This window comes from Talpa europaea, assembly GCF_964194135.1.
Source record: "Talpa europaea genome assembly, chromosome: 8".
Lineage (NCBI taxonomy): Eukaryota > Metazoa > Chordata > Mammalia > Eulipotyphla > Talpidae > Talpa > Talpa europaea.
In genome coordinates, this window is record NC_140075.1 from 59,731,977 (window position 1) to 59,792,924 (window position 60,948).

General features: G+C 43.8%; 4 protein-coding genes across 4 annotated transcripts; 3 read left to right on the forward strand and 1 right to left on the reverse strand.

Annotated features, from left to right (window-relative positions):
- Positions 1-15,535: 15,535 nt before the first annotated feature.
- ANG (angiogenin) lies at positions 15,536-15,976 on the forward strand (the record flags this gene model as incomplete). The annotated part of the gene is made up of 1 exon (XM_084240005.1): positions 15,536-15,976. One exon carries the CDS (start codon positions 15,536-15,538, stop codon positions 15,974-15,976), a length of 441 nt encoding a protein of 146 aa, XP_084096131.1.
- Positions 15,977-20,448: 4,472 nt separating this feature from the next.
- Positions 20,449-20,889, forward strand: RNASE4 (ribonuclease A family member 4; the record flags this gene model as incomplete). The annotated part of the gene is made up of 1 exon (XM_084240731.1): positions 20,449-20,889. One exon carries the CDS (start codon positions 20,449-20,451, stop codon positions 20,887-20,889), a length of 441 nt encoding a protein of 146 aa, XP_084096857.1.
- Positions 20,890-40,309: 19,420 nt separating this feature from the next.
- Positions 40,310-40,774, forward strand: RNASE6 (ribonuclease A family member 6; the record flags this gene model as incomplete). The annotated part of the gene is made up of 1 exon (XM_084239820.1): positions 40,310-40,774. One exon carries the CDS (start codon positions 40,310-40,312, stop codon positions 40,772-40,774), a length of 465 nt encoding a protein of 154 aa, XP_084095946.1.
- Positions 40,775-52,037: 11,263 nt separating this feature from the next.
- On the reverse strand, positions 52,038-52,593 carry LOC311175325 (ribonuclease pancreatic-like; the record flags this gene model as incomplete). The annotated part of the gene is made up of 2 exons (XM_084240218.1): positions 52,038-52,488; positions 52,589-52,593. The coding sequence occupies 2 exons, from the start codon at positions 52,591-52,593 to the stop codon at positions 52,038-52,040; spliced, it is 456 nt and encodes a 151-aa protein (XP_084096344.1).
- Positions 52,594-60,948: the final 8,355 nt, after the last annotated feature.

A 60,948-nucleotide genomic window follows, 5' to 3' on the forward strand; every position in this document is an offset into this window, starting at 1 on the left:
CAAGAGAGTAACTTCACGGTAAAGGCCATATATTTGGAGCCCTTGTTGTCTGTGCAGAGCCTGGCACAGAGTTGGAATTTAGTATTAGTTGAATGAAGGAATGAATTAAAAGGCGAATTTACAAATGCTGGCCCTGGAGCTGTGAGAAAGATCCCTACGTCTGAGGAACTTAAAATTTTGAAGCAGGCAGTTGCAGGTCGATGGGTCTCCTAAATCGAGGAGAAAACCAAGTGATATTTCGGTTTCAGCTTTCACTGATTGTGTCGGGCTGGGCAGATTTCCCCAACCAGTAGACTGAGTTTCCAACGGGAGAGACGACCTCCGGATGTTGTTTCCTCACTACGTGTCAGACACTGTGCACTAAGCAGGCCCAGCGTTAAAACCGTCCTTTTCCGAGGAAGGAGCAAAGCCTTTACCCGCGAGGCCCTATAGCTCAGGGGTTAGAGCACTGGTCTTGTAAACCAGGGGTCGCGAGTTCAAATCTCGCTGGGGCCTACGCAGCCTTTCTTATTGTTTTACAATCTTCACCCGCCACACTTCCTTCTAACACCTTCCGCCAACATTAACCACCGCGGACGTCCCACTAATTATATCTTCTCGTCTAAATTCGGAATAAACGCCCGCTGAGCTGCCCCTGAGGTTCCAGTTCTAGTGCGCAGGTGCCGTTCGCTGCCTGGAATGTGGCGGGGGCCACTGGAAACTGTGCGGCGGCTCCGGCCTCCGCCGACGCCCTGGCCGCGCAGACCCCCGGCCAGACCCGCGTTAGAGGCCGGAACCAAGCCGGCCGGGGGCGGTGGGAGAAGAGAATGGGGCCCTCAGCACCTTGTCAGGGCAGGCTGGGAGCCGAGAACCAAGTCCTCCTCCCGAAGGGGAGGAGCCGGCCTCAGCCGTCCGGGCTGGGCGTCCGGGACCGTGGGCGGCCCGCGAGGCCCGTGTTTCCGCGAGTTTCACTTCAGCGTCTCGGCGGGGGAACTGGGCCACGCTTGGTGTTTGGGTCACTGCCTTTGGTTCCCAGTTGTGGCTTCCGCTTTGAAAAACCTTAAAATATTCTCTCCAGAAGCCACTTCTCACACACGCTTGGGCTTCCCGTACGTTTTCTACAGCCTCCTCTCCCTCCCTGAGCCTGCGGACACACAAGCCGCCGCTTGTGTGAGGGACGCGGCTCGCCTGGGCGCGGAGGCCCAGACCCGAGCCCCGAGCCCGGCCGCGCCCCCTGGCGCGAGGTTACACGGTCAACACTGTGCGTCGCAGCGTCGCAGCGTCGCAGCGCCCGGGCTCGGGGGCCCGGCCCGCGCCTGCTCCAGACTCGCCCATGCCAGGGCCTGCTCCAGGCCCGCGCCCGCGCGCTCAGTGAAGCCAACAGCCGGCGGCGGAGGCTGCAGCGGCGCGCTCCACCCGTCAGCCCTGCTCGGAAGGCCCTCGGCAAAGAAGGGGAATCAGTTCTAGAAGGGCTGTCTCCAGAACTGCGAAAACCTGCTCACAATCTGGTCTTGAGTGTCCCTGCGGTGGCTACTCGGTAGCAGCCAGCAAATTCCCATCTACTCCTGTTTCTCCATATCCTGAATAGCCGATTGTTGGCAGCGTTTCCCCGCGCTCCCTTCGATAGCTCAGCTGGTAGAGCGGAGGACTGTAGAGCTACTCACGTGGTCATCCTTAGGTCGCTGGTTCGATTCCGGCTCGAAGGAGAGGCTCCTGTTTTGGGGGTCCCGCAAATCCCCCAGGAAGCACTGTTGTAGCTTTCTCCAAACTTTACCCGTGTCTGAAAGCAAAGCTGAGCGTTGTGGCCATTATTTGCGCTTTACATACCACATCTTGAAAAGTGGAGACTAGTCTTGGACACTCTGCGCCAACTTTTCTAGCCGGTTGGAAGAGTTTTGAGTTGCTTTCCCTAACATCTCATCTTTTGCTTGTACTTGACCCTGGATTGATGTTTGAGGTTCAAAAGTCGGAGACTTCAACGCGCGAGCGTCCTGGGGCTCAGGACCCTACAGCCTGGCAAACAGCTCCGCTAAGGCCCCGGACGCCCGCTGTCTGCGGGCGGAGCGCGCGCCGAGCCCGGGGGGGCAGGTGGGCTCGCGCGCGGCCTGAGGGCTGAAGTCACCCCTCCCCGCACCCGCGGGCGTCGCGAGGGGTCCGCGGGCGTCGCGGATCGGGGAAAATAAGCGAGGCTAGGGTCAGAATCATATATGGGACTTCATGAGCGTGGGAGAAAGAACCGAACCAGCAAAATGTATTTGTCACAATCGGGAATAAAACTCCGAGGCAGGCGGGAAGCCAAAAGCTGACGCGAAAGCAAAGATCTGAGAAAACAAACAGGAGCCTCCTGCACCGCGGCTCGTTGGTCTAGGGGTATGATTCTCGCTTTGGGTGCGAGAGGTCCCGGGTTCAAATCCCGGACGAGCCCTGCTTTTGAAATTTCTTTTTAAGGAACTACTGAAGAAAGGGCAGTTCTGCAGAAACTTTCTCGCGTTCCCAAAAACACTTCTGCCAGAGACAGGTACATTGAACTTGGCAGATGGCCCTGGTGACCAGGACGGAACTGCGCGGCGCCTGGGAGGCGCCGCCTGCTTCCCGCGGCCAGAGGCGCTGTCTGGTAGCCGGGCGCCCCGCGTCGGGCTGGGGTGGGGGTGCCAGTGTCCATCTCCGGGCTCGCTCGCCCGGTGGGCAGGGACCCGCCCGCAGCGCTAAGGCAGGCGGCTGCTTCTGCGTCTACTCGGGGGGGCGGGTCTCCCAGGCGGGCGGGGCCCCCTCAGAGAACAGGGTGCGGTCCAACACCCCGAAGTGGGCACTGCTCTCCTCGCTGCACCCCTGCACCCCATCCCGTCGCTGTACGCGCGCGCGCGCCCTCGCCTCACGCAGTTCCAAAGCAAATTCAAAAGTTCGTCTTTGGTTTTCTACCAGCTCCCACCATCAGACACAGGAGGACGACGCGGGCGAGAAGGAAAAACTTTTTCCATCGTCCTGCGGGCTCCTGCAGCCGTCTTCCGAGGCCGAGGTGGGTTCACACTCTTCGCGCTCCTTTTTGGTCGCTTTAGGCGGGGCATTTGGCCGGGGGTGTCCCTTCCTAGCAGTGGCCGTATGTGGGTCTTCCTGAAGCCTTTGTGACCGGAGGTGCTGAGGCGGGAAGCAAGGTAGAAGGTAAGGGAGTGGGAGTCCTGCTCCTGTGAGAGCTGGTCATTCTCATTCCCACCCGACGCTGCCTTTCGCCGCTGGGCAGAGCCGCCTGCGCCAAAGCTTGTTGCCTAGAACTTGGGGCGCTAAGGCGGGCCACAGAATTGGCAGAGCGAGGATATGCCTGCGGAAGCCTGCACTTACTCAGAACTTGAGGAGTGTTTGTTTGGCACCCAAGTTGATGGCCACATTCACGAAGCAGGCCTTGTCCAGCTGTTGCCAGCACTAGGGACATTTGGGGACTAATGTTTTGTTCTGTTTACTCACCTCTGCCTCCTCACCCCTAACCCACTCTAAGCCAGGGTTGTGCAATTCTCGGAGACACTTTGCCGACCAGTCTCTTCTCTAAGCTTTCTTGCTGGACCGTTGTCTCCTCCACTTTCTCACTCTGAGACAGCTCATCAAATGGCAATAGCTCATGGGTAAAGCAGAACATCTTTATTTAGGAAGGACAGTAAAGACAGTTTCAGAACCATTCTGGGGACTAGGAAAATCTCAAAGGAGCCAAGACCTTCTTTCTGTGTCATTAGAACCTTGTAATCAAATCATAAATTGTAAACACTAGAAACCCAGTGATATAATTATCTGAACAGCACATGAGCAACTTCCCAGAAGCGACCTCCGCTGTCAACTACTTAAACATGCAGTTACTAACTAGTTAGTTAGTGCAAGAGAATAATAGTGTTACAATGCTGTATTTCAAGCAGTTTCTTTTAGAAATAAAGGGGGATACGTATATTTTTGGAATTTATGAAAATATGCAAAGTTGGTTTTTTAAGAGCAGCAAAATTATTTTTGATTTTCTAGAAATGACTATTATGGACAATGAAAGTGGTGCGGTGCACTGGAAAGTTAGTCCCAGGAACTCAGATGTTCCTAGGGCAAAACATGGTTTCTTCCTTCTTTCCTTCTACTGTAAAATGAGAAACTGACAAATATTTTCCATCCTCCCTTTCTTACTCTGTAACTGTGTGGGATGGCAGAAAGTTACATAAAAGAAGGCAATGTGGAGAAGAAATATTCCAGGAGACGAGGAAGGGCTGACTATTGTTAAAAGAGTGGATGTCCAGCTATAAGCAGGCAAAAGTAAGGGGCTTGTCAACTTATTGTTGGGCACATTTGCTGGTGTGATATATAAATTAGAGTAGATGGATAAGAAAGCCAATTAAAGTAAACTGGCGAAACCCCTCTCTAAGAGTTACATTTAATCTGACTCTGAGCAAAGCATCTCTGTAACCAGTTATCCTCAGAATAACTTGAAAAGTCTGGGAAAGAGAGGCAAGGGCAGAGAACTCAGAGTTTGTGAAAGAGTGAATATTTAACTTTGTGTTTGTTTGGAAACATAGGTATGTCAGCAGAACTTTGTCCCCCCTCTACTTCAGTCAATAGTGTCCCCCTCTGTGGAGACAGGACCCTATTTTCATGTGAGCTTTTAACCATTACTTCTGTTACTAAATACACTTCATGCCTCTAGACCTAAAAAAAAAAAAAATTACATTTATAAAGAAGAGATTTTTTCACTTGCCTCCATTACCTAATTTTATAATTAGTCTTAAGAACAGAGTGAAGCACATATACTCTCTATAAAGGGGGAAGGCACACCTGGACTAGAAGGGGAACTAGTACTTTCTGGGTCTTATGAACGGAAACTGTTGGCTTGAAGGAGAGGGAAAAAAAAAAAACATTTTAGGAAAAGGGAAATGACTATCATGTTACAGCATTCGGGATATTTTTAGATGTGTGGTCACTTTTTTTCAGTTGACAATTATTTCACACCTTTTTGAAGTGATTGACAAAAATATAATGCTTATTAATCATAGATTATAATTCCTTACATTTTGAAACACACATGAGTAAGCACAAAGATTGAAATAGTAAAACTTTTTCAGTATTTAAATTTTTTTAATTGGGTTAACACTGCATCACAAAATCATGAAGCTCTGGGTCTGCATCATTATAAATCAACATCTGTTTTATAGGTAATTCACTAAAATTCCATTTCTATTCTTCACCTCACACTGACCCCCTTTACTTGATTTACTTGCTCCTCTTCCCCTTTTTTCTTTTAATAAACAATAATTGGAGCTTATACTCTAAAAGTTTATTTTTGTTTTATTTACTTCATCCATTTGTTTGATTTCTGATTATCCCACATATAAATGAAACCATACAGTGTTTGTGTTTCATCAGTTGACTTATTTCACACAGCATACTACCCTCTAATTCCACTTACATTGTTCCAAATGGCAGGTGTTTTTAACAGCTGAATAGTATTCCAGTGTGTGTTTGTGCGTGTGTGCATATGTGTGCCTAAATATACATCTATCGCCTCTTTATCCAGTCATTGGTTGATGGGCGCTTAGGATGTTCTAACTCTTGGCTACTGTAAATAATGCTGCTCTTATTTTCTGTTTTACCATAACCGTATTGTGCCAAACTGAAAAGAAAAAAAATTACAATGAAAGCAGTCACTGCTTTCACCACCTGGCTTTTTGCATAGTCATCTATGTGGGCAGCTAGTGAAATCTCCAAAGGTTGTCAGATGAAATCCCAGAGGCAGGAAGGGACCTGACTGTCAGGTTTAGGGATTGAAGCCTGCACTCAGCACTACCACAAAACGTTCAGTCCGGAGGATGGTCTGTTGGTGTGGGTTGGTGCTTGAAGTGGTGTTTCTAGAGGTGGGACTCTGTGTGTGTGTGAGAGAGAGAAGTTGGAGTAGGATCCCTGATCTCTATTTTTAGGTGATTTAACAGAGAAGGGCCATATCAATGAAGCTGGAAGTTGACTGCTTCTTTTCTTGGGAACTGCTGAGGCCACAGGGGTGTGACAATGGGCTGGCGGTTATCACCTCCCCCTGCCCCTGCAACAAATTGCTGGTTGATAGCTTTTTAGAACTCAGTTCTTCAGTGTCCTTTTCAAAAGTGATGTGTGATTACTTTAAAATAAGTGCCAATCTAAAATCTGGAATGGCATGTTTGCCCACAAAAGGCAAGTGAGCATTTGAGCACTAAGTTGTATGTCAGTAGAGGCCCCAATCTATGGGTCCCATGGCACATTACTTCTCTTTGCTCCTAAAAAACTTGGAATGTTATGTTTGGCAGGACAAATGTACTGGTCAGACACATGCCGGTACTTTCCTTTCTAGATTTTAGTCACCCTGAGTTCATGTACTGGGAGAAAGGTAGTATGTAGCAGTTTGCTTGGTCTTCTCAATATGTTTTTTCCTTTTAGATCATGATTTGGGGTTGGGGATACAGGGAAAAGGGAATGTGGATCCTCCATACCTCCTTTGTTCTTGGGATTTTGCTTGGCACCCAGAATTGCTGCTGTTTAAGGTAAAATGTAGTGTCAGGCAGGGAGCCTCTCATCAGGACAAAAGTCTTGGTATGAGGATATCTGCTGAAAACAGCAGGCTGAAATTATGGCCAGATTAGCATGACCAGCTAGACTACCTTGACCGAAAGTTAAATATAAACAGAAACTAGAGATAGCATGTTTTAATCAGCAGCAACAATTGAGCCCCCCCAAGCAACAGCCCCTATTCATTCTCCTCTAGCTTGTGCCAGACTATTATGCATCCCAATCCACATCTCCACCCACATCTTCCTCCACACATTCCTCCATAGACTTGCCCACCTTCCCTGAATCTGATATCTAATAAATGTAAGACTGGCCCAGAAATTGCTGGCTGTATCTCCAAAGATGTAGCACCTCTAGCCTCTCTCTCTCTCTCTCTCTCTCTCTCTCTCTCTCTCACTACTGGGATTTTTGAGTTATTTTTTCCTTTGTCCTGTGCTGCTCCCAAGATTGCCACCCTGCGAGGCAACAAGGGAAGAGGACAGGTTGGTGGGGGGGAGTGAAGCTTGGGTAAGACAGTGCCCCAAGAAAGCTGAAGTAAAAAGCAGGTGAAATAGGTCCTTTTATAGGTTCTCCATGTTGCCCACCTTTCCTCCTCCTGAAATCAGGAGGGGCCCTTTCAAAAATGTTCTTAAGATAGGCTGGAAAGCACACATCCAAGAGTGTATAAACTGCTGACAGCTGTTTAGAGCAATACCCCTTAGCGATTTTTGCATTAGAACAGCAACCAAAGCCTCAAAAATGAAGGCCTAATCACTGGCCTTCTAGGAATTATCAGTAAGCAGAGCTTTTCTGGGAAGCTTGGAAGCCTTCCTTCTCTACCTGGGAATCAGGCCTGCCTTATTTGGTCACTGCTACCAAACCCAATCATGTCTATAATCATGTCTGTAGGCCTTAAGAGAAGCTGGGGGTGTTTGAGAGATTGTGGTTGCTAAGGTGAGATCAAATGGTGCATTCCTAAAGACAGCGAGAAATAGCAAAGGAACTGGGGTCCTAGGAGTCAATCCCAATTTTAAGAAACTAAGAATGCAGATTACTTTCTTCTCAAGGGTTCCATCTAATGGAGAGACAATGAGATCAATTAACCATCAAAGTAGTAATGGCTAATGGCCTGTTTCCACAATTAAAACTAAGCCAAGTAAAACCAGGTCCATCCCATCCATGTTATAGGAACTCCAGGTTGGCTCACATTCTTCTCTGAACATTGCTGACATTCCCAAGGGGGTGGATACATGCTTGCAAATTAGCCTTGTTAACCTACACAGTCAGCCAAACTCTTGCTTACTTGCCTGCTGCAGCTCCCTGGGTAAAATCTCTCCCTTCCATACACAGAGACTATGCCATGAAGATGCCAACACAGTGTCCTCTTCTTTTTTCATAGAGCAGAGAGTCTGGGCTGATGCCCTAGATCGTGTCCAGACTTGCCTCAAATTTGTCCTATAGCATCCTCAAGCCGGGGAAAGTACTTGGCCTCCTGCCCTCATTTCTCTGTCAGCCTGATAGCTGCTATGAGCTTTCTCATTCTTAGATTTCACAAGATGACCCTTAGTGATATTTCAGTTTTTATTGTACTGTCCTCTCCCTGAGCCCCAAGAAGCACTCTCTGGGGGCTTTTGTATCTTTCTCCTGCCTCTCCTCATGTCCTTCTCTTAGGAGGACTCCTTTATACAAATAGACTTCGCTTTTCAGACACATCGAGAGACATCTCAAGTCTGGACTCAATGTGTTTTAGGCCATTGATTTGGAACCTGTCCTGGGGCTGCCTCTGTGTACTGGGTACTGTGGATCCACATAGAAAGAAGCAGATAACTTTTCCTGGCAGTGGTGGGCCTGAGGAGGGTCTGTCAGGGCATAGAGTGATATCATTAGAGCTAAGTCTAGAGAGACGAGGAGATTCTCTCCTGCAGATGCGGCATTCAAAGTCTGCACCATTTGTCTGCTATTTGTTGAACTTTCCTCATAGGAAAAACTGACTTACATAATACCCACTCCACACAGTCCTGGAAATGGTTAAATGTAATCATGTGTGTGAGAGCTTCATAAAAGGAAAGGTAAGACTGATTATTATAATTATGATCTTGATTTCAAATGCAGTTGTTTTACAGGCAGGCATCCTGTCTTTAGTTGAGACCGCATCAGTACAGACAGACTAAAAACTTGGAGGCCAACAGAGGTACTTTTTAAAGATGTTTTTAAAAGATAACATTAGCTCCAGATCCAACACCAGTGTAGCTGGTTGCTGGGAGTCAGTGTTGGCACCTGATGCTGTCTGATATTTGCTAGGATTCACAAGTGATCCAGGTGATGTTTGGGCCACTGTCTCTATGCAAGTGAGTGGATGCAATATCAGTGTTGCAATGATGGTGGAGATAATCAATTCTGCAACTGTGCTACTAAGGACAGAAGACCCAGTGCTCAGGGTTAGTCTCTTGTAGACAGGTAAGGATGAAAGAAAGGAGAAACCCAGGAAATATGGCAAGGATATTTCTGTGGTTACTAGCAGGGAGGCTGAAGTCAAGGGGTAGGGTACCAACAGCTGTCACATCACCTCTAGAAAGTGCTTTCCTGGTTCTGTGAGAGTTATGGAATAGCCTACTTAGCATCTTTTCATGAAACCAAATTATATGGGTAAATAGAAAGGAGAGTGGGAAAGCATCCTACTTGGAGACCACATCTTATTCTGCAGGATTCTTCCAAGGCAGTTCTTGGAGCTGGCCCCTAAGATCAGAAATATCTTCTGGATCCAGATCATTGCATGTGAATAGTGAAATATCAGTCCTATGGTGCTCAAGAGTTAGAGCCACAGACAGTAGAGAAAGGCAGCTTTGGGACAAAAGACCATGTTAACCAAACTTTGCCTTCTGAACAAATCCCTAATCCATTCAGCTGGGTTAATATTTGACCCACTCATGTTCAGGGAAAAGGTGAATGACTTTTAGTTTGTCCAAGAGCACTGTCCTTGGTTGTCCTGTCCAGGATTGGGGATCTTTAAATCTAGTCTCCCCACCCTGTTCATCCGGTCACTATATAATCAGAACTAAGAAGGGCTCCAGGTTCACACAGCTGGAAGCTACCTTCAGGCACAAACAGCTGGAACCCACCTTCAGTGTGAAGAAGGGAAATTTCCACACTTTTGTAAGGTACTTCTTATTGCATAATCTGTTGCTTTATTTGCTCATATGTATGTATGTGTATGTATATGTGTGTGTGTACATACACACACACACCCCACATATATATTTCTAGCCATCCATCCATTTCAATGAAACCATTTTCCTCCTTTTAAATGCTCTGAGGTCATACTCATGAATTAAGAAAAATCAAATCAGGTTCTAAAGCTTAAAATGAAAACAAATTTCTTTTGGGCCCCTACATGTGAATAAACAGAAATTAGGAGACTGGGACTAAGTAGAATTTTAAGAGGGCATCCTAGATTGTGATAAAATCCCCAGAACACTGGGGAAGCCATTTATTGATGGTTTTTGGAGCCTCCTAAGTACAGACATTATATGTGGCTTAACAAAGAAATAAAGAGTAAGTGTGCTTTTAGCTTGTTTTCTGCTAACCTTTTTTGCAATTTTCTTTATCCAAAGTTTTGGATGCTTTTTGAAAGCAAAGCAGGACTCATCCCAAGGTCAAAAGAAAGTACATTGGTAGGTTGAAGGGAAGAAAGAAGGAAAGGAGATAGAGGGAGGGATCTGTGTTGGGTGTTAGGCCTTTATTTGGGGGTTGTTGCCCTTAAATATATATGGTATGAAACTATATTTTATGAATATAGTTTAAGGGCAGTTGCTCATCTTAAACTGTCAACTCCCCTGTGCATAATTGTTAGGGGGAAAAGGATGTCCCAAAGCAAATTCCATATAGGCTTTGTGGACTCCACCCCCCACCCCAGGTCAAAGCCAAAGACACTGGGAACTCCAAATCCCATCACCACCAAAGGGAAGGTGGCTGGGACCTGAGGGTGGGGTTAAGCAGCCAGGTGGATACAAAAGGCAGACACGTGGGCTTTGGGGGGCTCTCTCCATTTTGGGCTCTCGGCCAGCTTGCAGCGTCCGGTCAGCTCTGAGAGTGACTTTGGGTTTCCAGGTCGTCGGATCGGGTAGGACGCATTAAAGACTTTATTTCCCTATTTTCTCCCTGAGTTGTACCTTTTCCTTATTTTCTTTTTCTCTTGTAAATAAACCTTTTATTAACCCTTTTGTGTGTGTCTGTAGTAGAGTATTCATAAGTCTCTTTAAAGCGCGCGGGTGAGGACCCACAGCCAGGAACCCGTTTAATATCGGGGCTGCTCTATAACATAATGTCTGATGCTTCTCTTGAATACAAAACATTGCCTGTGGCGGGGGGAATGGAAGAGAATGTTAATTTTTGTGAACACTAAGGAATTGGTTTGAGACAGGGAACAAAGTTTGTCTAAGGAAGAGTGGGAACAAATTCCACTGACAAAAAGCTGAGTGCCAGGGGCCTCCCGGTGGCGCAGTGGTTGAGCGCTGGGTTGCGAAGCTGCCCGCAGCCTCTGCACTGCCGGTTCGATCCCCGGCTGCTCCCCGGCCACCGGAGGAGGGTCCCACATGGCGCGCAGACCTCTCCTGCCGCCCGCTGCTCCCCTCAGCAGTGTGCTTCGGTCCTTCTGCCTGCTCTGCTCCCCGCTCTGGCTCTGGTGAATTCTCTCACCCTCCCGCGCTTCTGACTGTACCCAGTGCTTGTATAAATAAATAAAATAAAAATCTTTAAAAAAAAAAAAAAGCTGAGTGCCAGTTACATCTCAGTACAGAAGGACCTGTGTGAGTGTGTCTGACTGCCAGATGTGAGGAGCTGCCCCTTGGCCCAGGCACTCACTTCTGCACCACAAACAATCTCTTAGTTGTTTCCTCTCCATTCCAGTGTACCTCTCTTTTTGAGAAATTTAGAATTGGGTATATGAATGAGGGAGTTGAGAGGCAGAGAGATGTTAGATATGTTGGTCATGGTATGTACTTCCTGGAATTTGTTTTCTACATGTCTAAAGGACTAAAGATTACAATAGGCCTGAGGAAGCTTAGTTGCATTTGAAACATACAAATGTTTCAAAGGAAAGCTGCATTCCTATGTGCACTGCAGCACTATTTACAATAGTGAAGATGTGGAAACAATCTAAATGCCCCAGGACAGTTGAAGAGATAAAGAAGACGTGGTATATTTACACGGTGGAATACTACCCAGAAATCAAAAAGATAAACTGATGACATTTGTGAAAACAACTCTGGAGCTGGAAGAGACCTGGCTAAGCAAAAAGTTAGAAGAAGAAAGGTAAGTATCAGGTGGTTTCACTTACATGTGGAATATAGAGAAACCAAACAAAGGGCCAAAGACAGACCTTGCAAACTGACCAGAGATCAGAGGCATCCAGCAAGGGGGGGAGGGGAAGGGAAGAGCCCAGGGGACTGTGGTGATGGATCATGGGTGCTTTGGTGGTGGGTGAATTTCAGTGACCACATCCAAGGGGAGAAATTATTTACTATTCAAACTTAACAACAATATTAGAAAGAGCTACTTCATTTAAAACTAAATTAATTTAAATTAAAAATATGTAATTAAAAGGAAACAACGATATACCTTTACTTCTTCAGACTGGATGTGAGGGCCTTCAATCTCCAAGGAGCAAGTGGCTTTCCTGTACCTTGACTAGAGGAAACCCCTGAGCATGGCTTTTGTGTGGGGCCTTAAAGGATAAGTCATCTTAGTAAGATTGGACAAAGGTCATCTTTTCTCTTGTAGCTAGTGTCTGGGGCCACTAATTAAACTTGTATAAACTTGTCTTTGCAGTTCCATGGTTACTGGGCTTTTACTAGTGAAAACTAGAATAGTGAAAAAAGAAAAGCTTAGTGCTTATGCTTAAGGGAACCATGGAGTTTTAGACTTTTAAAGTTAGCAACTCACATTTTATAGATAAACAGGCTTGGAGAAGAAAATGAAGTCTTGTTTTGTTAATGACTGAGAGTCTGCTCTGAGGAAGACTCAAGGTAAATAATGTGGGCTCTACCCTTCTGTAGATTATACACCAGTAGGAGATACTGACAAGTAAACAGTTAATTGTTTGCCCAAGAGCCCATGAATAGTGGCTTGGAAGCCCATGAAACCTTACAACAGGTAAATGCATTGTGATTTCCTTGTGGGCAGATACTGAACTTTGTGGCTTTTGTTTTGACCCTTGAATCTAGTGAGGAGTCATTAGTCATAATATCTTAGTATCTTAGATTGTTTGAACAGAGACGCTGGCCAGGTTTGCTAGCTCAGATTCTCTTCTGTGAACACCAGTGTCTCCACACTAGTCAACACTGGCACCTCTGCCAAGGACCCACTGTCTTCTCACCAAGGAAGACACTGGCTACATTCCTATCCACCACTGCCACCTAATGACTCTTTTGGGTACTGCTGGCTCTGGTTCTACTTGAGGGTTTTGAAAACTGGGAGTTTGGCCTCAGATACAGGTGGTGCCTGTGCAATCAGCAAGGGCTGTTCTTTTTATTTATTTTATTTATTTATTTTTTAAATTTTATATATTTTTACATCATTTTTAATTTTTGCACAATGTATGCATTTTCATCTTGGTTATAGTCCCCTTACAATTCCCACTCCCCCATGTTTTGATCCTACTCCCTCCTCCAAAAACAAACAAACAAAAAAACAGTAAGGGCTGTTCTGACCCTGAGAACCTGCAATGCTACAATTGCCTTTGACGTTAGAAGGCAGTATTTGTCCATTGTAGAGCAGGAGACATAATTGACTACAAATCAATAAAATGTAAAATTTTCCAAAAAATTAGAAAGAGGAAGCAGACCTGGGAGACTGAAAAGCAGAAGGCAAATGTAAAAAGCTGGGCAAAGGGGTAGTGTGGCTGGCTGGAGCACTGGCGGAGGAAGATGTGTCATTCTTTTAGGGGTGACACTCCCCAATGCATTATGTACCATTGCCTTGTTAAACTTCCAAGAACCGCTTTTTGCTTAATTCTATTACAAGTTCTCTATGCTTAAATGGAATCTTTTCAGCTGCTATTTATATCAGTATTATACAATGACCAAAAAATTAGTGTATAATTTGGTGTTATGCAATAATGTGCCAAATTGATTTATAGTTATTAAACAAGATGGATCTGTGCCAAATGCTGGTTGAAAGAAACCTCACTTTGCTCAGTATGTCACATGTAACCAGCTGAGTCCCAAATAGCCAACAGAATACTGGATTCCTTCATCTTTCTAGATTCATAAGGCTGTTGAAAAACACTAGGGGCTCAGAGCTAAGGTGGCCTCCTTAAGGGCTATGAAAATATTTGATATGAAAATAATGTCTATTGACTTACACACAGAAAAGCACAAAATAGAAATGAATACTTGATTTAACAGCTATGAAAAATTTAAATTTAGGATTCCTAAGGTTTTTATGGCATTTAACATAATATGATTAAATAATTTCAAAGTCAAATTTTTCTCCCACTGTAAGAATTTCTCAATATGTGTGATCTTTGCCAAGAAATAATAGCTGGCCATAAATTAAACAAGTTAGAAGACAATTTGAAAATCAAAGGTGTAAAAATTAGTCATAAATTTAGAGTGAAAGTAGTTTTTATTGTTGGGTATAGGGGTATTCACTTGCTTGATTAATTTGGGGGAGAACTGGGTCATTTTTAAAGGTTCTGAATATTCTGTAAGTTTTTCTCCAAAGAACTTAAGGTACAGTCAGAAACTACATGCTGCAAACATCAAATATCTTTCAATTCTCAACTCTTCAAATTTCACAAGAAATGGAATCTTAAAAGTTCCTAAGAAAATTGCTTTCTAGCCTGTCATAGTCTACATTTACTTCATTCTACTTGTACTTATCTCGCATTGAGTTAGAAGCCTACTCTAAGAAGCAGCAGTACCTTTCCCTGTGGATGGCTTGGAAATATACACACCCACTTTTGGATGTGTGTGAGCTACAATTTAAGGCAGTTCTTGAAAGATATGGCAGGAGTACTCCTTTATCTTATTCTTTCATCCAGGGAAATGTTTTTAAAAATCATTATAGCAAATGACACAATCTTTAATTTGATGAAAAGGTCTAAGGAGTCTTTTCTCCTCCTCACTACATGGGAACATCATTTACTATTGTGTGGCAGTCTGTGTCCATACGTGGGTGCACTAGAAAGTATTCTCTGAGAGTCCTCCAAATTGTTCCCAATGGGAGAAGCTCCTAAGAATACCTTTGAATCCCTCTTTGTCCAGTCCTTTGTAAGAGCTGACCCCAAACCCACTTCCAGTCATTACATGGATTCTTCTATGTCCCTGCCTGTTCTTTCTGAATAGTACCTGATAATTCCACCTTTGGCCATGAACCACATACCTCTTGAGGAAGGAAGTGTACCTCCCACTGGTTAAAACTGCTCTCCTTAGAGTCCTCTGGCTAACCGATTTGAGTGTCTATAATCCTGTCTTCAACAATCCTCTGAAAGATCCTTCCTGGGGCTCAAGGATCCCTAAAGTCCCTCTTCTTCACTGTTCTTACCTCCTACCTTACCGTTGCATCCCATTCCTTACTCAGGGATCCACCTCTTCTTTCAGGGAGCCATTTGGCGTGTCTCAATGGTCATTGTATTCCAGGACCAAGAACAGTTCTGGTATCCAGTAGAGGCTTATGTGTCTTTTGTTATCAATAAATTAATGAATGTATTAGAGAGTATGAATGGATTTTGTAATGCTATAGCTGAGAGAAAGGTAAATACCCAGGGATACTTAATGAATAGGGAAGAATGGCTAGGAACGGAAGTTGTATTCAGGACACTTTTAAATCGACTTTCCAGAGGAATGTATTGACAAGAGGTATGTGGCTAATGAGGAAGGAGAAAGAAAATAGATGACTGAGGATACTTGTTCATGGTGCTGTCAGGGGAAAATGTCACTGTCCTTTTAGCCTAATTTGGCAATGCTCTTCTGTGCCCTCCCACACTTCCTTTTGCCCTTGGCAGGAAGGAACCTTTGTTGAAGAGATGGTGATAGTCCTGGGCCCTCTCTTGTTGGTCTTCATGCTGGGTCTGGGTCTGATTCCACCGACCCTGCCTCAGGATGACACCAGGTACAAACATTTCCTGAAACAACACTATGATGCCAACCCCAGGGGCCGGAATGACAGATACTGTGAAAGCATGATGGAGAGACAAGGCCTGACCTCACCCTGCAAAGAAACAAACACCTTTATTCATGGCAACAAAGGGAACATCAAGGCCATCTGTGGAAATAAGAGTGGAAGCCCTTATGGAGAAACTTTAAGAGTAAGCAAGTCTCCTTTCCAAGTCACCACTTGCAAGCACATAGGAGGATCTTCCCGGCCCCCTTGCCGGTACAGGGCCACCCCAGGGTTTAGACACATTGTCATTGCCTGTGAACACGGACTACCTGTCCACTTCGATGAGTCCTTTTTCCGCCCATAACTGGCAGGTTGTGGCCCAGAGCTGGCTGCTCTACTGCCCTTGCATTTCCTACTTCTCTAGAGTGGAGGCAACCTTCATTGCCAGGGCCCAGGATGCAAGCCACCTGCACCTTCCACTGTCTGTTTTCCATTATGTTTAATAAATAAAAGTCTCTGAAATGATTAAGAATCAAAGTCTTCTCACTGATTCTTGCCCTCTTGATCCTTCCCCATTTTCTCTATCTGCTGCCCCCTATCCTAAGAGGACTGGATGGAGTAGAAATGCCTTTTTCTTTATCTGTCAGTAGGGAAGTGGCCTTTACCTCTCTGGGAGAGTAAGGAAGTTAAATCCACTAAGTAGAATTTTTTTTAAAGATTTATTTATTTATGCATATAAGAGCTGGGGTACAGGCCAGAGGTGTTGGGGATAAGAGGAGTCTACCAGAGACAGAGTGGAGAACAGAACAGGCAGATTGACTGAAATACACTGCTGAGGGGAGCAGTGGGCAAGTCAGGAGAGGTCTGCTGCGCCATGTGGGTAGCTCTCCGGCCAGGGTTCAAACTCGTGCTGTAGTGGCTGCAGATAGTTTCATAGGTTGAGTCTTAACCCCTTGCACCACCGGGAGGCCAGCAGAATTTTTTGAAGGCAAATTGTCTTTTCTGTCAAAATAATAATTAGCTAATATTTTTCAAAGGCAAAACCTTGAGAAGAATTTACGAGATCTAAGTACCAGCAGATTAATTTCTCTCTCTCTCTCTCTCTCTCACAGACACACACACAGATAATGCTAAAAGAATACCATACAAAGTTCAAAAAATTTATTACTTGATATTACTTTCTTTCTAATCTTTGTCAACTGATGTCTGCAACTGTGAGGTCTTAAGAAAATTGTAGAAAGATCCCAAGTTCATCCCTTACCCTTCTTCAACTAGGTTTGGTTCAATAAATTTAAGTTAACAGCACTCTTTTTATAAAATATCCTAATCAATCTACAGGTTCAGTGCTTATCTTGTGGTTACCTAATTTCTATCAATAGGTCCCTGGATAGCTTATTTAGAATATAGTTAATAATTACAATAGTAAATCAATAGTTTCAGTGCCTTATGAAAACAAGACTGGAGAGCTCACAGTATTCCCAATGTGGTCTCTCCCACCGCCAACATTGCCCTCCAGTGGGCTGAAAGCCCTAGCTCCTCAAACCCAGGCTATAGTCCAGTGTCCAGGTGCCACCTGGAGAGCCCTGCCTGGCTGCAGTCACTCAGATGTGTGGAGGAGGGATGGAGAAATGGCTACAGAGCACACTCAGAGCAGGAATTACTCCACCTTGATTCCATCTATTTCAAAATCTCTTAGGAAGTGAGAAAGTTCCAGTATGGGGAAGAATATTTGATCCTTTTTCTCGGTTCTCTAACCAGCACTATCTCCCTAATATGAGGCAAAGTGACTTCCATCACTCCACCCCAGGTCTCATAACTCAAAGCTGTTTTGAATGAAATATCAAGTCCCAGGCTAGTCATCTAATCTCAAGCAAATCATCTAAGGAATTGAAGTACTGTGCTTTGTTGAGCTGTGCTTTGTTGAGTTTGCAAGGAAAAAAAGAACCCCACAATGTCAATTATTCTGAAGAATGGTGACATACAAGGAAGAAAAGTCCATGCAATATGGAAAGGAAAAATTTCTCTGGGAACACAGCATAAATTCCAGTAGCTGAGCAATTTCAACTTAAAAACTGCCTTCTAATTCCTTGGGACAGACTCTAAGGTTCCCCACCAAAAAATGGGGGGTGTGGGGAGTTGATAATATATTCAACTCAGTATGATTTGTTATTTTATCCAGGCTGAAGGAAGCCAAGAAAAATGCAAATTGTAAAAATGACAATTGCCAGCATTTATTGGTCACTTACCACATGAAGCACTTTACACTGATTTTCTCATTTATTCTTCCTAACATCCCTCAAAGGTAGGTTTTATTATGGTGCTCATATTAAGAGGAAATATGCTGACAGGTTAAATAATTTCCCCATGGTCACACAGTCCTGTGACAGCGCGGGGTCTTTACGATCACAGCGTCAAAAGATGTTCTTACCGACAGCTTATGTGGTGCAATGGGGAAAACCTGCGAGGCAAGCTTTGGTCAAGAAGTCAGAGTTGGGGCCTCCCCGGTGGCGCACGTTGAGTGCAGTACTGTGAAGCTTTCCACAGCATCTGTGGTGCCGGTTCGATTCCCAGCCAGCCAGGGAGATACCCACATGGTATGGCAGACCTCTCCTGTCTCACCCGCTGCTCCCCTCAGCAGTGTTTTTGGTCCATCTGCCTGCTCTGTTCCTCACTCTGTCTCTGGTGAATCCTCTCACCCTCCCGTGCCTCTGACCAAGTACCCCAGTTCTTGTGTGAAAATGGATGTTTTAAAAAAAAGTCAGTGTTGGAATGACTTGGCTGTTACTTCATTTTCTGTTGTAGCTAGAGCCTTGAAATGCATCCACTGATACACTGGACTTCTGTTCACAACTATTTTTTGTGTCTTCTTAAAACAATTGGTTAGTGTGGCTGAGATGATGGATTTGCTCACCCATGACTAGCTGAGGTATTCTCTGTAGCTAGTTATCGTGCTGAACATGATCTTGGTCACAGAAATGTAGAATGAGGGAAAGTAGAGCCATGCAAGATTAGAGGTGCAAGATTAGATTTGGGAAAAACAACCCCAAGTGTACAGTGTCTTGATGAAACCTTGACCCAATAGCCCATCAGGAGTTGTAGCCACTGGTCTTTGGATGAGGAGAAAATCGGGCTTCATTTCTCCCTGGCACCCCTCTTCCCACAACCTCTTCATTTCCCTCTCCTTCTGAGCTCTACAGCTGCAGCAATAGGAAGATGAGCTAAAGCCATCTTTCTGTGCACAGGTAAAAGATGCCTGAGCATGTAGGAGGTGGCATTTAAAAGTATGATAGTCACATTTGATACCGCACATTATCACCAACTAAAGGATAAGTTTTAGGTGGAATAAATTTCAGGTCCCTCATCAATGGTTAAGTCAGTGTGACCTGCCAACATGAAGCTGCATCTTTGAAAGCAAAGGACAGCGGGACTCAGATATCACACAAGTTCAGCCTGGACCAACCCTTGTACTGCTCCTATAGAAGTGGGCCTGTCTGACTCTCAAAAAAGAATTGTCCTCACTACTTGGGGTTGCTCACCTCCTGTTGATTCCTATATGACTCCTCTTTGCTGTAGTGAATCAGCCCCACTAGCCTCACTGCAGGTCAGGGGGTTTCACAGCTCCTGAGTTCATGGTGGTTCCAGGCAGTTCCATGAGTGACAGCTAGGTGACAGCATCGGGCTAGCTAGAGTGGATGAGGGATACAAGTCTTTCCACTGCCATCAAACTGTTACTAGAGAGAAGCAATTCTGAGCATATTTAACCTGCTGAGTATTTGGGGAGTGAGATGAGAGCAGCAGCAGAAGGTGTGGAATGAGCATAGATTTTAGAGACAGCCTGGATTTCTTTCTTCAATCAAACAAAAGTAGTATTCTGAAATTCCATAGCAATACATTGGTTTTGTTCTGGAGTTTTTTTAATGCTGTTAAAACATGTGTTTATTTCCCACTGCCAATATAATGATCCTGCAACTAAGAAAGACAAACAATAACGAACAACCAAGACAGGCAAAATGTAGATTATATGAGCAATGGATATATGGCCAGGCCTGTGTGTTTCAATTGTGCAGAGATTAGTATTTATTTTTTAGTGCTTCTTAGCTTTTCTTATCTGTGAATTCCACAGCTTGGGACACACCTTCACTTTCTATACCCATTTTGTTTCATTTGTTTACTAGCTCACTCATTTTGTTCATTCAAGCGATATATACCATCTTCAAAGCACTGTGTCTGGGCACTTTTGTTTTGGGTTTTGTTTTATATAGGATTAACAGGATTTCCAAAAAGAACCTGATTTTAATACCATTAGAAGAATAGCCCCATGGGAGAAAAGGCTAAACGCAAATATTTCTCTGTCCTCATTTCTCCACCTTCCTCAATTCCCAGATGTAAGGAATTAAAATCAATTCATCAACTTTCTTTGCTATGTCCTGAGTGTACCCAAACTTTTGCAATTCTGAGTCTCTCGGGAACCACTCTTCAAAGATCACATGACTAGAATTATCTCAAGAGGCAGACAACCCCAGTTCCATTTTTATTTGCTTCTTCTCCCTTCTCACATGCTGACCATGCAGGCCATGCACACCAGGATGCTGTCGTCTCTGCCCCGAGTTGTACTGGCCATTGAAGCTTCTCTCTATAAAAGAGGAAATTTTTGTTTTCAAACTATCGAAGGAGCAGGAGTGGGGGAAGTGAGCAGAGTGGGGAGATGGTACTTGTAAAATGAGGAACAAGGAGACTATAGAGGAAATATCAGTTTGCCATTCTCAACACCTCTCCAGTAACCAATTCTTACATTCTCTTCTCTGCCCCTTGGTTTCTCTAGGCACCTCCATGATAATGATGGCATTCCAGAGGATCCACTCATTGCTTTTGCTCTTGGTGCTGACCCTGCTGGGGCTGGGGCTGGTGCAACCCTCCTACGGTCAGGATTACATGTTCCGACGATTCCTGCGGCAACATGTGGACCCTCAGGTAGTAGGTGGCAATGACGGCTACTGCAACCTGATGATGCAAAGACGGAAGATGACCCAGAATCATTGCAAACCCGTCAACACCTTCATCCATGAAGACATCTGGAACATTCGCAGTATCTGCAGTACCACCACTATCCAGTGCAAGAATGGCAGGATGAACTGCCATGAGGGTGTAATGAAGGTCACAGACTGCAGGGAGACAGGAAGCTCCAGGGCCCCCAACTGCAGATATAGGGCCACATCTAGCATTAGGCGTGTTGTTATTGCCTGTGAGGCAATGGTACCTGTGCACTTTGACAAATAGATGTCACCCCGAATGGATGATGGCCCAGGAGTGGCTTTTAACTTACTCCTTAATCAGCAATGAGTAATACATTTGAGCTGTCTCAGGCTCTGTCTCCTCTGCTATTGCTTGTCCTTTTTCTCTAGGAACCCATTCTGTTAAACACCTCAAAGAGAAATGGAGACATAGACCTATGAGTCTGGACTTTTCTATAGTGAAGTTTCTTTTAGAATACTGGTTAGCTTAGCTCTCTCCCATCCTATCTTCTGGAATTTAGTCATTATATGTATTTATATAGCAAATGCTTTGAAATAAAGTGCTTTCATCTAAGTCACTTCATTTTAATACCAGAGCATCCCTGTGATGCTAGTATACATAGGAGCCCAAAGTTAAGGGATTTGCTGAATAAAATCAGTGGAAATTTTGAGACAAAAACTGGCTACTCATTAACTTCATCACAAGGAGTGTTTTGAAAACAGCTGCCTTTTGTAATTCCCGAAAGTCAGCAGTGAAGCATTAAAAATTTGGAAATACATACTGGCAAAATGATAGCATATATAATTTGGCAACCTTGTTATGTTTGGGTATACTAAAAATCAAGAAATGATACCAGAAATTTTCTTTTTCTGTTCCTAAACTTTCGAATCATCCTATTAAGTGAGAATATTAAAAATGTATTAGATCACTAAGACTCATTCACTCTTCCTGACTGAAAGATTGTTTATTTTCTTTGTAATAAAGGACTTAAACTGCAGATATCTGAGAAGACTGTACTGTGGTTCTTGTTTGGGGGATTATTTCTTCTTTTTCCCTATCCTCTTTTAATTAATCTTTAGTTTCTAAACATGCGTATCCCTAAATAATCTCATGAACTTTGGTCAAAGACTAAAACCATTGTCAGAAGCACGGAGGGCGAGAGAATTCACCAGACTGTACCCAGTGCTTGTATAAATAAACAAATAAATAAATAAATCTTTTTTAAAAAAAGGACTAAAACCATTCAATCCATGATTGCGACACAGAAAGGAGGAAATGTTTCCTCTCAAAGACAATTTCTTGCTTGGACTATTTAGAAACAAATTAAGGAACAGAGATGAAGACACTAGCTGCTGACGAAAGGTTATCTGTGTGTAAGGATTAAAGTGAAACTGATTTATAGCAGAAACAAAAAGAAAAAAAATTTGTTTCATTTATATTTAAGGTATACAACATAATTTGGCACACATACACACTGTGAAATAATCACTACCATCAAGCCAACGTATCTTTTTCCTCACATAGTTACCTTTTGGTGGGAGTGTGAGTGTGGTGAGAATGCTCAAGATTTACCTTGTTAGCAAATTTCAAGTTTATAGTGCTGTATTGCTACCTGTTAAATACCAAAATTCAACTGGCTAAAGTTTTTAAGAATTTATTGGCATTATTCAATGTTTCACATATCAGACAGCATGCAATCTAGCAGAAAGGAGCTCTAAGGAGTTATACAAAGTGAAAGACTTTTATAGCCAGAAGGGAACAGAAACAGGAAGTGATGCAAGGGCAAAGAGTGGACTGGTCACTGCAAGGTTACTTTCCTTTAGGGAATGCTGAGGATCTATGAGGCAGGACACCTAACAGGCAATTCCTGATTGACTGGTTTAAGATTTCATTTCTGGGAAAGTTGAAACTATAATTGTCGATTTGATCACTTGGGACTTAGCTTAAGCAACTCCATTTTGGGACTGTTGTCTGGTTTAACAAACCTATAGTAGCCATGCTATATATTAGATCCAGAACTTATCCAATTGTATAACTGAAACTTTGTACCTCTTGGCCAGTTATCTCCCCATTCCATTCCCTAGTCCCTAGTAACCTCCATTACGCTCTGCTTCTATGAGTTTGACCATTTTAGAATCCACGTATAAGTGAGATCATACAGCATTTGTCTTTTTATGTCTGGCCTGTCTCATTAAGCATAATGTCCTCCTGGTCCATCCCAGCAGACCATGAAGCAGACTTCCTGATGGGGAGCAGCTGGGAAGGAGCAAGGTGGATATATAAAGGGAGTGGAACAAAGGGAAAGGGAGACACATGGAGGAGAGACATGTAGACATCTGGAAGAGACGTCTTTTGTCAGCAGCTTCTTGTAAAGTGGGTGAGAGAAATGTGGGGAGGCTACTCCTGTTCCTTGACAGAGACTATGGCCATCATTATCTTGACCTTATGGTGAGTTATGTGGCATATTTTCGAATTTTGAGTCTCCCCTACTGTACCAGCTTTCTGGAAACTGCCTAGCCATTTTCTGTGTTTCCTGCCAGAAACTCTGCACAATTGTTAAGTTTTAGGGTCTTAGTGGCTCGCCTTTCCAGACAAGCATGGCTGGGCATTTGCCCACAAGGGGATGGGTAATTTTCAGTTTGTTATTATTTGAAATCTTTTCTTCTCTCTCTCTCTATGCACACTGATTCTATCAAAATCTTTCACACTAAGAGTATGCTTTCTTTGTCTTTGTGTGCACAGCTGGCATCCCTTAACTGTTCTGGGTCCCTGGGTACTTCTGGGTCACATGCTAACATATACATGAGAGAGACAGAGTAACTCCCACATAACTTCAGATGCCATCTTCAGCCACTTGGCTAAGACAAATAAAGTTGGGGTAAGGAGTAGTTCAGTTTATCAAGGAAGGCTCAGTAGATAAAGACATGAAGATTTAAGTTCTGCCTTCTCTACCGAAAAGAAATAAGCTCAGGTCTTTGTGTATATATCCTACAGAATTTTATATGTAAATATATTTTTCAAAAGTAACCTCTACTCAGCCTTTAGGCACCTATTTACAAAATTACCTTTGTCAAAAAGACATCTTGGGGTGGTATATTTTTGCACCCCTACAATGACAAAAAGAATTAATCAATGTTGGGCACACAGTCTCACTAGTGATGACATTTATCATCTATTCCCATCTCTGCCATATTCTACTGATCATCTAAGCCCCAATTATGTCCCAGACTTTGCATTCCATTCCATTTTCAAGAGATCACTCCCCTTACTCTCAGTTTTAGCTGTAAAACTTATACATAGCTTCTTGCTGAATCTGAAAAAGACATCTGAATATTTTCACTGGGTTTTTCAAGTTCCAAAAGGTTGCTGACTGGTCAGGTACATGTGTATTTAATGTACCTGATCCATTTGGATGAGCTTGTTTTTTACATTTAAAAAACAGAACAGGCCAAATTAGAGCTGCTGTTAGGTTACTAAACCAAGACTTAATGCACATTTGATTTCCCTGGAAATGGAATTTGAAAACAGTTAACAGGAATTGCCTGAACAGCATTAGTTAGGTCATCTTCCTGATAGGTGTTAAAGGAAAGCAATCTTGTGATAACTAATCTGCTTTTATGTCTAATATAACTCCTTTGTTCCTTGTTCCTTGTTCCTTGTGGTTATAAAAGTCTTACTTTTTTTCCCCCAAACAATATCACAGGTTTATTACTGAATCAATTTACTAGGTACAGAAGCATACAAAGAGAAAATATGTCCAGGTAAAGGTAATGTTTTCAATGACATATGGTAAGAGGCTAATGACCCCGACACAGCATAAATGTGTGTTATCACATGTGTGATTGCTTACAGACCTACCTCGGTTCTTCTCCAAGGTCTCCTCTTGGAATTGTACCTGATTTTATTACCAGTTTTCACTGGAATCATTGGTGAACAGACAATTCTGCTTTTGCTCCTAAGCCAGGAATCACTTGATCCCAAAGTCTTGTGAAAAGACATGGCCAGGAAGAAAGTCACGTGGACTCAACCTTATGGTGGAAAACAATAGAGAGAGGGGGCAAAAGTTTAATTTTGTAGAACTACTTGGAGATCCCTTCTACTTGCTAGATTAGATGCTCCCTCACCCATGAATTATTGAATAGAGGCAATAATATAACATTTACTCAGTTGAACTTTGTTTTTAATACTCATTCTACCTACAATAATGCAGATAGCATAACTAAAATCTGCACTCTGTCAGATATTCCTTTTCACATTTGATAATGTAGGATTGGTCTTCTGCCAAAAATTCAGATAGGCTTTTCCCAAGATATTCAGGCCTTTTCCAATACCTATCATTTTGGTATGTGGAATTAAGGTCAGGTAGTTCCTGTGAGCCTCAGGAGAAACTGTTAGTAGTAATATGTAAAGAATTCCTAGATTTAGAGATATCTCCAGAAACAAATCCTTTATCAGAAAAACCTACCTTAAAGTAGGGCAAGATCTTATTATATGGAGTCATGTTCTCCTCATTATGTGAAACTCCCCTCTCCCTTTGACACCCCAGACCTCTTAGCACAGTATGCAAACCCCTGGTTTATTCCATTTATTTTAGAATTACATCTATATAAGTCATTAAATTTGTCATTCAATTTGATCTTTTTCTCTTGCTCATCTGTCTGATGTTAATTTGTCCAGTCTTAGACAAAAGCTCAGAAGAGGGGTAGAGGAATAGTCTCCTATACAATTATAATAACCAGGTGATATTTGGATTATAAGCAATTATTCTCTCAATTTCTAACTTCCAGAGAAAGTTTAAGACCTTAGACTTATTCTATTCTCCTTCTATTCTTCCCTTAATGGACTCCCAAGCATTTAACCTTATGAGAGGAAGAGAGCAAGAGCCAGCAAGAGAGACCATCGAAACTAGACTTAGTGGTTAGAGAATTAGGAAGGTACAAGTGTATTTCTGCAATTGTCTGTGGCTTTACTGGGATTTCAGAAATTCAGAGGTCATTAGCCTCTTATCATATGTTGTAGTGTTTTTTCTTTGCAATATTTATATCCTATTTCCCTGGGATATAAATTAAAACAGGTAATCAAAATGGGGCTATTTAGGGGAAACAATTATTTCTGCCTCATTTAAGAATTCCTTAGTGTTCAAGTTATTCAGGAATTCCATTCCTTCCACTGTATTACTCTACTGTCTCCTAAGAGAAATATGTTACGCTCTGTTGTGAAGAATAGATCTCCCCCAAATGCTCAGATGGGACTCCCCAAGGTGTTCAGAACAGGTTTTCCAAGTCATGTCACTTGGGCATGTGGATTATTTCAAGCTGAGGTCAATTGAAGTTGCAGGCTCACACAAATTTTTACCATTCCCTTAACTACCTAGAAGGACAAAAATATCCAGAATAGGTTTTTACCAGAAACAAACTTTTTACCAGAAAAACCCAGCTGTCTGGGAAAGCAAACATCCAATTGAAGAGCACCTAATCTTCCTCATATAAGTGACACTTTCCTTGTAGTGTGAGTCTCCCTCCTCGAAGCCCAGACCCCTATACTATTTCTTGGCTAAGGGTATATACCCCATTTTCCTTACAACTTTAGAATCCATGGTGTTTTTTTTTTTTTGATTCCCCATATGGTATAATTAATTTATTTTCTCCTACTGATTTGTCTGATGTTGATTTGACTACTCATCAGAACAAGAACTCATAGAGGTAGAGGAAGTGTCCCCCCAACACCTACCCCCCCCCCCCGCCCCAGTACCATGCACCACTTTGGCATTCTGGTAAAGACAAACAATAATTGAGAATAACAACTCAGGACAAGAGAACAATATTTTTTATCAGAACAGTATTACTAAATGCACAAAATAAAATACATTAAATTATAAAGGAAATCAAACATTTTAAGTCTATGACATAGCATTATGTGTTTATTATGCATTAAATAATAAGATCTAAATGTGGGCCTAATTGCCTATAATTTTGAAATAGTGATCAATGCAAAATATTTTAAGGTATTTGCAGCAACTATAGGCTGATATGAAAATATCTGTGATTTTCATGAGTGAAGAAATTGCTTAATTCCATTTGCAAGTTAGAGGAAGTATAGATATAATTTCCCCCCCACACGTACCCTATGAATTCCATCCATGGAATCCCTGGAAACTTAGGCATCCGAGATTAAAATACCTTGAGACACCGTCATCATCTGCATGAGGAAGCCTGTCACTGTTAAGATTTTCAGAAATAGTTGTACTAAAAAAAAGAAAGAAAGAAAGAAAGAATTGAATAGTGCCTAGCAAAAGGATATATCAAGGAATTAATAGAAAAGAATTAAAATCCAGGAACATGTTTAAAGGAAGAATGTAGTTAATTAACAAATGACTTTAAATGTATAGCCAACAGATATAATAGCTCTTTGAGAACTTAATCAGAAGCCACACCAAGCAGCTTCTGTTATAAATGCTGGTAGAACAGAACTCAAGAAAGCAGATCCAATAAGCAGTTTCCAGAAACAATGATTAACTTACATGCCCAGGCTGCTTTGGTTGTTGCTTGCATCTGCAGATATAAAAGGATACTTAGTGCCACAGGGTCATTAGGTTGCTCTCTAATTGGTTAATATCAGAGAGACCTTGGACCTTTTAACTGAGCTCACAGGAGGGTTCATGGATGTATGCTTTGGGCTTACAATAATTTTCTTTTCCAATTCAAAAGTAGAATATCACACTTACTAGAGAAACACTGGATTAACTAGTAGACATTACAAGTGATGAAGTAGAATAACCTCATGGTATTGGTATCACCAATTGATATCAGCATAACACACAGTATTTCAAAGCTACCTTTATATACATGTGTTAGGCACAGGGGAATATTCTCCTACCTCATCTGGGTTCTTCAGAGGCTAGAGAGATGAACAAATTAACATGAGACAGATTAATAGGGGGAAAAAATCCACCCAAAATTTAACAACATGTATGGAGAATTTATATGGTTGTAGATTCTAAAGTAAAATGGAGGGGAGTCATGATTTTGTGTTTAGGAGCCTGCAGCATAAGGGAGAGAGAAAGGGAGAGAGTTCACAGGACAAGGAGAGGATGTCTTCAGTCTTTTACTGTGAGAGTAAAATGAGATTCTCAGATCAAGAGGACATGTTCAGTGATAACCCTACACTTAGATGATACCCCCACCACCACCCAAACTATATTCTTCTAGGTCAGAAATGGTGAGTAGTGGTTATTTCTTTGATTAAGAAAACAGCAAACAACTGAAATAAATACAAAGTTTCTCTTTAGCCTCCAGGTATTCTGCTCCTTTAGGTACTGGTAACAGACTTTTCTAGGCTCACAGGGTCTTGGTTGACCTTTAGTTTCTCATGTTAAAGAGACACTTTATGGAAGGAGCTTACTCTGGGCATATGGAGAAAAGCCTATCTGACTCTTTTGGGGAGACTGATCCCACAATTTCTTCTTATAGTTTTCAAAATTACTTGCTGATGTTCTATAATATACCATAAAATATGGTATATTATATGGTATAAAATATGAGGCCTTGAGAAACCATAGCTTGCCCCTGCATACATTAGCACTGGGAACTTCTCCCTCTGGCCTGTCTCTGCTTTCATTGAATCACTACTTAATTTATTTTTTTAAAAGATTGATTTATTTTATACCAGAACTGGGGTACAGATCAGAAGCGTGAGAGGGTGAGAGAATTCACCAGAGCCAGAGCAGGGAGCAGAACAGGCAGACGGACTGAAGACACTGCTGAGGGGAGCAGCAGGCGAGGCAGGAGAGGTCTGTGCGCCATGTGGGATTCTCCCTGGCCAGCGGGGGATCAAACTGGTGCTGCAAAGGCTGTGGACAGCTTCGCAGCATGGCATTCAACCACTGCGCCACCAAGGAGGCCTGAATCACTACTTAATTTAAGCCTTTAGAAAATAGCACACACTTGTTAGAAAGCCCTCTATATGGATAGGCCCATGGCAGGAGTTATAAGGCAAAGGATTTAAAAATGTTACTGGGCCAGAACATCTGTCACCCGTTCTGGGTTGGGCCACCTGCCACCACAAATACAAACAAAAACTGATTTATTCTAACCAATAGGGTAGTGGGAGAAGGGAGAACTAGCAGGGCAGAGGGAGATGAGAAGGTCCAAGTGTAACAGGGTGGTTCCCAGGAAAGGGGAAGGTTTCAGGTTTCCTGCCCCACCCAAAGGAGGGTGGAACTGAGCAGGGAGAAAAGAAACTGCAGAAGGGACTGAGGAAGGAAGGAAGCAGGATGGAGATCCAGAGGGAGACCTGGAGGAGGCACATCCAGCAGAGAGACACGTGAAGAAACTGCGCTTGCCTTTTGGTTGTGGACTGGGTGAAACAGATGTAGGTGAGAGACCGGTGGGGAGAATAACAATTGCAACTTTTATCTTGATTTTGATTGTGTTCTTTTCCTTCCAGAGTTGTCTGGTTGTTTCTGATCCTTTTTTGTGGGTCCCCACTGGAAGACGCTTCAGACTTATGGCAGGCTTTCGGGCCTTGCTCTGGGCCAATCCTGTTTGGGTAGACTTTTACCCACTAGGGGATGGGTAACTTTAGAAACTATATTCTTTGCTTTTCTTGTATTGTTTACTAATTGTATTAAAGTTCCTTTTCATTAAAGTCTCATATGTTTTGTGTTGATGTGACGGATGGCAGAACCTATTTAGAGCAGGCAGGTTTGCGGGGTCTGGGGTTGCCCCTCTCCCTGCCCTGTAACACAACTACCACAATGGAGGGAAGTGAAGCTGCTGTTACAGGAACCTGAAAGCTGTGGCTGGGCCTGCTGTGTCTAGATCCAGCTCTGGATCACAGGGAGGGAGTGAGAGAGGGAGAACAAAGTCTTACCTACCACCACCTGGGCCACAGGGGGCTGTTTGGCCTGCTGCTGATTGAGACCAGGGTGCTCCCCTCACTCTCTGGGTGGGGTGAAGGCCTAATGCCCATTTGGCTAGTAGGACAGCTGCTGTTCACAGAGGCTAGAAGACAAACAGAGCAAGCCCACTTATACCACTCTCTGCTAAGGCTCCCAAAATGGCCTCTCAGCTCCACCCTGTTCCCAGCAGCCCCCTCACTCAGGATGTCAGGGGCAGGGGTGGAGCTCAGACCACAGCGCTGCAGTACTCCACAGGTGTGGTCTCCTCTGGTCTGGGAAGTATCTGGACATCTGGGACAGAGTTCTGTGCTGACCAACTACCCCCACCCCCACCCCCACCCCCACCCCCACCCTGAGGTCTCACGGCATGCAAGATTCAGCTCCGGTGACAAGTTCAACACAGGGGCCCAAAATCTTTTCCTTCTTAGCTAGAGATAAAGTCTCAGTGACTGTGTTGGGGCACAAAATAAAGTATCCCATACCCTCTCTGGGTTCTTTTGGCGCTAGAGAAATAATCAACCCAGCATCAGATCACTTACCAAAAGAAAGCAATTTAATACATAGATTCATATGGTTGTAAGTTCTAAAGACTAAGGAACAGATCAAGGATATTTATATTGTACTTTAGGAACTAAGGTATTGAGGACAGAGAGGGAGAGACTTCACATGACAAAGAAGGAGAGAGTGACCACATCCTTACTGAAAGTAAAGATGAGAGTCATAGAATGAAAATGCTTACGGATGAAGCGAGAACTGAGTGTGATCCTCCAAACTAAATTCTTGTCATAGAAGGGAGAACAGTGATTGATTCTTCAATTAGGAAAAGGGCAGAAACTTAGGATATATTGATCTCTTCTTTGATTAGGTAGGGCAAAGGACTTGAGCAAGAATGTCTCTAGGCTTCTGGGCCCTCTCTGCTCTCAACCTAAAACAATCTGCATTCTGGGCCTCCCCTGGTGGTGCAGGTGGTTAGGTGCAGCGCTGTGAAGCTGTCCCCGGCCTCTGCAGCACCAGTTGGATCCCGGCCTGCCCCAGTGTCCCACATGGCACAGCAGACCTCTCCTGTCGCACCTGCTGCGCCCCTCAGCAGTGTATTTCGTCAGTCTGCCTGTTCTGTTCCCCAGTCTGTCGCTGGTGAATCCTCTCACCCTCCAGTGCATCTGGCCTGTACCCTGGTTCTTGTATAAATAAATAAATAAATAAATAAATAAATAAATAAATAAATAAATAAATCTTAAAAAAAAATAAAATAAAACAATCTGCATTCTTTACATAATAGTAATAGATCTCCTGAGGTTCACAGAGCTTGACTTGTAGTTTTCTTACCAAGAGGACAAGAGACCTACTCTGGGCCTACTGGGAAATGTCTGTCTGCCCTTTGGGGTATGTGTGTGTCTGGGGTGGAGGGTGGGGGGCAGAGGCAGTGGGTTTGATCACACACCACCTAGCTAAAGACAAAGTAAATATGTGGAGATGGAGGAGCCAATTATGGGAGGTTATTAGGAAAAGAACACCAAATAAGGGAAAGGTGGTAAAGCTAATTTAAGTATGAACCAAGTGAATTTAGAAGTCAGGTCTCTGGCTCTCTCCTAAAAACTCCAGATAACTCCTCTCTGGTGTTTTCTTTGCCCAGGAGCTTACATTTCCTTTATACCCAGGAGTCAGTCTTTGATACTTGATGCCTCTGCTCCAGGCTAATCTCAGAGTGAACCCAAGTGTTCTAGATGAGATGACACAGGAACAGCTTGGCAGGGCAAGGCTGTCCCCTCTCCCTGACCTCCCTCAGCTCTGCCAATCAGCGCAAATGCTGGATCTCCCACTGTTAATCCTTCTCCACTGCTGCGGACTGTTAGGCTTTAAGAAAGGACAGAGGCTTACTCTTCAGCTCTACATACTGATCTCCACCGTGACCAGTGACCTAAGCTTTGACTCTGAATAAGGTGAGTTAAAAGGGCTGGTGGTGTTGGAGCACAGAGGAAGTACCCCAGCACCCTTCTGGGTTGTTCTTGGGCTAGGTGAATAACCAAAATAGTATGTAGATGGGTCAGTGAAGGAAAAACAATCCTTATAATACCATACATCTGGAGAATTCATATGGCTATAAGTTTTAAAAAATAACAGAGCAGACCAGAGGTGTTTATCCTGTGTGTTCAGGGACCTGGAGCATTAAGGACAGAGAGGAGGAGACTTCATATCACAGACAAGGGTGGAGGGTTGTATGATTTTTACTCAGAATAGAGATGAGATTCTTAGAGAGGATGTGTCCATTGATAAACCTGCAACTAGATGAGACTCTCCAAACTACATTTCTTCAGGCGTTTCTTCTTTATTGGGGACAGTTACAGGACACAGGCAAGGAGAGAAGTTTCTCCTAATCTTGATGACCATCACAGTTCTCAACCAAAAACTATCTGCATCTTTAAGTGATAGTAAGAGATCTTATGAGGCTCACAGGGTCTTGGTTGACCTCTTGTTCCTATATCAAAATGACAAGAGGCCTACACTGGGCATATTTAAAAAAGACCATCTGATCCTTTTGAGGAGACTGATCCCTCAGTGCTGAGAATTCTCAGGTAGGAAAGCCCAGGAACACTGGAAGGGAACTTCTAGATAGTAGAGTTAAGAATGGAAAGTGATCCAATTTATAGGCAGCAAAGACCTAAATTCAACTCAGTATTAATCTCACTGATAAAGCCCCCCCCCCCACCTGGTTTCCTCCTCAAATTTCCCAAGCACAATACATTGAAGCAGCTGAAATACAGTCTTCCTGTCTTGTATAAGTCTTTATGGTGAAGAATAAGGGTGCCACAAATGAGAAAGTGCCTACCCCTTGTTCTGTCCTGGTGTGATGCACTCAGCATCCTCAGAAGTCACACACATATTTCATGAGACTCTCATGGTCCTATGAGGTATCTGTTATTAGGTCCATTTGAGGACATGAGTGCTCAGAGAGTTGAGAATCATATTAACCCTTGTGCCACCAAGGAGGCCCCAGGATGATAATGTGTCTCCCACAGGTTTGGGGAAGTGGTATAAGCAATTGCCCTTCTTAAAGTATTGCTCAGAGTTTTCAGGGAAGTGAAGCCTTCCTCCTTACAAAACATCTCAGCATCTTCACTCGTCTTCTACATTCCTTTAGAAGGTGGCAACCTTTTCCACTTCACAGACATAAAATTTTAAATATCATACTTTTTGGACACATGTTCTTCTGAGATTTGATCTGGGTTATAAAACAGAGCTAACTAGTGGTGACTGATTCCCATTGTGGGGAGAATAGAGGGCAAACAGGTGATATTTGGAAGTCTCAAAATATCTTTTTTAATTTTGTTCTTGTCGCACTCAAAATATGTCTAGCATACTTCCAGTTCTTATAAGTGTTATTATCTAATGAGAGATCATTGTTTAGTCTAGGAAACAAATAATAAAGTTGGACCCAAGCACCACATACACCAGCAGGAAAATGCACTTCAAGGTCAGGCATGACTCTTAGAGCAGTATCTAGATAACGTTTTCCTCTCTCTTCCCTGTGGACCAGCAGGTGACCTTGATATCAGAGATGCCATCCTCCCTAAAAGTCCTAGGCCCTTTCTTGGCCCTACTGTTCCCTCTATGTGGACTCCTTGTACACAGCCAGAGCCTTTCCTGGAGAGAATTTATGAAACAGCACCACCTGAGCACAAGCTGGGAATTTGACAAGTACAGATGCAATGATCTCATGAGGGACAAAAGAACTCCAAAAGACAACTATCAGATGTTCATCTATACCACATGGCACAAAATCGAGCAAATATGCAATAGGAACTGGAGAGATCGCTACAGAAATGTATATATATGGACCCAGTATCCCTTCAAAATACTCAAGTGTTACCAAGGGGGGAAGAGAAATATCTACAAAGAGAGCAGGAGCTACAGCTATATTGAATTCCATTGTGGCATGAGTGGGTTTGTTGATAGCATAGAGGACACCCGGTTGTTTCGGAGTATCAGAAAATAGAATGTCTGCACACATCCCTAGGTTTCAGTAGAGTGTTCAGTGCTTACCAAGTGGTGTCCCTACCAAATGTTAACTACTTTGCATATTTTTGCCAGTGCTACCTAGACTTATGTTTTGCATCGTTGCTAGATAGCATGATTTGCCTATGTTGTTTTTCTACCTGGAATATCCTCTACCCTCATTTATCTGATTTACTCCTGCATTTCCCCCCCTTCATTTCATTTCTATATTTTTTTCAACTCATATGGCATTTCTTATTGACTGAGCCAGAAAATTTTCTGATATGGTCTCTCCATATATTTACCCAAGCTTAATGAGTTTCCCTTCTCTAAATAAATTATCACTCCAATAAGTGTGTAACATTTGTATCTATTGTGCCTGCAGAGTATGTGCTGTGTGGTTGGTATAGGTGATATGATATGGGTGTGTGTGATATAGATTAGGTTTGGATGTAATTTGTGCTATGTGTAGGTTTGAGGTGTATGAAATATGAAGTATGCTTATGTGTATGATGAGAGTGAAAGTGTAAATGTTTGTATGCTAATATGGGGGAAGTTTTGTGATCTAGACATTGATTGTGGTGATGTGTTGTGTTCTTACCCAGATTTGGGGACATGGGCACAACTGACTAGGTATAAAACATATTCCATGTTCCTGGTCCATAGTATGTGCTCAATTAAAATTGGTATTCTACCTATCCTATCCTTTGGCTGGACTTTGATTTTAACTTTGATAAAATAAACACAACAATTCCCATCAAACATCTCCTCTCCCTAGCTCTGGAAGACGGGATTTCAAATACATTAGGCTGTGTCACCTGAATGGAAACTATAAATTCCAAAGATTAAAAAAGACCTTCTGGATCATGCTCAGTGAAATAAGTCAGAAAGAAAAAGAAAAATACCGGATGGTTCACTCATAGCAGGAATTTAGAAAACGTAATAAGAGACCAGGAAAAAGACTAATCAATACAAAGTAACAATAATAATCAACAAGCTACTATAAACCAGAAACACACTGGGGACGGGGGAGGGGCAGGGAGAGGAAGGACTAGAATCAAAATAAGGGGGGGGGGTGCAATTGTATGGAGAATATAACCAAAATGAAAATGCATTGTGCAAAGATGAAAAAATGATGTAAGAATTATGTAAAATAAAATATTTTAAATTTTTTTTTTAATTAAAAAAAAAATAAAAGACCTCCATAAGCCACTGGCTGACAGAGGTAACTATTGGACTCATTTGTAACAAATGTCTCTAGGGAGGTTAATGTACTTTAGATGGGTTAAAGAATTAATTTTCTGAAAAATAGCACATTAAGTAGAAGATATTAGAACAAAGGAATTTGATATGGTAAAAACCATTTTCACTCAGCAAAGAAATAGGATGGAATTAGAGGACTTCAAAATGCAGCTCTTTTTAAGAATGGGTAAAACTTAAATTTTATTGGCATGAAAAGTAAGTTGGTGAAAGGCCTATTGAGAACACAAATAAGTAAAGTCCATGAAAATTCTGTTTGTTAAGTTGAGAAGAGATATACAGAGTGAGAAAAATATTTAACTCACGTAAGTTGCCTAGGGCAGCTGTGGGGAGGAGAAATGCCAACATTCAAGTGTTAGTACCTTGTGTTTTTTAGCTTCCTGCTTGTTCAATGACTCCAGCCATGAAATGATTCCAGATAAGAGCAAACATTCAAGTACCTTGTGTTCTTTAGCCTGCTGTGTTGTTTAATGACGCCAACCAAGAGATTATGAGACAGAAAACCAAGGGATCAGCATTTTCAGTTGGGTGGCTGCATACCTTTCTAGAATTCTGGCTTCAATGAGTAGTCAACGAATCTCTGTTGTTCATCATATTCCCAGAGCAGGACCTTAGCTTTGCAATTTTCCATTGCATTTAGGGATAAGCAGATACCTGGGAGAGGATGACCTATACCAGCCAAATTCTCAAGAGATTAGTGTTAAACCAGTACTTCTTAATCAATAATCAACTTACATATGAGGAATACTGATTATTTTTCTCACTTGTTAAATGCTTTTTCAAAATGTGGTGGCATATTTTGGGGTGGTATATTTTGTTCTCCTACAAGGAAGTTTTGGATGTCATGACCATCACTTGGATCATCTGAGGAGACTAGGAAACTGATTAGACAGCCCCAACAATATTGCACACAGAAGAGGGAAAGGTAAGTTTCCTAAGGAAATGAGTAGGCAATTATCTAAATGAGAGTAAGTGGATATGGGCAAGCCCAAGCAACAACTCAATGCTATTCTGCTAATTGCAATTAAATCCATTTCCCTTCTATACTGTTTTGGTCCACCATCAGTTAACCCTTTTAAAAACAACTTTTAAAGACATTTTCAAATGAGGTACTTGTGAAAACTTACTGTGGGTAATGGAAATAGACCACCCAAGAATACAACTGTAGGAGACCAGAATATGCCATCCCAAAATAAGCGTTTTTGGCATAAGGATTATTTTGAGTTGATTATTTTGAGAAATAGCAGACAAAGGATAAAAAGCAGAGTAGAAGTTACCCTTTTATAAGGGAAATGCACATTATAAAGAAAATTTATACTTGTAAGGTTATCTCCCTCTCTGTAGCAGAAAGTAAAGGATGACTAAATCACCAAAATCAAGCAGACAAAAAAACCCTCTTATTATTGGAAAAGTCACCAACTTAAACCTGAACAACAAAACTTACCTTGTAGAAATGCAAGCCAAAATCACAAAAAGATGTGACCTCACACCTGTGAGACAAGGACTGGAAACAAGAGCTGGCAAAGACTGTTGACAAAAGAATACTAGTCCACTATTGGTGGGAATGTAAATTGGTGCAGCTTCTATTGAGAAAAGTGGTATTAAGATTCCTTAAAAAAAAAAAAAATCAAAACCTAATTATATGATCCAGCTTCTAGGTATTTATCCAAAGAATAAGAAAACACTAAATCAAAAAGATATGACCCCCTGTGTTGTCAGCAACATTATTCACAATAGCCAAGATATGGGAACAACCTTAATGCCCATTGACAGATGACTGGATAAAGAACTTGATGTTTTTCTTCCCTTACACTTCTAAGACTAGGCATAATTTAAGAAATAAGAGACATAGACTCTCCCATTCATGCCCTCCACCATCTCTTTTGCACCTTACTCATGACAGCAAGCCAGGAATTTAACTACCTGAATGAAGACAAATGGAAACTTTATTTCAGGGATCAGGCAGAAGCCCAGTCTTGGGAATTTGGGCATTGGGTATAAACATGTGTCAGCTGAGAACAATGATTCTTTACTTGGAAGGGATATCAAAACCACTGTGAAGCTTATTAAACATATGATTGATTAACCAATATTGATACATTATTAACTATAAGTCCACAGTTTACATTAGGATTCATCCTTTGGGTGGTACACTTCTATAGGTTTTTGACAAATGCATAATGCCATTGTAGAAGAGCAAAATGTTTTACTTGACTGTTTAGGGTCCTGGTTGGATCTGAAGATTAAATTAACAAAGACAGATTAACAGGAGAAAACACACAGCTTTTCTTAAGTTTTTGCATGTACACAAGAACCTTCACAAAAAAATGAAGACACAAAGAAATAACCCAAGCAGAAAGCTTTTAGACAAAGAAATCATGAGCTTCTGAAGAACTGACAAGGGGTAGTAAATGGTAAAGAAGTAATAAGGTTTGCTTATACAGATTTCTTGGCCCTAAATTCCCCATCCCTGGTGTAAAGATGTGTCCTTCCTCCTGGTACAAGGAAGGTAACTTTCAGGCTGGAAATTTATTTCCTGCTTTCAGGAAAGAAAGGTGAGTTGGGGGAGGTCAGAGTGATCTTGCTTCTATCATTTTCTCAAACTCCTTCAGCATAAGATATCAAATAAGTCAAGGTGAGTATTTTGGGCTAGTGTTCTGGACCTTATCATGGTGTCTCAGCAATTACAATATCATGTGCAACAATATTCTATTTCAATAACCATTTATTTCCGGCCTTTATGAGGAAAAGAAGAAGCTTTTCCTGCATTTAAAGCATCTTAATTGCCACCACCCTAAAAAAATTTTTATGTTAAGGAGACATATGATATTGAGACAGGGCAAGCTAGGGTTATTAGGCAGTTTTAGGGACAGTACAGGAGGGGACCTCTGAAGAATTTAGGGAGGCTTCAGAGATAAGGACAACCAAGGAAATGTAACCAATTCCACTGGGAAAAACAGACATCCTAGGACCATTGTTAACAATAGGGGAAAAACAAACATCCTAGGACCACAGACAATCTTGTTAAGGATGGTCCTGGTTTTCTTCAGGTGATAAAGATAAGGTGTGGAGATGCTCTCCCGGAAGACTAGGCCATAAAGATAAAGATGTAACAAATGGGGGATGTAACAAATGGGGAAAGACAAACCTGTTAGATAAGGAATGTGAAGATCCCCCACTAAGTAGCAAATTAAGTGAGACAGCCAAGAACTGACCAATCACAAAGAGACTGGTGGAGCTTTAGAATAATCAGGGAAAGAAAGTATATATTCCCTGAGACACGACTCCACTTTGGCTTCCTTGCCCCTCCCAGGCCTGGTTCCCCTGGCCTGGGAGTCCCACTTTATTTCTGTTCCTTTTCTCCTCAATAAACTTTTTCTTTCTCTAAACAAACTGCCTCTTCCTGCTTGCTTGTCTGAGCGTCTGGGAAGTTCCTGCTGCGGCTTCGTGAGACACCAACCCGTGGGGGGTCTAGCGGCTGGGGCTCAGCGCTGCCCTGCAGCCTGGAATCCATTCCTGGCTGGGAGACTAGGCCTGACAATTCCGGTATCAATATAGTGACATTCCGGTTTTCTTCAGCATGAACATGGAATATCTGTTTATTTAGATCTTCTTTGGTTTCATCCATCACCTTTAAAACTTTGATGTTGTACATATTTTATCAGATTTGTACATGAGTTTTTTATTTTTCTTTGGTGCTATTGTAAATTTTGGATTTTTAATTTCAAATTCCATTGTTCATTGCTGTTATGTAAGAAAACCATTGATTATAGTATATTAACTTTGTCTCCTGCAAAGTTTGTTATAAACAGAGATTCTTTTTGTGCTGGGCTCATTGCATCCATTAAAAACATTTGGTAAGAGTGTGTTCCTATTATATTTATGTTTAATGGAAGTAATACAAAGGACAGATTGGAAAGGAGAGAGACTAGGGGCAGGGAGTCCATGCTGAAGACTCTTGTGAATTTGCCTTGAGGCAAGGAATTCTGTATAAGGGCTTTGAAGTACCAGTGGAAAGGGAAGAACAGATTCTAGAGGCAGATATTCTAATTTGCTCTTCTCCTTCATGATTGTGGAGCACTCTTCCACACAGTTCCCTCCATGGGGTGTCTTTACCGTCTCCTTTACCTAACATCTAATTAATCCTGAAAATTCATCTCAGGTCTTGTACCCTCCAACAATTCTTCTCTCTACTCTCTCCTCACAGTGCCCTGTGGGTCCCTCCATTATAGCCAGACACGTTATTTATATTTATCATCTAATGTATTTGTCTATTTACCTGTCTCTTTCATTAGGTGATACAATCTTGAATCTCAGTTGCCCAGCATCTGGCCTAACAAGCATATGCATAAAAAAAAAATTCATTCAAGTCTGTCGTCAAAACTATAACATGACCAAGTATGTGGCAACTATTATATCAAATTTACATGGTATATTTTCTCCTAAAGAACTGAAATCACAGGGCTTCCCTGGTGGCGCAAGGGGTTAAGCACAGCACTATGCAGCTATCCACAGCCTCTGTAGCACAAGTTTGATTGCTGGCCGGCCAGAGAGCTACCTACATGGCACAGCAGACCTCTCCTGACTCGCCCATTGCTCCCCTCAGCAGTGTATTTCAGTCAGTCTGCCTGTTCTGTTCCCCACTCTGTCTCTGGTGAATCTTCTCACCACCACCGCCCGCCCCCCATATCTTTCCTATACCCCAGCTCTTGTATGCATAAATAAACAAATCTTAAAAAAAAAAGAAAAAGAACTGAAATCACAGATCTTCCAAAACCGAAAGTTCAGATCAGGAAGGAAACAGTGCACTCCACATTAGGAAGTGATCAGTTCCTCAAAACTGTGGGTTTTGAGTCACATTGTTTCTCTAAGTAGGTTATTCTTCCTGTGTAGACAGTGATATCAATACTCTTTTAAGCAGCAAGTTTGAAACTCTAAGAGTCTCTGCACACTTTGCATAAGAAGTTCTACTGCCAAGCCTTAGGTTTCTCTTTCCTGAGAGAAACTCCCCTCCCTCTAACCCAACACTCACACACATGCAGTCAGCTCCTGCCAGCCAAAGAGAACAGCCCGCAAAGCCGGAGCCTGGGACTAACTACTGCTTCTGTTCGGTGGGTGTCTGGCGAGGGAGGTAAGAGGAGCCCCCTCGCACTGGAGAGAGCAGGGCAGCAGAGAGGCTGGGGAGGTCAGGCTCAAATCAGCATAGGGTAAACATTTCAGGAGGAAGGAGACAAGGTTTCTGGCATGGGGACCACCAAACTGTGATTATAGGACAAAAAGAAGACTGAGGTCTGCCAATCAGAGGAAAGTTCTCCTTACTTCATAGTTCTCTTCATTGAGCTTGAGGTTCTTCCTAGAATTGTGACACTTAGTGAGACAGAGGTGTTTTCTTTTTAAAAAACAAACAAACAAACAAACAAAAACAGAAAAACTATGAATCCTAAAAGATAAAAATCTAAAAGTTATGAACGCTAATTTTCCTGTTACTGCTTCCATAACTACTGTTATCTTTCCTTTTCCTACACAGAAAACATGGCACTAGATCTTCTGAGATGCTTTCCTCTCTTCCTTTCCCTGCTGGGATTATGGGGGCCAGTGCGTCCACTTTGTGCTTGGCCTACCTATCTCACCAGGGCTCACTGGTTTGAAATTCAGCATATACAGCCAAGCCCTCTCCCATGCACCAAGGGAATGAGTGGTGTCAATAATTATACCCGGTATTGTAAGCCTGAAAACACTTTTCTGCACGACTCCTTCCAGAACGTGGCTGCCACATGTGAGTTGCCCAACATTACCTGCAAGAATGGTTGGAAAAACTGCCACCAGAGCCCAAAGCCTGTCAACATGACGCAGTGCAGCCTCACCGGGGGGAAGTATCCTAACTGTCGCTACAGAGAAGTTGCCCAACACAAATTCTTCATCATTGCCTGTAACCCTCCTCAGAAGAGCGACCCTCCCTATCAATTGGTTCCTGTACACTTAGATAAGGTTGTTTGACTTTCCCTCACACTTGGCACACGTTCACTCTTCTGGTTTTTCTTTTCTTGGTTTCCTTGGTCCCCATAGAAGAAAGAAGATATTGGGAGTTATTGGAATATTTACAATAGCCTAGAATTGGAACTAAAAGAAATAGGATTCTTTTCTGCTTTGAACTCTGTGTTCTGTGAAGGAAGACAATAGAGAAGAGGTTGGCGAAAAGCCAGGTCTCCATTTTTAACCTGGCAACTTCTGCCCAGCCTTGTCACATATTGTATTCACAGCAATAAAACTGTTCTCTGTTGCATTCCGAGAGTGTGAGAATGTGTTTGAAATCCCTTTCACGTCATTGTTGCTGGTTGGAAGCTATTTAGGCCTGCATTTGCTACCAATATTTCACAGAGAACTATTTTGGCTAGATTACCTTTGAGGTTATTTAGCTTCCCCCAGCTGTGCATCTGTGTAACTCCCCTCACACTTGTGTCTTCCAGTCTTTGGAACAATAAAGTCCTCCACCCCTTCAAATTCTGCTTACACACAGCCTTCCATACATACCCTGAAACCATTGCCTATGTTTATTTGGAGAAGGCATTAATCTTTCTTACAGCATTAATAGTATTTTCACACACAGATTCTAATGTAGTGATTGAAGTATTCCTCATCCTTTCTGTTCATTTCTATATTTAATCAGATAAGGTTTGAAATGTAATGTATTCATAGTAGTAGAGAGTATAATTCACCCTAACCTGGGAGTCAACTCCCCTATTATTTATTGGAATGCGAGAGAGTAAACATAGATTGAGAAATCTAAAAACATTCTTGTCTTACTTAATGATGAAATGTTGCAGAAATATTGGGGTTTTGGAACAGATATTTGATTTAGAAATTGAAGGAATGGGATTAAGAATTTGACTGGGATTGAGAATGTACAGTTTAGGTATAAAAGAGGGGGGGATTTTCCCTCTACTCTTCTAGGTTCTTGACTGAGACACCAGTTTAAAAAAAAAAATTAACTGAAGGAAAAATTTCAGTATATATGGGAACTCCCCAAAAATATGAAACTCAAAAAGAAATCAAGCAGGTAGGTTTCTATATGTTCCTGAACTAAGAAAATGGAAGAGTCTGGGTCCTCAAATGAGAGGGATACAATTCACAGGACGATGAGAAGAGGAAATGTTTGGTAAACAAATGTTTGCTCTGTGATGCAGATAACTCTGTCAGATGGAAAAGTTCTCTGTGGTAATAGGTCTCTTCCTGTTACAGGCCCTCTTGTGGAGATTCTTTCATTTTTCCTCAAAATAGAATATATGCTCAACGCTTTTATAAGGTGTCAGTTCTAGACAAGTGGACTAGACTAAGATTGAAATTCTCCTGGATTTGTTTTCTTTTCTACATTCTAATTACATATTGTGGGAGAGTGAAGGTAATTGGATAAATCAGAATTCAGATATATCCCTGTATCAGCTTAAATGATCTCACAGTCATCATAGACTGATACTAAAGTGGGCAAAGCTTTGAAGCAAATTCAGCAAATGTTCCAGCAACTCTCATTTCATGTTACACTCATGTGGGATCTTTTAGAAAAATATTGATGACTGGATCCCTGTGCAACAATAGGAAATACATATGGTATCTGTCCTGGCTTCCTAGCCAGAACTCCTGAAAACCTTATAAATTCCTAAGTGATAATAGCACTAGGAGTATTCATGTATGAATGAGGTGACTATGAGTGAGCTCCTGGGTGGGGGCTGTTACCAGAAAGACAAAACCATGATAGGACACTTGGAATTTTCACCCCACTCCCTATTATCCAGAGAGCAGAAAGGAGTTAGAAATGGAGTTAATAATTGATTATGACTATGTAGGAAGCCTCCATAAAATCCCATACTCTTGGGATTCCAAGAGTATGGGATTTTATGTGAGTATGGGATTTTATGAGTTTCTGGTGGTGGACATTCTACATACTGGGAGGATATGCTCCCTAACTCCATGGGAGCTATGCTCCAGAGACTCCCAGATCTTGCCCTATGTATTGCTTCATCTAGCTGTTTATCTCTTTCCTTTACTGGACACTTTAATAAACTGGTAAAGGTAAGTAAGTGTTTCTCTGAATTCTATGAAATACTCTAGCAAATTAATCAAACCCAAAGAGAGGGTCATGGAAACCTTAGATTTATAGTCCATTGTTTAGAAACACAAATGACAACCTGGATTTGGAGCTTACTTAGATTTATAGTCCATTGTTTAGAAGCACAAATGACAACCTGGATTTGGGAGGGACGTGTGAATCAGGGCCGGAGGCGTCCTGTGGGGCTGAGTCCTCAGCCAGTAGGGTCTGCTGGTATCTCCAGTAGATGGTGACAGGATTGATATAACTGTAGAACACCCAGATACCATCACAGAGAAAGACTCCTGTGGGGAAACCTCTCACATAGCTGGTGTCACAAGTGTCATGAGCTTGGGAGTCATGTGAGAGTGAAGGGGAACATCATAGAGAGACTAATCTTTTTCCAACTCAATTCTCTCAAATGAATTTTAAGACAATTTGTTGAAATTTATTTAAATGAACTTCTGAGGGTGAGGCCTGGGAGTTTGGGGATGTGTTTTAAAATCCCCATGTGATTGTAACGTGCAGCCTAGATTGGGTCAGTGGGACAAAACTACCCTGGGCCCCCAGGCCTGTGACCTGTCTGGTGCTCCTGGGAGCAGTGTGGGCTTTATGTGTTTAAGGGAAGAAGAGGAAGGAGGAGAGGTGAGAGATGAGTGTGGGCAGGAAGAACTGCCCCAAAAGGGACAGGTTTGCTGAGAGAGGTCTGCATGGTTGCAGGTGGGCAGCCCTGAGAGCTACCTCTGTTGAGGGAGATCTGTGAAGAGAAGTCCCAGCATGGGACAGGTCATGGGCAGGCAGGAAGGCTGCTGCCCTGCAGAGGGAGAGAGTTGGTGAAAAGAAGCACCTGCACAGTTACAGGTGGGCAAGAAGACTGCTGCCCTGTTAGTTTTATCATCTTCAGGGATCCACCAGCAGAGTGCCTGGAAGAAGTCCATATGGGCTCCCACCCTGTTTGTCTTCTTTGAGGCTTTCCCTGGTCTTCTCCCTCCCTCCCATTTTCACAAGAGAAACTTCAAGATCTATTATCTACAGAGTCATCTGGGGGATGAGGACTGGATCCAAGAGGGTTGGACGTGGTTAGAGGTACCCCAGTTCCTAGGAAGTTAAATGACAAATAAAACATGTGCCGACCAACAGTGTGCAAATAGAATGTGAGTACAGGTCCCACAGCAGCTGGCATTCTTATAGAACAAAAGACCATCCATGTGGCCTCGAGGATGGATAGCTAGTAAAGGCATCAGGCTACTCATTAACATTAAAGTAAATCCACAGGCAATGTTGTCAGTAGGTTCTTGGAAACTGACCTTAGCGGCAACAACATAGAACAAAACTAGATCCAAAATAATGTCATATAGTTCAAAGCAGCTGGAATTTCCCCTCATTCTTTTAAGGTCAGGACATTGAACAAAACAGCATTATCTTGGAAGCTGCTCTACTCACTGCCTTAGTCGTATACTTGAATTAGTTCCATCACAAACAAAAAGAAACACTCTAAAACTGCTTCTATTGATTTTTTCATGCTAATAGCTAGCCTCCTCAAACTCTATAAAACTGAACAGAGTAAACACTACTTATTGCATCTTCTGTGGCCAATATTACCTTGTTCCACAAACCAAAGAAAGCATAAAAAAGAAAAGGATAGTCTAATACCTATGATGAGCATAGTTGCATAAACTTGCAACAACAATTTTGCCAACTCAACACCAACAATATGTTAAGAGAATCAAATGTCATGATGAGTGGGTCTCATTCCAGGGATGCAAGGAGAACTCAGCATACACAAATCAGTTCATGTCATTCACCACATCAACCAAAGAAAGATAAGAAATCACAAAATCCTATCTATAGACACTGAAGATGTATTTGACAAGACTCTGACCCATTATGATTTGAAACATTCTCAATAAAATGGGTATAAAAGAAACCTGATTTTACATCTATGATGAACCCATAACTGACATCATGCTCCGTCGCGAGCCAGCTACAGCAGTCTGGGTGTCAGGGGTTCCTGAAGGATGGGAAGGCATCAGCGCAATTGTAGAGAAATGATAAGGGAGGGGGAATGAGGAGACACAAACACTTGGTCAGGGTGCAAGCATCGTCCTGCTGAGGGTTTCAGCAGTCCTTTATTTATACATTTCAAGCAAACTGTGAGTGCATAAGCATATGCATTAAAGTAGGAAGATAACAATCATCACATCTTTTTCAAGAGCAGCCAAGGGTCTGTTTGCCTTCTTGCAGAGGTCTGACATTTATTATTCTTTGTCTTAAAGAAGGCACAGTTGCTAAACAAAAATGTTCTTAGAGTAGTCATTTACCTTAAACAACCAAACAGTCATTTTATTATTAGCAAAAAGCCTATGTGACAGTAAATAACATTTCTGTTTGCCATAGTGAAGGATTAACTAAGGGCAAGGGGAAACAAAGGGCAGGAAGCTACCTGGGGGAGGGGAAACAAAGGGATTATTTCTAACTAACCTATAAAGTTTAGACTAACTATAACCAAATGATTATGTTACAGGGCAGGGAGAGGGGCATCCCAAACCCTGCAAACCTGCCTATTCTAAATGGGTTCTGCCATCCGCCGCATCAACACAAAACATAGGAGACTTTAATGGGAAGGAACTTTAATACAACTAGGAAACAATACAGAAAAGGCAAAGAATCTAGTTTCTAAATCAAGCACCCAAAGTTACCCGTCCCCTCGTGGGTAAAAGTCCACCCAAGCAGGATTGGCCCAGAGCAAGGCCCCAAAACCTGCCACAAGTCTTAAGCATCTTCCAGTGGGGACCCACAGAAAAGCATCAGAAACAACCAGACAAGTCTGGAAGGAAAAGAGCAAAACCAAAATCAAGACAAAAACTGCCATTGTCACCTCCCCAAGGGTCTCTCACCCACATCTGTGTCACCCAGTCCACGACCAAAAGGCAAGCACAGTTTCTTCATGTGTCTCTTGGGTCCATGCGCCCCCTCCAGGTCTCCTCCTGGCTCTCGGTCCTGCTTCCTTCCTCCCTCAGTCTCCTATTAAGCTTCTTCTCTTCCTGCTCAGCTCCACCCTCCCTTGGGTGGGGCAGGGAAACTCCCCCTTTCCTGGGGACCACCCTGTTACAATTAAAGCAAAAAAACAGAAGGCTTTTATTTAGAAATCATTATCTATAGTATATTGTTTTAATATTGATTCAAAATTAAGGAACCAAGGGCCTGGAAGGCGTTAATGCCAGGCAAGCAGTACTGACTCTTCCCTAGCCCCCAGCTCTCAATTAAGGGAGGAAATCTTCTAATCTAAACAAAGAGTTTTCTACCTATTACTCCTCTACTTATCTAGTCAGCCTAGTCTCCTAATCTAACTTCATGATCAAGGGAAAGTTCCTTTCTCTGTAAGATTGCTGATTGTTGTTTTAAGGAACTGTAACAGGGTGGTCCCCAGGAAAGGGGGAGGTTCCAGGTTCCCTGCCCCATCCAAGGGGGGTGGAGCTGAGCAGGAAGAGAAGAAGCTGCAGAGGAGACTGAGGAAGGAAGGAAGCAGGATGGAGCCAGAAGGAGACCTGGAGGAGGCACATGGAGCCCAGAGACACGTGAAGAAACTGTGCTTGCCTTTTGGTCTGGCCTGGGTGACACAGATGTGGGTGAGACCCGTGGGGAGGTGACAATGGCAGCTTTTATCTTGATTATGATTTTACTCTTTTCCTTCCGGGCTTGTCTGGTTGTTTCTGATGCTTTTCTGTGGGTCTCCACTGGAAGATGCTTTAGACTTGTGGCAGGCTTTGGGGCCTTGCTCTGGGTCAATCCCATTTGGATGGAGTTTTACCCACGAGGGGACAGGTAACTTTGGGTGCTTGATTTAGAAACTAGATTCTTTGCCTGTCCTGTATTGTTTCCTAACTGTATTAAAGTTCCTTTCCATTAAAGCCTCATGTTTTGTGTTAATGCAGCGGATGGCAGAACCCTATATATAAAATAGGCAGGTTTTTGGGGTTTGGGCTGCCCCTCTCCCTGCCCTGTAACAGATTTGGCGCCCAATGTGGGGCGCCAAACTGTTACAGAGCAACCCCGATATAAAACGGGTTGCCTGGCTGTGGGTCTCTCACCCACATCTGTGTGACCCCGTCCACGACCAAAAGGCAAGCAGTTTCTTCATGTGTCTCTGGGCTCCATGTGCCTCCTCCAGGTCTCCTTCTGGCTCCATCCTGCTTCCTTCCTTCCTCAGTCTCCTCTGCAGCTTCTTCTCTTCCTGCTCAGCTCCACCCTCCCTTGGGTGGGGCAGGGAACCTGGAACCTCCCCCTCTCCTGGGGACCACCCTGTTACAGAACTAAAAATATTTCATCAGGTTCAGGGAGGAGATGGTTTTAGCTTTTGGTTATTAAAATGGTTAATACGTGGCATATCAGTAATTGCAACATTGACTATTTCCCAATGCATTATTTTGTGCTGCCATGTTTATTATCTTAACTAGTAACAAAATTGTTGTTGACTTATTCTCTAATGCATGCTCTAACAGCTACCATATCAATTGTTACATCCAGGGGAATTAGCCCTAAACAAACAGGAAAAATTTAGCAGGAGCCGGCTATGGGTCTCCTGGCTTAACAGGAATTTTCTTATACTTGGAGCATGGCTCGCCTCTGCCACCCAACTACTATCTTTAACTTTAAAGTAAAAGAATTTCCTTCTCCAATTAGCCCTTGCCTCAAAAGACCACATCTCCATATCAAAGACTTGGCCAAGGGATGTTTACAGCCTTTTTTTCCCAGAAGTTTTTTACTTGTTAAGGTAAGGCCAAATGTTGAATTGCTGCCTTTTGACAGAGAACTACTAATTTTATAAAAAAATGTAATATTTGTATCATGCAGTGCCATTTGTCATCAAATTGGCTATTCAGTGATTGATCAGTATTTGCAGTTTTACTTTTATTTATTTTTTTATAGTTTTTTATTTATTTATTTAAGATTGATTTATTTATTTACATAAGCACTGGGTATAGTCAGAAGCGCGGGAGGGTGAGAGAATTCACCAGAGCCAGAGCGGGGAGCAGAGCAGGCAGGACTGAAGTACACTGCTGAGGGGAGCAGCGGGCAGCAGGAGAGGTCTGCGGGCCATGTGGGACCCTCCTCCGGTGGCCGGGGAGCAGCCGGGGATTGAACCGGCACCGCAGAGGCCGCGGGCAGCTCTGCAACCCAGCGCTCAACCGCTGCTCCACCAGGGAGGCCCCTGCAGTTTTACTTTTAAATGCGTATTTTAGCAATGGTAGAAACTAGCCATAAACAAATGAGGAGAATCTTGAGTCAGCTAACGAGATTCCACATTTTTCAGAAATCTGCCCCAAGCCCAGACTTTTGTCAGACAGCATGAGTAGCACGGCTCCCAATAATGCTCAATAGTGAAAAACTGAAAGCTTCAGAAAATCAGGAAGACAGGCACACCCACTTGTCCCATCAGCAACTCTGCACTGACAAAGAAAAGAAATGGCAGTGGAGGAGCAAGCCATGGGATGCAGGTAGTTCTCAGAGCCAGTTCCTGGCCTTGTTATGGACAGAGAAAAGGGTGGGTCCAACTGAGAACCAGATTTTGGGCTTTCGGAGGGTGATGTGCTACTAGACTCCCAACCCACCCCCCCACCATATCTCTAACCTTATTCACAAAGTCTTCCACTGATCAGTTGGTGAGATAAAAAGTCCATCAGTCATGGCCCTCCCAACGCTTTCCAGTTCCATGTTATGATGTAGACATATTGCCCCAGGCCAATCAAGTGTCCTGCTCTTGTCTATCTTAGAAGGACCCTGGTGCACCCACACCAGTAAGGTTTCACCAGTGAGATCAGCATAGTATCAGAAGCCCTTGTCAAAGACATTAGGGAAGGAAAACACATAAAATGAACCAAACTGAAAAGAAGAAATATAACTCTAATTATTTGCAGATGACATGGCAATATATATAGAAAGTGCTAACAACTTCACACACACACACACAACACTAGAAATAAATGTAGTGAAGTGGCAGGACATGTGCTCTGAGGTCTGGCTGCATATAAGCAGGCAAGAGTGGATGTGAACAGGCTTTGATTTCAAATTCAAGGAAAAAGTGAAAGTGCAAAGACTGAAGAGGCAGCACTTGGGAACAAAGAGATTGATGCAGCTATCATTCATTCTGTTAAGTGAAGGCCTCCTTTTGGAGTGATGACTGCTGTTTTGAGGTGGGGTAGAGCTGGGACAAGGGCCCAGTGGCTGCTGGATTGGACAGGAGAATTTACCATGGAGAGCTGCAACAGACAACAGATTAGCTGGTCACAAAGGCAGAAGACACTGGGAGCGTAGACATATTTAAAGCCTCAGGGCTGAGGAGGAGCTGAGATGCAGATGTGTGTCTGATGTTTTGGAGTGCCGGGACCTTGGGTTCATTCCGGAAAAAGGTTTTGTAACAGGGTGGTCCTCAGGAAAGGGGGAGGTTCCAGGTTTCCTGCCCCACACAAAAGGAGGGTGGAGCTGAGCAGGGAGAGAAGAAGCTGCAGAGGAGACTGAGGAAGGAAGGAAGCAGGATGCAGAGCCAGAAGGAGACCCGGAGGAGGCACATGGAGCCGAGAGACACGTGAAGAAACTGTGTTTGCCTTTTGGTCGTGGCCTGGGTGACGCAGATGTGGGTGAGAGACCCATGGGGAGGTGACAATCGCAGTTTTTGTCTTGATTTTGATTTTCTCTTTTCCTTCCAGACTTGGTTTTGTCTGGTCCTTTTCTGTGGGTTCCCACTGGAAGATGCTTTAGACCTGTGGCAGGCTTTGGGGCCTTGCTCTGGGCCAATGCTATTTGGATGGAGTTTTACCTACAAGAGGACGGGTAACTTTGGGTACTTAATTCAGAAACTATATTCTTTGCCTTTCCTGTATTGTTTCCTAATTTATTAAAGTTCCTTCCCATTAAAGTCTCATATGTTTTGTGTTGATGCGGCGGATGGCAGAACCTATTTAGAGCAGGCAGGTTTGTGGGGGCTGGGCTGCCCCTCTCCCTGCCCTGTAACAGTTTCACGAGAGCTCCCCTTTCAGCAGCACGCAGCGAATTTCCCAAGCAAGTTTTTCCAGGAGAAAGAGAAGGTAGTTTTCTTTGAAAGAGCAGGTTTATTTGAAAAGGGACAGAAGAGCCTCCCTGTTTGCGCAGGGGTTAGACACCGCTATCAAGCTATTGCCAGCCACTGTGTTAACATAGCAACCCCAATATGAAATGGGTTGCCTGACTGTGGGTCCTCACCCACGCGCTTAGAAGGGACTTATTTATTAGTACTCCACTGCAGGCACACACGAAAGGTTAATAAAAGGTTTATTAACAAGGGAAAGGGAAAATGAAGAAATCAATAACTCAGGGACAAAAAGAGGGAGATAAACTCATGAATGAGTGCATCCTACCCATTCCGCTGACCTGGAATCCCAGTGTCTTGATGTCTTTGGTCTGGAGTGTGGGTGGAGTACACACAACCTGCATGGAGTTTGCTCAGGATATCCTTTCACCCTAACAACTGCATCACCAGTTCGATCTCTGGCCGGCTGGAGCAACCCACATGGCACAGCAGATCTCTCCTGTCTTGCCCAGTGCTCCCTTCAGCAGTGTATTTCAGTAGATCTGGTGAATCTTCTCACCCTGCAGCTCTTGTGTACACCCAGTTCTTTTTTTTTTTTAAAGATTAATTTGTTTATTCATACAAGAACTGTAATATAGGCCAGAGGTATGGGGGTGGGGGTGAGAGGATTCACCTGAGATAGAGTAGGGAACAGAACAGGCAGACTGACTGAAACACACTGCTGAGGGGAGCAGCGGGCAAGTCAGGAGAGGTCTGCTGAGCCATGTGGGTAGCTCCCTGGCTGGGAATCAAACTCATGCTCCAGAGGCTGCTGATAGCTTCTTAGGTTGCGTTTAACCCCTTGCGCCACTAGGGAGCCCCCCACACCAGTTCTTACATGTATAAATATATAAATCTTTACAAAAAATAAAATAAAAGGTACAGAAGAATAAAGTACACTAGCATAGACACAAGCAGGCAGAAAGGGCTGCATCGAAAGGCACAGGATGCTAAGAGAGGCCTGCATGATTGCAGACAGGTGGCCTTTAGGAGAGCTGCCTCCACTGAGGGAGGTCAGGGAAGAGAAGCCCAGGCATGGTGCAGGTCACGGGCAGGCAGGAAGTGCGGCCCTGCAGAGGGAGAGAGTTGGAGAAGGGAATCACCTGCAGAGTCCCAGACGGGCAAAGGGACTGCTGCTCCTTTGTGGGGGCCCCATGAGGTTTGATCTTCTTTCGGAAGGGAGGGGGTCGTCTTTGTGGGTGGATGGTTTATTCCTTCATCTCCACACCTTCACCTTCAGGTCTATGCTCCTGACACTCCCTACAGTGTTCTGATAGTTTCTATAGCTGGATTAATGGCCATGTTAATCCCATCCACCCCCACCTCCCTGTGTGAGACAGGTTCCTGACCTCATGTGTCTCCTTTCCAGTTCTTCTATTCTTATCCTGCGTCAAGTTTACCTGCCCGCTAAGAACACAGAATCCTAAAACTTCCTTGATTTGAAAAAAAAAAACAACTTTGAACTTTTTCCTTTTTAAGAAAAATCAGTGAATATGGTTAGTGTCAAGTTAGCACTCAACTTTGAGATTCGTGCCAGAAGGAGTTTGCAATCCTGATGTCTGGGTTAGCAGTAGAGGCCCCACACAGCAGAGACCTCCACATGTATGTTACCAAACACAGCCCCCCACCAGGACACCCCCAGTCCCACAACTCCCTTCTATAAAACAACCAACACTTAAAAATGTCACACTGGCATCTGAGAATCTGTAGGAAAGGATTCTCTCTGGTCAAGTGGAAAAGGAGAGTCAGAAGAGCAGGCACTTGATTTCTCCCCTTGCTGCTCCCCAGAGCTGCCCAATTCCCAGCTCTCAGCCCTGCAGGGAGGCATCACACACACAGTCCCTGGCTGGGGCAGCTTCAGCTTGCAAGTGGGTTTTATTGAAAGAAGCAGAGAGGAGATTAACAGAGGGCCCCACACAAGAGTGTCTCACCCCCAAAGCCATGTGGTACAAGCCTCAGGCAGGGATGCAGGTGTGGGATAGCCAGGAGCCCAACTTGAGTTATTCAGGAGAGTAGGGGCCAGGGGAATGAGTGGGTTTGGGGGTGCATCTCTCTCCGGCCTCAGTGAAGACCTATCTGGAACCATCAAAGTGGACAGGCATAGGTGTTTTCCCAAAACAGGCAACAACGATGTGTGCGCTGCGGTGCCGTGATGTGTAGGTAATTATGGGGCGACGCCTTGTCAGGATACAGTCTGTGATTCTCATTCGGTACGGGCTCCTGTGACAGTTGTTCTTCGTGTTTTTGCAAGGGATATTTGGCTCACGACAGACAGCCTGGACAGCCGCAAGGGTTTGGTGCACAAAGGTATTAAAGACCCTTCCTGAAAGTTTCCGGTTCCTCATCATCTGGGTGCAGTAGTTGGGGCTGAAGGGACCAATCCTGGGGTCCAGGTGCTTCCTCTGGAAATCCTGGACAGAAGCAGCCTGGGCCCCCTCGAGCACCAGCAGCACCAGGACCAGCAGTGAGAACAGGACAAGGGACTTCAGAGCCATGGTGGCCGCGCTCCCCTGGTGGCTCCACCTGGGAAAAGAGAAGGGAAAGCCACCTCTTAGGGAAAGGACCCCACTCCCACTGCGGGGCTCATGGTTACAGGTGCCCCTTAGATCAGCACGAAACTCACCTCATCCTGTGAGTTCTACCAAGTAGTCAGAGGCGTATACTCCTCTCAAGAGCATTTTACTCCTGCTTGCTCTACAAAAACCTCTTTCCCGCTGTGGGTGAGCGCCAAAGTGAACTACACCCTGGCAGTCCTGTGTGTGACTACTGAGCTTTCTGATGTAAAATACATGTGTACTCTGAGCTCAACCACCTTATTAGAGGATTCTCTTGTATAAACCATGAGCTGCCCTGACAGTCAGGATCAGGCTGACAGACCCTGCTGTCCTCTAGGAGCTCAAGAAGACTCAACCCAGTCACTGAAATAAGAAGAATTTGTTGTTCTTCAGAGAGATGCTTTCCTCTCCCAATCTTGGGGCTGCTCCTTCCCCAGCCCCACGGAATCTCTTTGCAGCTGGCAAGCTCTACCTAGCACCACTAGCCTGGCCCAAGGTGTCTCAGTGCTGGCTTCTCCCCTCCTGTTCCTGACTCTCCACCGTCAAGCAGAAGCAGCTCCAGAGACTATCTGGTGGGCACTCACCTGGGTGTTTAGTTTGGTCCCTGGGAGAGACTAGAGGCAAGTTTCTGCAATTCTGGGATCCCTGAGGTACAGATTTTATAGGGAGTACAAAAGGGTGTGACTTGCAAGAAGAGTGGGAGGGGCATCAGAGGATCAGTCCACAGGAGGAGAATAATGTGAGAGGGGGGTTTTGTGCAGGCTTCCCTCTGCTGGGAGGGGCCTCTCACAATGTGGAGTACCTGTTTGCTGGTTCACCAGGAGGAACAAGAAGTTCCTTTAGCACTGATGCCTGAACCTCAACCTAGTCCTGGTTTTCATTTGGAGGCCATTTTTAACATTCCTTGGAGGTTAACAAAGGGCATGCACCTGGTGACCCCAGGGCAGGGAGCAAACGAAAGCCCCTTTCAGTTTTCCAGAGTCCTGGAGAGCTTGGCCTGGAATCCACATCTCCCCATAGCAGTTTTTGGGAGACAGAAGGCATGGGCAGGAGAGGTGTGCAGCTGTGCCCAGTCAGAAACTTCCCCCTTCTGGAGAACAAGGGGGAGTGTCTGAACCAGGAAGTGAAGAAGCCTGTATTTTGGGGCCCAATGGGCCTCCCCAGTGCTGGCCACTTCCTGTACACCCATCACCCCCACTCCAGAGGGATGAAAAGTATTGTGTGGCAGGTGTATCTACAGTGACAATTTGTCCTGTGGCTAAGAATTAAGAAAAGGAACTAAAGATGGAAAAACACCCCCGCCCCCCAAACCCTTTTGGAAAAAAAATGCATAGCATCATTTTTCTTCCTAGAAAGAGATTGCCTTGTTGGATGACAGTGTTGCTATTTCTGGAGTGAGAATTATAAAAAGGATCCTCCATGCTCTGAATTTCAACAGTGTCAGCTCAAATTCTGTTGTAGCACCTTAAGAGCTGGGCACATTACAGAACTTTATTTCCCTGTACATCAGTGTCCTCAACTCTAAGAAGGCATGTTCATAGGAACCTCTTAGATTTATTATTAGGACAAAATACGGTAAGGCACAGAAGAGGTTTAAGTAGTGTTTAAACCATCCGTAAACATTAGGTCTGATTTGGTTGGGCCTGGAGTCCAGGAGCCAGACTCCAAGGCATCTTGGTCTTCAGTCCTTGTCTCGGCAATGGAAGAATTCAATGTGGAGTCCAGAATGGCAGAAGACAAAGATTTATTTTCATGTAAGGAGAAGGACAGGAGAGCACTCTGAGGAGAGAGGGGTCCTACTGGCTGGCTACGCGGTGACATGAAACAGGGGCTCGTATGTTTTAAAATTATAATGGAGGGGGTAGAATTGGGTGGTCCCTTTTTCAGATTGTCTGATTTTCAAGGCAGATTTTTCTCTTATTGGTTTTGACCATTCCTCATCTATTGGGGCTCAGGTCTTCTTGGCTCGGTGAGCCTGGTTCCTGGAGTGCACCAACCATGTTCCTCTTAGCCAACACAAGTGTTTGCTCTTGGGGTGGGCCAAGCTGTGGAGATTACTGTTTCCTGAGGTCCCCTCCACTGCACGGTGTCTGTTTTCTGGAAAGTGTCCTCAGTGTTGATCAGGTCCAACACAGGTGTTTGCTCTGAAGCTGGGATGACAATGAGCACAGGTTTCCCTTTCCCAATGTGGCACTGATGGGGGTATGAGTCCGGAATGCAGTGCACAGCCTGTTCTGCAGGACAGATATGGACCCTTTCCTGCCTCGCTGACAAACTCCAGACCCTAACACTGTTTTCCACGACTCCATGGACAGAACAACATCTACAAATGTTCTTTTCTACCAAAATATGAACCATGGGTCTTTTATCTTCTCTGATAATCAGTGGTTAGTCCACCCATGTAGTAGGTTATTATAGTGAGACAGGTATGTAAGTAAGCAATGTATAGAGTTTGCTTGGTTACTCTTGACCTAATGTTTACTAGACACAGAGGGACACATTTCTTATTCATTTGACCCAAACAGCTTTGTGATACTGGTATTAGGGAGGCATTCTGGACACCCATTTCCTTCACAAGGTATCTCCAGATCTCTTTGAGATCTGTGCTGAAGGAAACGCTCCTTGAATCCCATTCCACATGTGGCTGGTGATGGTGTCTGCACTCCAAGACTCTTTGCTGACAGAACGGTCCTTTTCACTACCTTTCCTAGAGGGGGCCACTCTGACTGAACTGAATTAGGAGTGGAAGGCCCTGATGTTTCTTCTAAGTGGAGGGCAGACATTGTCCAGAGTGTCTGAGGGAGGATAAAAAAAAATGATGTGAGTTTCTGTGGTGCTGAGTGGTGAAGAACTGATCCCCTTCAGCCTGGGATGTCCAGAGGACTCTTGGTTTCACATATTCTAGGGGAGCCCGTCCTATCCCTCTATGCATTCCCACTGAAGAAAGGAACAGTCTCCCAATACTTTACCCAGGGGACAGCCCACTGCACCACCATGTCTGAGAGCTTATCACAGTGCAATAACTTCTGACACGACTGCCATGTGAAAACAACAGCAGGTAGAAGAAGATACAGTGGGTCTGAGGGATGTGGGAGCCTGGGGTATGCATTCTTTGCCATAGTCACAGACCTCATTTTCCTCCTAAGAAGAGCCAAGCAATTAAATCAAAGGCTTTATTGAAGACTCAGGCTGAGAATGACACCCAACAGAAACAAGCCCTCAGTTGTAAAGCAAGTAAGACCTTGCTAAGAGCCCAGGGGTGGAGAGGAGGACACAGCAATGAAGGACATGTCTCCTCAAAGTCTGTTTCCTTTTGTTGGCCAAGGGGCCTGAAACCACAGGGCTTTCTGCTATCAAGGAGGGAATACTAAGTATCATTGAGAGAAAAGGGCTGAAGTTGGGAATTCAAGGCAAGTTTCAGAGCAAAGATTATTTGGGAAGGGGTTTTAATGATGAATAGTGTTTCATTATGGAGTTGGAAAGGGCAATTCAGACAGAATAAAATAAACCAGAAAGAGAAGTGAAGACACGTGACACTGAACTGTGTTTAGAAAACAGTAAGTCCCCATGTCATGGGAGGAATTGGGGAATCATTTAGACTGAGGTAGAAGTACCCTAAATGCCATGTGAAAGACATCAGTATGTAAAGGATAGACAGTTACCTTGAACTCAGAAAATGAAAGGTCACAAGCAATGGACAGGCTCTTCCTCCAGGGCGCCCATTGAGGGGGAGGCTGAGGGCCAGCGCCAGTCCCAGGTCAAACAACAACTTTGCAGCAGGAGCAGAAATCAGCTTTAGGGCACAACAGGGCTATGGGGGTGCTTCAGCTGTTCAAGGACAGATCCCAGTAGAGGACAGCTCACTATGTGTGGGCTTTCCTCTGCCCACACAATGCTAGGTCACTCAGGGAACAACAAGCACAGGGTCAATTTAAATGGGGGAAACCAGGAGTTCCTAAGACCACAAGTACTGCCTTGTCTCCCTCTAGACAGTGTCCACAGTGTTCAGAATTCCCCCAAATAGGCCACTCATCCAAGATGGGACCACCCCATCAACAAAGGCCTGGAACATCAGGCAGCCAACAAGCAGCAGGCGGCCTTGAACTCTCGGGGCAGCAGGAGGTGCTTGAGGGCAGCATGAGCTGTAGACTTGAAGGTCCAGATGAAACTGCAGCAGATGCCGGGCCCAGGGACAATCAGGGAGCAGGGCCAGAAGGTCCTGCTGAAGATCTGCTCAACAGCTCTTTGAGACACCAGGCCTGGGGCCTTCTCAGGCAGTGACAGCAACAGCACCAGAGGAAAGTTCAGCCCCCTAGTTGTTGCACAGCTCTTCAGCTTCTCTTTAGAGGTTGGTGCTTTAAGTTTCTTGCTTCTTTCTCCATTTGTCTTTCCTCCTTCTTCTTTCTTCTTTCGGGGCCAGGTAAACCATGCAAGGTCTTGGGAAATCTTAAGATGTAGGTCATGGGGACTCTTTCAGAGTTCCCAACCCTAGTTGATACCTGCTGACTGGAGCATTTAACCAGCAGCACATGAGGTTGGTGTGCCCACAGGCAGCAAGTCTTGGCTCAGGTGGGGAACCCACCATGTTTCTCCAATGGCTCCTGGGGCTTAGGCGAGCATCAGAGATGCCAGTCCTGCCCTGCAGCCCACCCTGGACTTTTCCAATTCGATTCTGTTAAATGAAGTTTGTGTCCGTTTATTGAAATTTGGGATGTTTCTTAAAGCATCCCAGGTGATTATAACAGGCAGCCATGATTGGGTCAGGGAGACATAAGTCCACCCTGGGCCCCTGGCTTATGACCTTCCTGGTGCTCCCGGGAGCAGTGTGGCCTTCACTTGTTTTAGTGGAAGAAGAGGTGGAGCAGGGAGCAGGAAGAGTGTGGAGAAGGAAAAGGAGAGACCAATGTGGCCCCAAACATCAACTATTTATTTCAGAAACATTGCTGTCTTCGGACTACTAGGCTCTTCAGAGGATCTTGTCCTCTAACTTGGCTGAGGCAGGTGCTGAATTCAACAGGAGGAAAGACAACCAGAAGGTTCAGAATGTTCCCCTGGCCCCTCAGGACACTGATGGAAACAGGACTGGGAGAATATGAGACCTTCCCTGTCTCTCATCAATGCTCTTTCTGTGCCTTATTTCTGTGCCATTCTCTGGAGCATTCTCATTTCCTCTGCTTTCCTGTCTCACTCACATAGTGTGTAGATGCTCGTGACAACTGCCATTTCTCTATTAAATGTAACCTGCTGGTGGAGGCTGACCATCCACTCCCTGGGACAGTCGGTCATGATCACTCAGCATGGAGTTGAACACAGAGACTTTTTTATGTACAGAAGATAGGATTAGAGTCAGAACTGTTATTACTCTGGCCAGTGGGATCTCTGCTTTGGTCCACAACTCAGGGACCCTCTCACACCTGCAGCACCCAGTCTCCTGGTTCCCTTGCAATGACAGATCCACCAGGGCAGTGCTTGAACAGAGGCCACAAGGGCTCCCTGTTTGTCTCCTTTGAGGCTTTCCCTGATTTCTCCCTTCCTCCCTGCACAGACATCATTTTCACAAGAGAAATTTCAAGGTCCATTATCTACAGAGTCATGTGGGAACAAGGTCTGGTTCTAAAGGGTTTGATGTGGTGAGAGATACCCCAGTTTCTTGGAAATTAAGTAAGATGACAAATAACACATGTGCCCACCCATAGTGTGTAAATAGAATGTGAGTACAGGTCCCACAGCAGCTGGCATTCTTATAGAACAAAAGACCATCCATGTGGCCTCGAGGATGGATAGCTAGTAAAGGCATCAGGCTACTCATTAACATTAAAGTAAATCCACAGGCAATGTTGTCAGTGTGTTCTTGGAAACTGACCTTAGCAGCAACATCATAGAACAAAACCAGATGCAAAATAATGTCATATAGTTCAAAGCAGCTGGAATTTCCCCTCATTCTTTTAAGGTCAGGACATTGAACAAAACAGCATTATCTTGGAAGCTGCTCTACTCACTGCCTTAGTCGTATACTTGAATTAGTTCCATCACAAAGAAAAGTATACACTCTAAAACTGCTACTATTGATTATTTCATGCTAATACCTAGCCTCCTCAAACTCTATAAAACTGAACAGAGCAAACACTACTTATTGCATCTTCTGTGGCCAACATTACCTTGTTCCACAAACCAAAGAAAGACAGCATAAAAAAGAAAAGGATAGTCTAATACCTATGCTGAGCATAGTTACATAAACCTGCAACAACAATTTTGCCAAGTCAACAGCAGCAATATGTTAAGAGAATCACATATCATGATGAGTGGGTCTCATTCCAGGGATGCAAGGAGAACTCAGCATACACAAATCAGTTCATGTCATTCACCGCATCAACCGAAGAAAGAAGAAATCACAAAATCCTATCTATAGACACTGAAGATGTATTTGACAAGACTCTGACCCATTATGATTTGAAACATTCTCAATAAAATGGGTATAAAAGAAACCCGATTTAACATCTATGATGAACCCATAACTGACATCATGCTCAATAGCAAAAAACTGAAAGCTTCAGAAAATCAGGAAGACAGGCACGCCCACTTGTCCCATCAGCAACTCTGCACTGACAAAGAAAAGAAATGGCAGTGGAGGAGCAAGCCATGGGATGCAGGTAGTTCTCAGAGCCAGTTCCTGGCCTTGTTATGGACAGAGAAAAGGGTGGGTCCAACTGAGAACCAGATTTTGGACTTTAGGGAGGGTGTCACTTTAGGCTACACTCCCAAGCCCCACCCATTTCTCTAATCTTACTCACAAGGTCTTCATTGATCAGTTGGTGAGATTAAAAAGTCAGTCAGTCATGGCCCCCCAAGGCTTTCCAGTCCTATGTTGTGATGTAGGCACATTGCTCCAGGGCAATCAAGTGTCCTGCTCTTGTCTATCTTGAAAGCACCCTGGTACATCCATATCAGTAAGGGCTCATTAGTGAGGTCAGCATAGTATTAGTAGCCCTCCTCAGGGCCTCCCCAGTGGCGCAGTGGTTTGAGCATAGCGCTGCAAGAAAAACACATAAAGCAACCAAATTGGAAAGAAGAAATATAACTCTAATTATTTGCAGATGACATGGCAATATAGATAGAAAGTGCCAACAACTTCATACACACACACACACACAACACTAGAAATAAGTGTAGTGAAGTGGCAGGACACGCGCTCTGAGGTCTGGCTGCATATAAGCAGGCAAGAGTGGATGTGAATGGGCTTTGATTTCAAATTCAAGGAAAAAGTGAAAGTGCAAAGACTGAAGAGGCAGCACTTGGGAACAAAGAGATTGATGCAGCTATCATTCATTCTGTTAAGTGAAGGCCTCCTTTTGGAGTGATGACTGCTGTTTTGAGGTGGGGTAGAGCTGGGACAAGGGCCCAGTGGCTGCTGGATTGGACAGGAGAATTTACCATGGAGAACTGCAGCAGGGGTCAGATTCAGCAGGTCTGAAAGGCAGAAGACACTGGGAGTGTAGACATATTTAAATAAAGCCTCAGGGCTGAGGAGGAGCTGAGATGCAGAAATGTGTGTCTCATGTTTTGGGGTCAGTGGGTTTGGAGTGCTGGGTCCTTGGGTTCACTCTGGGAAAGATTTTAGCACCCAACGTGGGACTCTGCACATCTTCTGGGGCCCAACACGTAGTTTTTCATGGCATTGGTAAGATTTCTCCAGTTTCTCTATCTTCATGCTCTTACAAGCTCTCTTTTTCTGAGAGTGCTGTGGAGTCTCCCCCTTGACGCAGATGTGAGTCTGAATGGAATTTAAAAAAAGCCTTTATTTGCTGGCCGGCGACTGTCCCTCTAGTAGGGAGCAGCCCCAAGCAGGTGGTGATAAGGGTTTTTAAAGTCAAAAACCACACCTGGGACTTTACAGTTGCCACAGCAAGCTGGAGTACAGAAGCCAAACTGTGCTATTACCAGCAGCGGAGCATTTCACCACATCCCATGTTTCAGGTACAAACGGTACGTACATCTTATTTTTGATGTCAACCCGGCCTCTATTGTTTTAGCCTGGAATTTTCCCTTAGCCCTAACTTGTCCTCCTGAGATAGCTCAAGCTTAGGCCTTGTGTGGTCTGCTACAGTTCACATTGCCCCCATTTCAAAAGAGATGTTGGTGTTCGGCGACTGTTTGGCTGTCCTACATGGACCGAGGGCCTCAGGCCAAGGCTACTCTTTGGCGGGTCCCAAAACGTGGGGGAACGGCCTTCCAGTTGCCCTAGGCCTGACTGGGTGAATGCCTCATGCCTCTCTCTTTGCTTCACTACCTTGCTGATCTCAGTCAAGCTGCCATTCCCTCTCTACCTTGGGAAAAGTGCTGGCTCCTGAGTTCTGTCTTCAAACTGTTGTAGAGCAACAGGGGTGCCTGACTGTGGGTCCTCACCCGCGCGCTTAAAAGGACTTATCAA